General features: G+C 47.5%; 1 protein-coding gene across 1 annotated transcript; it reads right to left on the reverse strand.

Moving 5' to 3' along the window:
• Positions 1-29,232: 29,232 nt before the first annotated feature.
• Positions 29,233-39,666, reverse strand: BARX1 (BARX homeobox 1). Its single transcript, XM_056865727.1, has 4 exons — positions 39,429-39,666; positions 32,816-33,104; positions 31,749-31,833; positions 29,233-29,403 (listed from the first exon to the last, which is right to left on the reverse strand). The coding sequence occupies exons 1-4, from the start codon at positions 39,634-39,636 to the stop codon at positions 29,239-29,241; spliced, it is 747 nt and encodes a 248-aa protein (XP_056721705.1). The 5' UTR covers positions 39,637-39,666; the 3' UTR covers positions 29,233-29,238.
• Between the last annotated feature and the right edge of the window lie 32,076 nt (positions 39,667-71,742).

Here is a 71,742-nt window from a genome sequence, read left to right on the forward strand (position 1 = left end):
ACAGGTGCTTGGATGCTGTGACTGGATGGTTGAGGAAAATCCGCCTGAAACTGAATCCATTGAAGACAGAGGTCCTGTGGCTCAGCTGAGGTGGTCCTGGAGTGGTGGCTCCTGGCTCTTGACCGTGTGCAATTAACACCTGCACCTGTTGTCAGGAGCCTGGGTGTGATCCTTGATGCCTCCTTGACTATGGAGGGTCAGGTCACAGCTGTGGTCAAGGTGGCCTCCTTCCATCTCCACTGGGCCCAGCAATTGGTACCTTACCTCTCCCGCCCTGACCTAGCTATGGTGACCCGTGCAACAGTCACCTCCAGGTTGGATTACTGTAATTTGCTCTGTGTGGGACTGCCCTCAAGACTGATCCAGAAACTCCAGCTGGTACAGAATGCCACAGTGAGGCTTGTTACAGGGACCTTGCTGAGAGAGCATATTCAGCTCCGTCAACTGCACTGGCTCCAGCTGGAATACCGGATCAGGTTCAGAGATGCTGGTTTTGACCTATACATTGTCTGGGACAAAATATTGTTGAAGGCTTTCACGGTCAGAGTTCATTGGTTCTTGTAGGTTATCTGGGCTGTGTAACCGTGAATACCAAAACCACGGTTACACAGCCCGGATAACCTATGAGAACCAATGGTCTGGGACCTTTGTTCCTACGTGTCCTCTCCTGGTACACCCCCAGAGTACATTATGTTTGACAAATAACAATCTCTTGGTAGTTTCCAGTCCAAGGAGCATTAGGCTGTCCTCAACCAGGGCCAGGCCACTTTTGGCCCTGGCCCCAGCCTGGTGGAACACTTTTCCTGGTGAGATCAGGGCCCTGCAGAACAGTTCCACCAGGCCTATGGTTAAGATGGCCTTGGTTTTCCGTCTGCACTAGCCTCCCTATCTCTTCCCCTCACCCTATACTTTGGATTAATACCAACTACTGTGTGGGGGCTCTGGCTGCCTGCAGGCCTTTTTTTCCAAATGAACACCATCATATTAATCTTGTAGATCTTATTATGACCACTGGATATTAATGGGGTTGAAAATTATTAGGTTTTATATATTTTTAATTAATTTTTTAAATAATATTTTTAATAATTATTGTTTTTAAATTATTTTAATTAGTGATTTCAGGAGGTTTTATTGTATTTATAATTATTGTATGGGTTATTGTGTTGTGAGCTGCCCTGAGCCCGGCCTTGGCTGGGGAGCAAGGGCAGGGTATAAAAACCAAATAAATAAATAATCTAAAAACTAGTGTCAGCATCCATAAACTTGAAAACTTTTGAGGTCAATAGACCGCTATGCAAAAATTCAATTAAAAAACCTCCTTACAAGCAGTCATCAGCATCAAAACATTAACCAAATCCAGCAATTTCATAATCTACCAAAACAGGATCTCAAACATTTGCAGCTGACAAAAAGCTAAAAGGGATGGTGCCATGCAAACATCCCTCAGGAGAGCATTCCAGAGACACAGTGCTGCTACAGAGAAAGTCTTCTCTCTTGTGGCCACCGAACATATTTCAGAAGGACCTCCAGTGTGAGAAACTTGTGTGAGAGAAACCTCACTTTCTGTGGCAATATGAACACTTTGTGCTTGGTGGGGTTTTTTTTAAACTTATGCTAAAAAAAAAAACTTTCCACAGAATTATAATTAGGCTAAAGATTTTATACAAAAAAAGTCTGAGACTTGCTGACCTCCTGTTGGCCCTTTATCACTCATAACTCAAAGACAGTTGCCAAACTATCCTCAATGTTCCCTTCCTCCTAGCGTTGCTATTTTAAAAGCATTTGCAGGACTTTAAAAAATGGGTTCAGAGCATGGCGCGGTGGCCCCGCCCACACCTTTTCAAGTGTAGAATCAGCCATAGGGAGGGATATTTCTGCAAAAAGTGTGTGATGGGGGAAACAAGAGCTCTGGGGCCTGCCACACCACGTGCCCAATCTGTATTGGGACTTCACAGCCATTTTTAAAGAACTACCAATGTTTTTAAAATGGCATTGGCAGCCACAGGATGGTCCCATGCAGCCATCACTTGTAGCCTGGCCCTTAGATTGATTCGTTAACTGTTAACAGTTGTTTCTATTTTAAAGAGGTTAAGATGGATTTTTTTCATAAGCCCTCTTAAGCATATTTAGCCTGACAACTGGGGTACCTAAGGACTCCTTCACATATTGCAACTAAAACTGGATCCTTGCATTTCCATTTTGATGTCAGGCTCATAAATACACTGGGTGGGAATATGTATTTTATCTCAATTTAACTTCTAACATTCTAAAAGGTGATATAGTTATTCTCTATTTCTATATATTTGTTTTACTAAACAAAAATACCTTTAAAAACACATTTTTAATATTACCCATATTTAACTCCTCATAACTTATGCTGTTTTCACATCAACATAATAAAGCCTCCAGTTTAGAAACAATTCTTCTCTAGGTCTTTTGTTTACTAAATTAGTTAGTTTCACCATGACAGCATATTGTGCCAATTTATTCTTCCATACTTTTATCTTGAGACCTTCATCCGATTTCCATTTCATGGCTAGTACCATTCTGGCAGCTGTGACAGCATATCTATATAATTCCTCAGATGCCTTTTCCAGTGTTGCTGGTGTTATCCCAAGTAGCATGTATTTAGGTGCCAAAGCGAATCCTCAATGTTCCCTTTTTAATTTTTAACATTTTTTGCATTTCACTGTGAACTTGAATCCAGTATTTCTTCACAATCTTACAAGACCACCAGATATGAAAGAAGGTTCCTTCTTTACATTTCCAGCAATATCCGCTGTTCTCCTCTTTTGAATGTCTTTAGGTGTAATATATCAGCAGAAGAACATTTTATACCAATTCTCTCTAAGAGCTTGACAAGCTGTGAACTTGATCCCCTTCAGGCTCATTCTTGTCTCTCTGTGTGTAAGTACCATCAAGTCGCTGGACAGCATTATTACATGGGAAGCTCAGCAGATGAAAAAACAAAAGCTTCCTGAATGAGGCTGAAATCCAAATGACACTTTCTTTGGACCAACCCCCTCTGAATAACAGGACTTACTTCTGAGTAGATCTTCTTAGGCTTGCTCCTTGAGACAACAAATTGTCAAGTCGCAACTTACATAAGATATGTTCCTCATATATGTATATCTATTGGGGGGGGGTACTGCCCCAACTCCTGGGTATCATTGTATTTCATACGCAAATGTACATGCACCAAATTCTATTATGCCCTACCACAATTTCCAACAAATCCCACAACTATAATCTTCTATGTGAAGAAGTTGATGTGTGTGTTCAGTTAAGAGCAACTCTTTTTAAATTTAAAAAAACTCCTAAATGACAGTTATTGCCAAGGATCCCTAATAAAATGAGTCATTTTAATGTGTTTTTTAATTATTATTTCAGTCTTAGCAATAGCATATTCCTAGTCCCATCTGTGAAAAGTACATTATAAATAAACTAAATGCATGATCATCTTTCCTGAACAATGCGACATTCTTCTGGTGTTTTCAATCATGCTTCAAACATGTTGTGTATGAAGGGAAGGGGAATGAAACTACTCAACTCTATAAAAATAAAAGGATGGCTTTCTCTTTAAATATATATATAAAAAGAGAGAAATTAAATCACATGGGCCTGTGGTATACATTAAATGACTCATATTCGATTGAATTATATCCCACACATGAGGGAAAATGATCTCCATTTGTACAGATGAACAACAGCTCCCAAGATTGCAAATGCTGCCTCAGATGGTGCATAAATGTGCTATCCATTACTATTACAAACAGTGCGGTTGCCATAGCATCATATGAAGTATGGCTCCATTCTAATGTTGCAGAATACAAGAGATAGCACCTCTACTACCTGGATGGCATCCATTCTGCCTTTGGTACCATTGTTATTTTATCTCTTTTTTTACTTCATCAGCTTTACTTCAATCCATAGTTTTGGTTGTTCTCCTGGAAAGTGCATACCTTTTCTGAGTGACTTCAGTTGTCTGAGGAATGTCTTCAAACTGGTGAGATCAGGTAAGAATGAACTAAAATAAAGCCTTTGCTTACCTCATAAGGCCACACCCCAAAATTTCCAGCTGTTTACACACACACACACACACACTGTTCAGTCTATGTAGCCATTTACAGGTGGGTTACAGATGCTCAACAGTATCTTCTACCTAGCTTCTTTGTGTGTACCTTATACAGGTGTTTCATTTTGTTCCACACCCTGACAGCTGGAAATCCAATTATCCTTTTAGAAAGTAAATAGAAAATTCTTTTTTCCTCTCTTTGCTCCCCTCCCCCCATTGTCAACTGTCTTCCTGTTCTATGAGAAAAGTTTTGGACTTCATTAAATTGGCAAGATAGGCAATCCAATCCAAAATAAAGTAGTAAAGATGAATGATTTATGAACTGCTATATCCTTTGAGTAAAGGTATCATTTCCTATGCAAGAATGTGGCATAGAACACCAAGAGCATCTTACAGTGAAGGCATCTATGTATTTACCATGTACCCAGTTGTTCTGTTATTAAACCTGGATGGCTGTCCCAGAAGGGAAAAAAAACATGCTGCAAATCTGGCCACCAAAGAGCTATTGACTGTGTATATACAGGAGAGCATACTGGCTTCCATCAATTGCTGGTTTTCCTTTTTCTCTACCCTGAAAGCCCCCATAGCATCTCCCCTTTTTTCTCTTCCTTCCTTCCCACCCACCCACCAGCCAACCTACCTCTTTCTACTCCCATCTTCAGCTTTACTTCCTTCCTTTTGTCCCCCTGGCAGTCTCTCCCTGGGAAACTGTGGTTCCAGCCACCAGGCCAAGCCAGGCACAGTTGCACAGTGGGGAACCTGCAAGGAGTTGCAGGATTACCTCTCATGTTACCCCTGTATCCCCTCTCCACACTATTTTCCCTTTATCGCCTCCTGGCATCCCCCATATCCTCACTTTTCCATTTTTTCTCTTCTCCTTCCCACCCACCTACCAACCAACCTTTTATTTACCTCCCCCCATCTTCTGCTATATTTTTTTATTTATTTACTTCATTTATACCTCACCTTTCTCCACAATGGGAACCTTACAGCAGCTTACAGCAGTCTCCACTTCTCCATTTTATCCTCACGACCACCCTATGAGATAAGATAGTAAGCTTCCCAATTGCCCACCAATTATCCGGGCTGCCTGCCGCCCCCTCAGCTGGTCAGTGGGCGGAAGCAGGCCAGCTGAATGAGGTGAAGTGATCTATGTGCATGGTGCACAGGTGCAGTACAATGATATCACTTCTGGGTTTACCCTGGAAACACCAGCATCACTACGGGGATGCTCTAGCATTCTCCCCAAAAAACTCTATGGTTTCCAAATAGTTTTTGGAGTACAGTGTTAGAGTATCCTAGCTGCTGTTGAATAGTAGCAAGCAGCCAGGCCTGGGTGAGGTGATAGCAATTCACCTGGTGGTTGCTGCCAGGCCTGGCCCAAATTAGTCCTCCCTCCAAAGTCAAATGTGTCATGACCCCTTGAGCTGGGCATGGACTCCAACTTGGAAGCCTCTGATGAGCATGATACATGGCCTGAAACAGAGCAGGAAACTGGAAGACCCCTACAGGGCAGATGCCCCTGGCCCATCTGCTCCAGAATTTGCCCCTGAGGAACCTGCAGAAGGAGCTCCTCTGCCAGAACTTCGCTCTGCCTCCCTCCATGTCCTGGGGCAACTAAATGCCAGTCCAGGACTTGGTCCACAAGTGCATCGGAATCTGCCTCCTCCCAGCAGAAGTGGCTGAGGCAGAGGACTAGCAGACTGTGCTCCACCTCCTGGCCCAGAATATGGTGGATGTAATCTTTGGCAGGATTCTGGACCCAGTTAAGCCTAGCTAGATGAATCACAGGTGCTGCTTCCAGAGCAGGTGGAGCTGGTGTACTCTCTGCCTATTTAAGTCTTGGGCTGGGAGTAGAAGCTTGCTGGATCAACTGGTCCACTAGATGTAAACCTGTGTTCCTGTCCTAGCTCCTTGCCTCCAGCTCAAATTGATGCTCAAGCCTTGCTACCCAAGCCTGAGGGCACTACCATTTGAGGAAACCTGATTGGCCCTGCCTGCAGAATACAAGACAAAAGCAGCCATGAAAAGTGCCCTTCCTCTGCGTATTACTGACAAAAACCAAGGATGGAAGACTCACAATACTGTTGTGGTTGCCAAGCAACAGCCAATGAAGATATTTGTTTTTTTAAAGCTACAGGCTCTGCTTCTATAATTTTGAAGAGTTTTAATCCCTGGGACTTTTCTCAGGTTTGTAGAAAGCTCTGTCTTATTTGTTCCTGGCTCCAGTTTTTAAGTATCCACAGATAGGGCTGCATCAAGAATTAAATATATTAATGATTGACATCCTCTTTTCTCCCCAGTATGGACCCAAAGCAGTCTACAAAGCAACTGCTCCATATTATCTTCACAACAACAACCCTATAAGGAAGGTTAAGAGTGAGGGGTGCAGGGGTGCCCAGTGACCTTCCATGGCAGAGAGCAGACACCAAGTTGAGACTCCTAAATCCTAGTCTGACACTTTAACCACTATAGCACATTAGCTATTTAGCTCTTGCAGTTCATGGGGTTGATCCTGTCTTGATGTGCCTAATTCTCTTTTTTGAAGCCATCTTGTAAACAGCTTCCAATGTTTATTCATCCAAGGGTGAACGTATGCAAACATTTTTCATGAGGAAACAGCACACAAGGTGACCAGATAATTCTTTTGTGGTTTTCTTATTCCTATAAATGTGCCCTTATGCTGTGGAAGCAAGAGACAACAAAAGGCAAAGTTCATTCTGAGGGATCTGGATTTCTTGTGGTTGGTTGGTATCACACGTGGGTGCATTTATAGGCTTGAATCACCATGGAACAATGGCAGGAGATAATGGAATATGTGTATATGACCGCAGCACACAAAGTTCTTGTTCTATGGCCAAAAGAACCACCTCTTCCTCCATGGAGGTCTCTGAACCTATCACCTTTCATAAGTGGTAAAATCAGGTTTAAAAATAACAGCAATAAAACTAACTTAATAACTATCCATATCAAAAGGCCAGAAGGTTTGGTGTGCTTTTTATTGGCAGCATTTGCAAACAAGCAAAGAATATTTGCTTATTATAGTGGGAAGAAATCAGATTTTCCAAATGCTAATATGGAGCCTGATGCAAACCAGAGTCTTGTTTCACAACAAATTAGCCAGCAGTCACTTAAACTCAGAGCTGGGGCTGGTTTCCACATTGCTTTGTTTATATTGACTGCATTTATGATGCTTCAGAAGTTGCCAGTATAATATTTATTTAGCAGTTAAAGCGCTCTGCAAATGATTTTGCTGTCTTAAAAGATAAATATTCTCAGCACGCTCAAATGAGACATTAGTGTGCTTGTGAAGGAAATTGCATTTTAATAAAATCCCCTCAAATTACAGATAGTGGCTCCTTTGTTTTTGAAGTGGCAATGCTGATTTCTGATCACATTTGTCATAATTAGAAGTTACACTGCGATTAGAAACCTTAAACATACTGCTGAACGCACAGTCAAAAATCAAGCATATCAAAAATGAATCTGAAACTGCTGTGTGAGGAAAGGGGAAATGTTGGCCTCAAGGAGATATTTATAATAAATGTGCATAAACAAGAGTGCAGTGAGCAATAACTGCGATTCAAAGCCATATGAAAACATTACCTAGTTCCGAGTTTAAAATTTTCTTATGCTCTTGTAATTAGAGTTGTGCGGAGAGACAGGACTGAAGTACACTTCAGGGGCAGAAACCAGCATCAAAGATGGTCCTAGAGAATGGTTGACGGTCACATGGTACAGCAACCATGCAAGAGCTTAATCAGGTTTGCTTTTAGTCAGTGCCTGGATGAGATTTGTCCTGGGTACGGAAGCTGCCTTGAGTTGCAGGAAGGAAAAAAGAGTTGGATACAAACACAATAGAATACATAAGAAGTGGAGCGACTACTATTTCGATTTGTCCAATAAGGGCCATCACCTTATCCTTACAAGACAACGATGGGCCAAGCAATTAAAGGATTATATAGAAATTATGATTCAAGCATGATGATTCTGCCCTGACTTGTGTCCTCATTAGTTTTGATCTCAGATGACTTGGTCTTCTTTGTTTTTTGTGGTGCCAGTTTCATGTGAGCCCTGACCTGGATGGCCCAGGATGGCTCGATCTTGTCAGATGTCAAAAGCTAAACGAGGTTGGCCCTGGTTAGTATTTGGATGGGAGGCTACCAAGGAAGCCCAGGGTTGCTACATGGAGGCAGGCAATGGCAAACCCACCCTGTTCATCTCTTGCCTTGAAACTCATATGGGGTCTCCAGAAGTTGACTTCGACTTGACAGCACTTTCCACCATATTTCATTTGAATGTGCTCTTTGTAGCAAAATCTGATATTTGCCACATTAGAAAAATCCATTGAAAACTGATGTTTATTGTGGTTAAAGAAATACCATCTCTTACCACATGAGTGTATAATAATAGTCAGTCTACCATGGTAAAACAATGTGTCAAAATCACCCTGTGGTGCCTTTAAGAACATCAAACAATAACTTCTAACAGTAGACATAATTATTTTTGCTGAAAGAGAAACGCTCTGCCAAAAAAAAAAAAGCTAGTTTCCACAAACACACAATTTTTTAGCCTAACCTAATCCAGTTAAGATGCAATAGTTGGATTCAAGTCAGTTGAAGGGACCATATTTAGTAACTTTGTCTGGGTCTATGGAAAAATGACAAAAGAGACCAAATCTGCATTACCTAATTTGGAGTATTTACCTTCTGTGAACATAGGATGGGGAGATATTCAGGACTGCCACAATATCATGTTTCATTTAGAATGTAAATAAAGTTATCAGGTACTGCACAGCAGTAATTAAAAGTTACAGGACCTTGTCTACTGACTCTCAGTCTAATAAAAACTCAGCCTTGTCCCACCAATAAATAAATACTAGAACGTGAATAGGGCTGTACGTGTCACTTCACAAATGCAAGTAAATACCTGATTGGCATATATTCAGTTTCTAGAAGATGAATGTATGAATGAGTTCCCAAGCATTGGATCCAAAATAGCTTTTGCATGAACAGAAGGAACTTCTGCATAGTCGCAGCTTCCCACACTGCATTAATGTTCTTTCCAGAGGCCCCCTAACCTCGAGAAGAAGCTTTTTGAGGGATGCAGGGAGATGGGAGAAAGAGGGAAATCCATTTGGTGAGCAGAGCCCTGCTTGTTGTTCTCTGGGTCAAAGCAGATTGTTTGAAGGGGTGTGAAAATTCACCCTCTGGTAACCTGTTGCAATTGTTCATTCATACGCACAAGTCATTGTGTCACAAAATCTGTGGTCACAAAGCATTGAACCATATTTGAACCAGCACTAACCAACGTGGTATAGCAGTTAGCATATCAGACTATGATTTGGGAGAGTCAGATCTGAATCCGTGCTCTATCACAAAAGTTTGCTTTGGGCCAGTCACTCTCTCAGCCTAAGGCACTTCCTACAGTTATGATGATGATGATAAAGTCAAGGAGGGAAAATAATGTTGTAAGGTGCTTTGTGTCCCCATTGGGGAGAAAACAGGGGGATCAATATGTCTAATAGTCTAATGGCCCCATCTGTGGATATTTAAAGCCATAGATATTTCTTCAAAGTTGGGGGACTTCCCAGGCTTGCAGAAAAATCTGAAAAGTTACAAACTATGGAGGGATGGGCTTTAACTATGCCCCCCCAAGGTCCACTGTCTGCACATGTGCAGAGGAAGGAAGCTGGAGCCACCCCAGTGCACATACCAGCACACCCAGTGCCTTCAGCACTCTGGGGGTAGGGTTGCCAACCTTCAGGTGGTGGCTGGAGATCTCCCGCTATTACAACTGATCTCCAGCCGATAGAGGTCAGTTCACCTGGAGAAAATGGCCGCTTTGGCAATTGGACTCTATGGCATTGAAGTCCCTCCCCTCTCCAAACCCCGCCCTCCTTAGGCTCCACCCCAAAAACCTCCCACTGGTAGCGAAGAGGGACCTGGACACCCTAGCCATCACCATTCATTCTACATGAATAAGGAATTCATAATCAGATCCAGTTTTGTACTGAGAAATATAGTTTTATGTCTAGGTTTTTAACTGAAAGGTGTCTCTTTCTATAGTACACTGTTATTTCAGAACTTCTACATATTTCAGGCTGTACAGAGTGTGGCTTTCCTGAGAACTAAATATAATCTGATAGAATGTATAATGGAGAATTTTTTTAGGACAGTCAAGGTCATGTTTACTAAGAGCACAGTAGTAAAAATATCACTGGGAAAAGTGAGATGTGTAAACAAAAGGTCAGAGAAGGGAATCCTTGTGGATTGTGTAGGCATGAACCCAAGAAAACAGTTTTGTACATGTTAAAAGGATGGAAACATACCAATGTGCCAAAGTCTTTGGTGGGTAGCCTCCAATTTGGGGCTCTTTGCTAGAAGGTTTTTTTATTATTTTAATCCACATATACCCAATGAAACCTCCACTATGGATAATATATATATTGAAATATATTTTTTCACGGATATTGGAGCATGTTAGAAAGAAGTGAGTATGAAAATTTCATTCATACAAAAAGCCTTCATATTATTTACAGGATTAGATTTTGCAGCTTTCAAATAATAAATGTAATGGCATGGCAGGCTTGGAAGATAGAAGAAGAGTTGGTTTTTATATGCTGACTTTCTCTAAATTAACCTGAAGTTAGATAATATGCAAGTTCTGTTGGCACATTTGATTTGTAATGGCTGTTTTACATGAAAAAATAAACACTTGGTGCTGTAACCACTGGGTGATGAACATGCTTATATTAATTCATCCAGTACTACATTTGCAAAGCATCCATGTGCATTTTAAAAAAATTATTTTAGCACTTCTTCTTGTGGTTTAGCTGGGTATCCATGCTTTCCTCCAAAGGTACGGTCAGGTTACCTACATGATATTCTGAGACTAATATGATATTTGCATTCTAGATGTGGCAGATCATGGTCAGAAATCACCCACTGCCACTGCAGGGGAGGATGGAAATAATATTCTTACTGGGGGACACTGAAATGTTTGGTAGTGGAGTTGGGGCATCTCAGTCAACATGGATGCAAGCACAGTGGTACTGAGGGTCTGGCAGCCCCCACTGACACCAGCAGACAGACAGTGAGTAGTTGTCTACTTTCACAGTACTTTTTTAGCCCTCCCCGTCTCCATTGCCATCTCCTGAATAACAAGTCCTCACTTCCCTCCCCCTTTAATTTCCCTGCAGAAATGGTGGGCAATTTTCACAAGTAAAGGGATATGTTTCAGTGGCAGAGCATCTGTTTTACATGCAGAAAGTCCCAGTGTCTCCAGTTAAAAGTTGGTGATGTGAAAGACCTCTTGCTGAGACCTGGAGAAACACTGTCAAGGTCAAATTAGACACTACAGGTGACTTGCCCCCAAGCCAACACACGTCACATGTATTGTCTAGTTTGACCCTCAGTCAGAGCAGACAATACTGTCTGGAACTTGATATGGAAGCTTCGTCTGTTCACGTGAATGGCCTTAACACCACTGATTCTGATCTTCTCTTGTGTGTGTGAATCCTAACAATGCGACAACTCATGAGCTCTTTTCTTCCATGATAGGTTCATTCACTTGTCAGCAATCCCTTATTCTATGAAAATGATCGTCATATTTTTGTCAGCCTTTTTTAAATGGCCTCTTAGAAGACCAGAGCCATTCATTCCCCGTAATAATGAAACAGCACAGATGCAACAAATTCATATTGCATATTTTTTGGAAAGAATAACTTACCCATTTCCCCACCAAAATGTAAACCAGGTGCACTTTCAGCCATGAATGAGAGATGGATGTGCAAGATGCATTTCAGGATGAATTATCAGCTTAGCTTCCTTTTACCTGATCTGCAGAATCTGAAGGCAGGATAAGGTATGCAATCAATTCATTTTTATATTCCATTTGAATAGCTGCTGACCTTAGACCTAGAAGGAGAGCCACTGGGGTGTCTGTAAAAAATTGGATAGGTATTTCAAACAGTCTGGTATTCTACTAACTCTTTTGTCTGCAGGTCAACAGTGTTCCTTGGTAGAACTCAATAGTGAGAAGTTGTTTTCTGGGGTTGTAGGGGAGGAGAGGAAAATTAGAAACTAGAGACACACTGTCCAAACATTAGTTCAAAAGGAACAGTCAGTTTTTAATTTGCTTGACTTTTTTTTCAAATGAATTAGAAGTTTTGAGACTGGAGAAGACAAGTAGTTTCCTTAGTCTCCAAGGCAAACCTATTTTTCATCTAGCTCTGACTGCTTGAAGATTTATATGCACCCTACTTCACTTATATAACACTCACACATCTAAAGATGTGTATTATTGGGAAGCGTTCAAGAAGTATATTTCATGCAAGAAAGTTGTGGTTATAAAAGCGTTCAATTAAGTTGCGAGGCATTTGGGAATATATGTTACGTGCTTGGAAGAAAGAAGGGAGCCTAGAAGTTTAAGGAAGCATTCTAAAAGAGTGACTCATTGCCTATAGACAATGGTGGAGGTCTATGGAAGTCACATACATGTCCACATACATGGTCAGTGAATGAGCCCCCAGGGTTTTTTTTTAAAAAAAAAACATTTTGGATGAGCATTAGTCATCTGAACATTTCTTGTACAGCTTTGTTTACTTTTGTTCCTTTTTATCTTGGAGGAATTCATATGAGGTTTGGGATACTTTACCCAGCACATTTTAGACCTGCTATGTAGTCCAAATGGAAACAATTTTGAGCAAAATTAATTTTTCACATTGAATCCATAATTCTTCACATAAGTGGTACTTAAGTTGAGAAATAAAAAATGGAATGAAGTTAAAAGTCTCTGTTTGGGGCCTTTCAAACATTATCTGTTATGGATTCTTGCAATGACATTCCCAAATGTATCTTTAAGATAAATCATTGAACCTTTTTTAAACCTATCCAGATAGCTGTATTATAAAATATACAGAACTCTTAGGCTAGATTACCTCCTGTACATTTCTTCCTTTTTAAATGTCAAACATCAAAAGTGTGAGTCTTTACATAAATCTTCTGTCTGAAAGTTTGGGGAAAATGTTTTATTTTGTGAATATGTCTAGAATATAAGACTCGGGCATTCCATGGTTCTTTTACCACCACTGGTTCTGAATATAGTGTTGCTACTTGAGCCAATTTGAAGCTGTCGCCAACTGTAGGATGCTTATCTGATTCATCCTCAGCCTTTGAACAAGTTAGTCAGCAGTTACTTATGTTTAAGTACATTTGCATGCTATCAACACCTCAATATAAAAATAATCTGCCAATTAAACCATTAAAGAATGTAGCCCAATTTTTAAAATGAGTCTTCACCCACTCTAGTTTTTTCGCCGTCTGCCATCTGGATATCCAGAACAACTCCCCCTGCTTTCTAGATCTAATAAAAAGAACAAATTTCAGAAAGACAGCAAGAAAGAGAAGAAATTGCAAAATATGCACCTGCATATACACACACACACACACAGAGAGAGAGAGAGAGAGAGAGAGAGAGAGAGAGAGAGAGAGAGAGAGAGAGAGAGAGAGAGAGAGAGAGAGAGAGAGATCAGAGAGAAATTAAGTTTAAAGAACACTCCAAGTAGCCAACTCATCTCAAAGCCAGCCACAACTTCAGATTACTAGCTGGTGGTTCATATTTCTTTGAGGTTTTGTAGTGCAAATATTCCCTGAAGAACACATTTATTTTCAAGGACATTTCCTTTTCCAAGCAATGTGCTATATTTTGTACCACAGCAGATCCAATGCCCTGTAATTCATCCATTGCCATTGTAACTGCAGTGTGGGACAGGTTAGTTCATCAAAGTGTCATAGGTGCCTGCTTGATATGGTTTGCAAAATGATTTGTTGTGGGACACAAATACACACACACACATTTCTTTCATATCTTTTTAAAAACTAGCAGCTTGAAAAAGTTATTTGGAGGCTCGCTTTGCACAACTTCTGCACACAAATCTAACAGTAAACAGCTGCAAGGCTGTTCCTCCATCCTCACGGAAATGTTACTACAACTTATTGCACCTCCTTTTAAAGGGGATAGATGTATCTGCAACTATTACACACAAGTAGCAGCATGGTGCAATGGGTAAAATGGAGTTGAATTGCCTCATTTGTGTAAAATTGTGTAAAAGTTTTGATTTAAATTTGACTTCAACTCCAAAAGTGACTCTGACAAAGGTCATAAAACCTGCAAAGTGCAAGCTAGTGACAGACATCCTGATATGGAATAGTTCTCTGATCAGCCACCATGAATTGGATGGGCCAAGATCTGCATTCACCAGTCTGTCAGTGTTAAGAGGAATGGCAGAAAATAGTTGTGAACAGCTATAACTGAACATCATGTAGCTTGGCAATATTGCGCCGATTCGTCTAGTTCTGATAGAGTCATTCTTTTAGTTTTGTGTTGCCTAATTGAAAGTCAAAGAATCAATAAAACCAGATGGATTTTGCAAGATGAATTCTTAACAGGATTTGGGTTCTTTAATCAGCTGCTTAATATAGTAATGTTTAGTGCATCAAAGTTTAGTCAATAAAACCAGAGGTTATGTGAATCTCCTTAACCCCATTCTGCTCTCCAGCCTAGCTTTTTGTTCTGTCCTACTGCATTTTAAGAGGATATTTTAAGAGCCAACCAATTATCACCGTGTGAGACTATTGAGGCACAAGCTAAGTAGCAATGCTAAAAATGTTAGAATGTTTGTCACAGTTGACATTGAAAGAAACCTTGCGCTTCTGTTGTGCTGTTTGTAATGGCAATGAACATTGGGACACTCGGTAGTAAATACTCTGCCTCTGAAGCAGCTAGAGCTTTCTAGTCCCCTATAAGAAACCACATCTGGGGACTTTCACATTTAAGCAGCTCTTAAAGTTTGTTTTTTGTTTTGTTTTTTAAATTATATGCTGGCTTTTCATCCAAACACGCTCCCCAAGGTAGTGAACATCAAGGTATTAAAAACATTTTAAAGGATTTAAAATTTATATAAAAATATTTAACGATACACTAAAAACATACAGACACAACCGAGGAGGAAGGCCAATAAGAATTCACTGGGGGGGAGGCACCAAACAAAACAAAAAGCTTTCACCCCTTGGTGGAAGACAAAGACAGAGGGAGACAGAGACAAAGGTCTGTGGGGAGGTAGTTCCAAAGTTCTGGCGCCACAACTGAGAAGGCCCTTTCTCAGGTTGCCACATGTCTAGCCTCAGGTGGCAGGAGTACCTGAAGCAAGGCCTCCAGAGATGAACAGAGTGGATAGGTGGGTTCGTATGGGAGTAATGTGTTGGCCCCAAGCCTTACAGGGCTGTGTCAAACTCCCACTGGTGACGGCTCAGTGTCAAGGGACATGGCACCCTCCAGTGTCTTCTTTTTCTCAGCCTGGCTTTAGCTTAGTGTCAGACAGGGAGCAGAGGGGGGTTCTGGCTCACCCTGAGCCCTCTCTGGTATAAACTATGATGCCCTTGTCAATTTTTTTTCAGAGAAAATCTCTCTGGAATCCAGTTAGATTCAAGTCCAGTAGTCAGACTCATGTGTGATGAAGGGAGCTTTGACTGAGCACCTTATACCCTGACGTTCTGGTTGGTCTTTAAAGTGCTACTGGATTCGAATTGAACTGTTCTATTGCAGACCAACACTGAAACTATCCCTGGAATCCAGTCCAACCTATGCTGGTTCGAGTACAGATCATGTAGAAGTACTATCTAGTCACGCTTATGTGGATGTTTTTTAAATTAATCTCCCTGATAAATGTTGACAAGATAATATGCATTTCCTGCATCCATTTCCTTCATCCTCAAAAGGAGCCTCAGATTCGGACACTTGTGTTTTTGTTTTTGCCTTTGATAAGTTTCACAAATTGCTTTTATGCAGATCATGTGTCAACATTTTTATTATGGCTAGAGGCATCAAAATCTGGAAGTGGCCTAGGCCTTGATGGACCTCTGAGAGGACCTACGTGCCCATCATGGTTGGTGAAGTTGTGTCTGCAGAACATTAGGGCCCTTTCGCCAAAATCTTTGTAGGTTTGTGGATAGAGAAACAAGTCAGGGCTGTTGCTTAGGACTGCCTTTTAGACTGCAGTCTTAGATACAGCCAGTCTTACCAGCTTGATTCATGCTACTGTAAGCTTCAAGGCTGGATTACTGTAATAAGATCTACAGAGGGCAGCCCTTGAAGATTATTTAGAAACTTCAATTGATGCAAAATGCAGCAACCTGGCTACTGTTTGGGATAAGGAAAATCATTCTACTGAGATTTGTAAACATCTTTGTTGATTGCTGGTATGTTTCCAGGTTCAATCTAAGGGTCTGATGTTAATCTTTAAATCCTTAGCAGCCTATGCCCCACATATGTATTAGCATATCACTTCTCCTGATGTGAGCCTGCAAGGGCATTCCACTCCTTACAGCAGGGATTGCTCTCTATTCCATGGGTAAGAGACATCAAAACTATCAGGGCAAACAAGGGCTTTTTTTCTGAGGCTGTTCCAGTCCTGAGGAAGTAAAGGCTGTGACATCGCTGTAATTGTTTAAGGGAAAGTGCGAGATAGCAGTTCTTAAAAGACTCTTGAGCAATTCAGTATTTCTGATTTATTTATTTATTAGAAATGTTGTAAGATAGATGTTATATTTTTTATGGATTGCATTGGACTATTCTAGGGATGTAAAATGGTATAGTAGAATGGTCAACTCAGAGACCAGAGTTTCAGGGTATAAGGTGTCCAGAGTCAAAGCTCCCTTTGTCATGTCTGATAAAGGTAGCTTTGATGCTAGAAAGTTTAAACCTTGAAACTCTGGTTGGTCTCCGAGGTGCTACTGGACTCAAATCTAAGTGTTCTACTGCAGACCAACAACTACCCTCTGAAACTATCTGAATGGTACAGTATAGCCCGATCTTGTCAGGTCTTGTAAGCCAACCAGGGTGGGTACTTGGATGGGAGACTACCAAGGAAGACCCTGCAGAGGAAGCCAATGACAAACCACCTCTGAATGTATCTTGCCTTGAAAACCCTATGGGGTTTCCATAAATTGGCTGTGACTTGATGGTACTTTACACAAACACATTGGACTATTTTATTGATTATAGAAACCTTGTTGGATGACATGGAAAAGCAGGATACAGATGTTTTAAATAAATAAAAAATAAATTTAGACGTCTCTATATAGTGGGAGTAAATACTCAAAATTGGGAGTCAGGCACTACTAACACAAAAGACTTTAATTTTCAAACATCACAAGTGTTCTTTTCCTGGGACTGCACATTTTGTCTGTTTCCACATTTGTTAAAGCCCTGATGGTACAGGGAACATACAAGAAAATAAAACTGCTGCAGTATCCTTCTCAGTTCTGCAATATTAAGGTCACTGCAAAACTGTTCGCCATTTTCCAAATTCCTCCTGGTCGTTTAGCAGGCTGATTTGTTCTGTGTGATACAACCCAATACAACCCCAGTGGCCCACAACCTCTATTGTGATGAAGGTTAAGGAAATGTCTGCACCACATGGACCTGTCACCCAAGAGCACTCCATACTGAAGATGTGATTGGATAACACAATCAGTGGCATTTTCTTCCAAGTAACCTGGCTGCGAACTGGGAAGTTAATGATGAACCCAATGAATACAGCATCCCCTAGGAGATCTTTCGTGGGATCTTTCTGGAAAGTCTTTCTTTGTGTCTAAAAAGTGAAAGTTTAGGATGTGTGTTTTGTACATTTGGGATTATGAAGGTCCTGATGGCAATCTCTTTACAAGTACAGCCATAGTAGCAGTCCTTTGTTTCAGGATCATCAGAAAGCTTAAACAAGTCCCACTTAAAGTCGTGTAAAATTCAGTAGATGATGTCAAAGAAAGAAGGAGGGGGGTTCCTAGATTTGCGAAGATTTTTCGAGCACTAGGGCGAAACCCTTCCCATGCTCCCCCATCCCCACTCCAAGAGAGAGTCTGTCGTAGCACACGGGAATCTTGCAAGGACGGCTCGCTTAGGGCTTCGGCCAAGAAACCTGGAGAAAGCGCTCCTTGAAGATTCTCCCAGTTGTCACTTTCACACATGCTGAATAAAGCACTTTCAATCCACTTTCAATGCTTTTTAATGATTGTTTGCAAGTGGATGTTGCCATTTCACACAGTAAAATCCAGCTTCAACATGCATTGAAAGTTGATTGAAAGTGCATTATTTGGCATGTGTGAAAGTGCCCTGGCGTTACCAGCTCTGTTATCAGCGGCCAGTAAGAAATCGTGTCCCCCCACTCCCCGAAGCACTGTTTCTAGTTCACAAAACTCAGCACAGCCAAAGAACACCCTTCGTGGGAAATGGGGCTGCAAGCCTGCCAACACTTACTAGGGAGCGAGTCCCATTGAAACGAGGCTTCCTCCCCTGTCGACACGCCCAAGATCAGACTGCGAGACTGAAGTTACAGGATTAGGGAACTGACTTGACTTCGGAGTCAACATGCACAGGAGTTGTTTTTTCGGGAGATAAAACAGAAAGTGGAAGGCGGCGGCGGCAGCAACACATTGCCCCGTCTTTCCTGGGATCCGAAAGAGATGGGAGGGAAGGGGGAGGGGGGTCCCTTTCTTTCCAGTCCGTGGATTCCTGCTCTATTTTTGTTTATGTTTTCCTCTTAGACAAGGAAGATAATTGCCTGCTTCCTCTATAATTTGATATAGAAGGGAGGGGGCAGCAGAAGAACACACTCACACACATGCACGCACACGCCACATGTCGCCTTTGAAATACTTTCCGAGCTGGAGGCAGCCACATTCCTCCTGAAGAGAGTCGAGGGTGGTTTTTCTCCGGCCAAATGCAACAAAGGTCCAGTGGCACCTGAAAGACTAACATTTCTTTTAATATGAGCTCTGGTTTGTCACCAAGCCATCCTCCTCCTCTCCCCCCCCCCAACACCTTCTTTCTTCGCCCCGCTGCAACCATTTGTCAGATGGGGGGAGTAGGGGCACACCAAACAATGGACTCCCGCTTCGGTATCAGAGAATTCCTCTCTTACCAGTTATGCATGGGAGGTTTTGCCTCGGATTTGCCACTCTCTAGATGCACATGTTTCAGACCCAAATTCTCAAAACTCTAAATATTGTCGAAGGCTTTCACTCTGAAGATGCCTGCCACAGTTGCTGGCGAAACGTCAGGAAAGAAAATTCCAAGACCACGGTTACACAGCCCGGATAATCTCAAAACTCTGTTTGGGGGCTTATTTTTGAGTTTTGAGAATTCGGGTGGGGAAAATGAGCATCTAGAGAGCGGCAAATCAAAGGCAAAACCTCCCATGCATAAAGGGCATTAGTCAAAGCGCTTACCCCGCAGGTGGCAAAGTCTCTGGAATTGGCCCCTCATGCAAATGTGCTTCATTTAAAAGTAACATCCCACCTTGCTTGTAGGTAAGCAACCTACGATTTAACTATGCATTGTAACACGGCCCCGTTTGCAAGTAAATTGTAGGGATGCCACTGGGGGATCCATGTCTCTTTGGGATGAGGTGAAAAGAAAGGTTTGGTCGTGTCGACGCTTTAATTCCAGATCTTTGAGGACCTGGATCTGAAAGCCCGAGCCTATGCAAGTTTACTAAGGGACGCACCATTGTGGTCAGTGTGGCTTACTTCCAGGTGAAAGTGCATCATAAGAAAAGCCCTGCTGGATCAGACCAAGGCCCATCAAGTCCAGCAATCTGTTCACACAGTGGCCAACCAGGTGCCTCTAGGAAGCCCCCAAACAAAACGACTGCAGCAGGATTATCCCTCCTGTGTTCCACAGCGCCTAATATAATGGGCCTGCTCCTCTGGTCCTGGAGAAAACCGGTATGCATCATGAATAGCATCCATTTTTACTAGTAGCCGTGAATACTCCTCTCCTCCATCGAAGGCTGCCCTCGGGAAGGGGTTCGCAGCTGTCAAGAAAGGCTGCCCTGCCAGCTGCCGCGCTTCTTTCCTGGCACCGCAAAGGGAAAGAAAAGTTGAGGGGAAGGGAGGAGAGAGACCCAAGGCAGTAAGGGGTCGGTGGATCTCTGACCCTTGCATACCTATTCTCTCCAGAATCAAAGAAGCATGACTATTGTCTTGGGTGCTGTGGAACACAGGCAGGACGGTGCTGCTGCAGTCGTCTTGTTTGTGGGCTTCTTAGAGGCACCTGGTTGGGCCACTGTGTGAACAGACTGCTGGCCTTGATGGGCCTTGGTCTGATCCAGCATTCTTATGTTCTTAACAGCAGGAGGAATGACTGTGCAACATTCAACGGAAAGGTTCCTCAGCCTCACAAGCTCTGCAGTGCTGGCTTGTGGGAGGGCATCCAAACAATGCAGCTCTTGCCCCACCCCGTTTTTGCCGTCAAGTCGTAGCCGACTGATGGCGACCCCACAGGGTTTTCAAGGCAAGAGATGTTCAGAGGTGGTTTGTCGCTGCCTGCTTCTGTGTAGAGATGCTGGACTTCCTCGGTGGTCTCCCATCCCAGTACTAAGCAGGGCAGAGCCTGCTTGGCTTCCGAGGTCTAGCGAGATCGGGCTAGCCTGGGCTATCCAATAGGTGGGGGGGGGGGGGCAGCTGCCTCATCGTCCCCAAATAAGGCTTGATTTCCCAGCTGCCCAGGAGGCGGGGCTCTTGCCCCTGGTAGCACGAGAAAGGCACTCTGCACGTGCTTAAAATCGTCTCGAGAGTTCCAGGTCTGGGTTTTGGTCGTGGGCTGAATCGAGCAATCTTTGGCTCAAAGCCTACTACCGCCAGCGGGAAGGGAGAAAGCTGCTTTTCCTGGCCACCAGCCTTGTTTTGTATTACGGGATTTTAACGTTTCGGCACCAATAAGGTTCCTTTTAAAAAATACAAAGGCTGTAGTTTGTGCTTTGAAGAAGAAGAGTTGGTTTTTATATGCCGACTTTCTCTACCACTTAAGGGAGACTCAAACCGGCTTACAATCACCTTCCCCTCCCCGCAACAGACACCCTGTGAGGTAGGTGAGGCTGAGAGAGCTGTGACTAGCCCAAGGTCACCCAGCTGGCTTCGTGTGTAGGAGTGGGGAAACAAATCCAGTTCACCAGATTAGCCTCCGCCGCTCATGTGGAGGAGTGGGGAATCAAACCCGGTTCTCCAGATCAGACTCCACCGCTCCAAACCACCGCTCTGAACTACTACACCCCGCTGAAATAATAAGGAATCCAGCTCTTCACCGTGGAGCCTTCTGAAAATGTGACACTTCTCTGTTCGTTTAATCAAGAGTGAGGAGAACCGAAGCGGGGCTGCGTTTTCTTCAAATCCAATCTAAAATTAAAGAGAAGCCAGAAAGTCCAGACTTCGCTCCCGACGGCTGTCCCACGGTTCTCCAATGGATCTATCACAACGGCGCGTTATCAGACCGCAGAACCGGAACAGAAGTGGAGCCGAACCGCTGGCCACACCGGCGGCTTACCGCCTCCCGCATCCAAGCACAGCCCGGCGGGACAGTCAGGAAAAGGTTCCGTTTGTGCTGGGAGCCTCCAAGCGCGCCCCGTCGGGGATCTGTCAACAGAGGGTGCCCTGGCCAAGATTCCCCTGGATTCCTGGCTTGGAAAACCCGCGGCTCACTTGAGCTCTCCCGACACATGCTGCGCAATCCGAAGAGCTCTCGGATTAACGCGGAGAGGCCCCGCGGCCGGGGGAGGCAGCTGTGCCCGAGAGCCAGAAGCCTCGACTCCCTTCGGGCCCTTCGAGAAACGCAACGGATCTGGGCTTTGCAGACCCGCGGAGGGGTGCCCGTCTCTGCGCGACATGAAGCCGCCTCGTACTAAATCATGGGCGCAAAAGGCGCCACCTTGGCCCTTCCCCTTACCTCCCCCATGGCATATGCAGGCCACATGTACCTCAACAGTTTCCTTTCTATCCCGTGTTAGTTAAATCGGAAGCACTAGCACTAGGGTTGCCAACCTCCAGGTACTAGCTGGAGATCTCCTGCTATTCCAACTGATCTCCAGCCGCTAGAGATCAGTTTCCCTGGATAAAATGGCCGCGTTGGCAATTGGACTCTATGGCGTTGAAGTCCCTCCCCTCCCCCAAACCCCCAAACCCTCCTCAGGCTCTGCCCAAAAAACCTCCTTTGCAAAGAGGGACCTGGCAACCCTGCGTCTAGCACCGATTCCATCCCGACAGAAACTACAGCGAACCTGGGCTCTACAGCAGCGCGCAAAACCTGGCCTCTTTCACGCTCCTGCAGTTCAATAGTATTAGGGATGGCTAATTTGTATTAAATAAGGACCTTCAACTGCCCGGATTTTGCGCAATACAAACAATACAAAGGCGGGGGATTCCACTCATTTGCTACCGCTCATTTCCTCATTCCCATTTCCATTGTTATCCTATACAGAGTTATCCCAGTCCAAACCCATTGATTTCGAGGGTTTCATGCTGGAGTAACTCTGCGCTAGATTGCCCTGGTATAGTTTCTTAGCGGATCTGATTTGTAAACATGCTCATCAAAGCAACAAGAACAAAAAAGCCATCTTGGTTTGCGGAAACAGCGTGACAGCTAGAAAGTCACAAAACAGCAGGCTTTCGAGTTTCACATGAAGCTGAGAAGGTTGCACTGGTTAATGTTGCCGATGCTGGGATTTTTACACACTTTCTGGGCAATTCCTGGTTGAAGGGCAGCCCCCCCCCCCATTCTGGCCCGTTTTTTTAAAATCCATTGGCTAGAGCCCGATCGTCTTTGTTTCCCGGTCTTCATCTTCGAAGATACGCGACCTGATCTTCCCCTTATCCCATTTATAATCGGAACTCTCGCATTAAAGTCGAACTCTCTCCCGATCCTGAGTCTGGGGGTCTCCGTTGTAATCAGCCGCCGTGATTTTCGTCCCAGTACATGCGTGCCGGATCAGAGCTCAAGTTTAACGAAACTATTGATTTCTGAGTAGTCCCAGGATGATCCTCCCGCCAAAGTCACCAGGAGTTTACTTCCCAAAAAAAACCTGGAGAAGATAGAGCCGGTGTGTGGGGGTGCTGGTCTTAAAAAATCCCTTAAATCCAGTTGAATTAATCAGATTGCAGTTCTGTGTAATCTTACTTGGGAGTAAGGCCTTTTGCATTCAGAGAGACTTTCATTCGAGTAGACATGCCTAACTGGGCTCCAGTTGTGTTCCAAACAGAGCAAACCCAATCCTGGACTATTAAACCCACCGCTTCTAGACACGTGTACTTTGAGTTTCAGGAACAGAAGGTTAAGACAGAAAATGACGGGACTACTACTACGCCTTCATTCACCGCTCGGATAATCTAAATTCTAGCGTTTAAGCCGATCTAGTCCCAAATGAAACCAATGAGGTCAGATTTTAGCACCAGGAGATGGGGCTGCGTCATTCGTTTCAATAACCTCCAATCCAAGACAGGTTAAATCCCAAGAAAGCATCTAATCCATTTTGACTGGGGCTAGTTCCGGAGTGGAAATTAGTTGGGGTCAGGCGGTATACATGTTAAGGGCCCTGCAGCTGCTGGATAATGACTCTAGCTCTGCTCCCATGTTGCAGGGAAAGTAGGTATGTTCCATGTGCAGTGCGCGCTTGGTTTTTCTTTGTGCATGCCTTGAGTAACTCTCCGGTTACATTCAAGGCATGTACGTGTGATTTAAAGACCACATTTACTCAGGTACTGGTGCTCTGTTTCCTTTGTAAAGGGAACGTACCGTGGCTCTTTCTTACCAACAGAAGAATGCAGGTACATGCCAATAGAAGGTACATGCAGGTACATGCCAGAGGGACCAGTGTTTATTGTGGCAACTGAACAGGGCTACTGTGTGGCCATGCCCTATACGCTGAGTCCAGAGGGATTTAGGTGAGAGGAGCGATGTTGAGAACGGCGGCTTTACATATACCCCTATTCAGTCTTGACACACTGAGTGAAACCCTCCCGTTGCTTCCCAATTGTGTATGTGTGTGTGTGGGGGTGTGCCTCTCTTTAGTATCCCTCTGAATGGTGGAGACGTTGGACAGAAGTAAGGGGGGGGCTCACCTGCAACCCCTGCTTGGAAGGCATCTGGTTGGCAACAATGCTGGAGGCTAGATTCACCATGTCCTACACCAGAAACCCAATTCCTATTTTCTTGGTACTGGATACCGACAGTGCAAGCCTCAGTCCTTCAAGCCAGGCCTCAGAAACCCGCTTTGGCTAACGGTGAATGGGATGCCCATAAAAGTCAGGGCCCGCCACATATTATCTCTTCAGATAAGCAGAAAAAGAACACTCTGTAAATTAACCCAAAGGAGGCAAAGCGTGTTAAAAAAATTGCTTGATGAGGTCTAATTATTTTCCAGAGGGGAAGGAATGTTGAGAGTTTCGGTGGAAGCGAGAAGGGGTGGAGACAGAGGAATTAGCCTGCTACAGAATCCTCGAGGCAGAGATTTGGAGGTATGGGGTAGAGTTTCCGGATGGTCCCTCCCCACATAATTTTTTCCTGGCTCCCGCTTTGCCCTGACGAGACCTCAACTTCTCTGTTTTTCCTGCTTGTCTCATCTTTTTTGGCTTGTCGGTATCTTCCTACCAACCATAAATAAAAATAAAAATAAAGAGTTTAAAGAACCATACACTGAGCTGCAAATCCCAGACGAAGACTCTGGGCTTTAAACTGCAGGGCATGCAAGTCGGAGCGAGGCAGCTGTTATCGCCGCCGCCCCCTCCCGAGTTTTGCAACATCTCAACCCCATCCCACACGCAAGCAAAGTCCCATAAACTTTCAGAAGAGCCCATTTCTAAATAAGATCAAACGTTAGCGCGTTTTGGAGAGCACCCCTTAAGTGGGTCTACTCAGAAGTAAGCCCTGTTTTATTCAGTGGGCATTACTCTCAGGAAAGTGCCTTCGGGGTTTCAGCCTTCGGGGTTTCACTTCACACCTGGCTTTAGGCAAGCATATTTCAGTACCCAGCAGCAGTAAATTAAGGACGTGTTTAACGCGCAGCCTCCGAGGCCAAAAGTACATGACGCTCAATCCAGTAAGTGTTTACTTCCAAGTGGGATTTTTTCTCAGATATGTGCACAGGACTGCAGCCTTCGACACTTATAACTGTGGCTGGATCACGCCCTCGATTTAATCGGTTTTTCTGTTTAACAGAGGACAGATTTCTTACTTTCTAACGTGATTGGGGGCTAAAGGATCCGAGACTAACAAAGCAATCCTGAGCAGTATTAGTCATCCTAAACGCGCCGATTTCAAAGACTGCAGTAACTTTGCACAGGACTGCACAGTTACTCTGTGTTGTGTACTGGTTGGAGTGTTAGATTAAGGTCTGGGAAACCAGGGGGAATCCCCACTCTGCCATGGAAGCTTACTGGGTGACCTTGAACCAGTCACACTGTCTTACCTAGGGTTACCATCCTCCAGGTACTAGCTGGAGATCTCCTGCTATTCCAACTGATCTCCAGCCGATAGAGATCAGTTCACCTGGAGAAAATGGCCTCTTCGGCAATTGGACTCTGTGGCATTCAAGTCCCTCCCCTCCCCAAACCTTGCCCTCCTCAGGCTCCACCCCAAAAACTTCCCGCCAGTTGCAAAGAGAGACCTGGCAACCCTACTCTCACCTGATAGGGTTGTTGCGAGGATAAAATGGAGGAAAGGAGAATGATGTGAGCTGCATTGGGTTCTGGCTGGGGAGAAAGGTGGAGTGTAAATGAAGAAACTAAATAAAACAGTATGCTGGTGTGGAGACCTTTTAACCACATTCGAGTTGCCCAGCCCTGACTTGGATAGTCCCAGGCTGGCCTGATCACATCAGATCTCAGATGGTTAGTATTTGGATGGCCAACTCCAAAGCACACCAGGCTTATGACGCGGAGGCAGGCAATGGCAAACCACCTCGGAATGTCTCCTGCCATGAAAACCCTATGGGGTCGCCATTAAGTCAACTGTGAGAGGACAGATTTCTTACTTTCTAACATTTGGTACTAAAGGCACACAATGACGGCACACACCAAACAAAAGTTGCTAAAAGGTAGCATTTATCTCCCTCTCCCGTTTATTGGGAGGGGCCGTGGCTCAGTGGTAGAGCATCTGCTTGGCATGCAGAAGGTCCCAGGTTCAATCCCCGGCATCTCTAATTAAAGGGACTAGGCAAGCAGGTGATGTGAAAGACCCCTGCCTGAGACCCTGGAGAGCCGCTGCCGGACTGAGTAGACAATACTGACTTCGATGGACCAAGGGCCTGATTCAGTAGAAGGCAGCTTTCACATGAACACATGAAGCTTCATATGTACCTTCATGCGTACCTTCACTACGTGGTGTTTATGGCACAGAACTTTTCGGTTCATGAAAAGATCTGTCTTATTCGAAACGATGCACCCTCCCCTGTCAACGAAAAGCACCACTAGAAGATGTCACTTGCGAGGCTAGCACAATTCAAAATGGCACAGCCCACGTAATATATTTATAAGGGGGAAAGGATCTAAAAAAGAGAAGGAAAAAAAGACCCACGTCAACTGCTCGATTCAGCCTTTGGATCTTAAGCAAGACCCCTTTGGAGAAACAACCAGGTTCCGTTGGGAGGCAAAATCCGCACAGCAGGAAAGAAGCAGCGGCGGTCAGGAGACGAATTCTGGCTGCAGCTGCTGCAGCGCAAATCCGGACCGGGCGTGCGCAATCTTTTCAGAAGGCTCCCCCGCTCCCCTTTGCCGACGGCGATCAAGGCAAAGCAAACCACGTAGTCACAACAGGCGGAAACGTCGCCGCTGACCCGAAGAAATTCGGCAAGATTGAATGGTCGCCAGTCTTTGGTTGGCCAGTTTGCGCACTCGCGGGGCTTAGAGACCGCTCCGATTGCATCGCTCCCTATGACCACCCACCCCGGTCCCAAGGTCGCCGGGCCCGCCCGAGTCCCGCTGAAATCAATGAGCTTTAAATGAGGGCTTAATCGGGATTGACTTCCTTTGGTCTGCGGCCGTTTCACTGGTCGGTCCCCGGTGCCGCTTGCTTCGCGCTAGAGGCGAGACCTGAAGCGCTCGGGAGAGCCGCGGTGGCCCAGCGGACAGAGAGCTGGAGCGTCACGGGAGAGGCGCGGGTGGGAATCCTCTCTCCAGGGCCGGTGCCAGCCATTTTTGCGCCCTACGCAAGGCTAACCCCTTGTGCCCCCCCCCCAATTGCTAACCAATTTTGAAAAATAGATGTCTTGTAGAAGAAATAAAAGCACAAAATGTTTTATAAGATGTTATAATCAATTCTGTTCCATAGCACTGTTGTGGTACTTAGCTTAAAATAAAAGATATAAATTGTCAGTTGAATTTTTCCCCCAAGAAACTAATTTGTTTAAAAATGGTGCCTCTCAGGCCAGTTCTGCGCCCCTCTGAGGTCTGCACCCTAGGCGACCGCCTAGTTCGCCCAATGGTAGCACCGGCCCTGCCTCTTTCGCTGTGAGACTGACCTGCCCGCCTCTGGAGAGGGGGCATAAAGAAAGAAATCATCTCAGCCTAATTTACTTCACAGGTCGATTTTTGAATAACTTGGTGGGGGGGGGGGCTAGGAGGAAGGGTGAGATAAAGGTGTAATAAAGAAATAGGCCCCACTGGATCCAGTTAGGAGCCACCTTCGTCTAAATGTGCAGACGGTCCTTAAGACAGAAAGTCTTACTTTATCCCAGGTTAGCTCAAAGATCACTTTCACTACTCCGACCGCCAAATACATGAGGCCGGGAGCAATCACTATCAGGTCTGCTCAGAACTAAGTCCCATTTTATTCAGCGGGGTTTACTCTCTGGAAAATTGTTTTACGATTACAGTCTCAGTTGGCTTCAAGGGAACGGCCCTGAATAGGGTTGCCAGCTCCAAGTTGGGAAATCCCTGGAGATTTTGGGGGTGCAGCCTGAGGAGGGTGAGATTTGGGAAGGGACTTCAATGCCATAGAGTCCAATTGCCAAAGCGGCCATTTTCTCCAGCTGAACTGATCTTTATCGGCTGGAGATCAGTTGAAATAGCAGGAGATCTCCGGCTAGTACCTGGAGGCTGGCAATAATAATAATAAGGCGGGCGCTCCCAAACAAGCTGAGGGCCCTCGGGCCCCACTGATTTCAAGGGGGGGGGGTTAAGCAGATGTTTTGAAGCTGCGGTCCGATGCACCTTTACTTGGGAACTAGCGATTCAGGCGGACTTTCTCTTCAGCAGCCCTGTCCACGGATTGAGCTTCAACCCTACTGCTGGAGTTAGGCGGAGGTGAGGCTGGCGTCAGATGCGCCTGTTCCTAGCCAGGCCCATTCATTGCTAGTCTAGTCGATTGGCGAGGCGCTGCATACCTATTCTCTCTAGTATCAGAGGAGCATGCCTATTATTTTGGGTGCGGTGGAACACAGGCAGGATGGTGGTGCTGCACTCATCTTGTTAGTGGCTTCCTAGAGGCACCTGGCTGGCCACTGTGTGAACAGACTGCTGGACTTGATGGGCCTTGGTCTGATCCAGCAGGGCCTTTCTTATGTTTTTATTGCTGAGTTAATGCTCATTGGATCGGACTGACCAAGTGAGGACCTTTGCCTGGGTCTTCCCAGTGTGTTTTGGGATAAGGCTCCAACCTACATCATCCGACGGATTTCTTCTGGCGCCCTGAGCTAGCACTGGGGCCTGAGTGTGCTGAGGAAACGGACGCATTACATTGCCCGGCCCAGTCATTCATAAAATACTTTATTGAAATAAAATCAATATTTCATGTTAATAAAAATCGATCGTAAAATTAACGTGTCGAATAACTTGGGGGTAACCCAGGACCTCAGACGGGGGGGGGGGGCGGGGAAGGACGGAAAAACTATCTTCTGCCTTGCCGGGACCACCTACCCCTCCCCCAGCGCCCACCCAGAGAGACAAGAAGGGGCGCCGATCTCCTTGTTTAAGTACAAAGGGAGGAGGAGGGATCCCTCAATCGCCCCCCGTAAATGGAACAGAATCAACTGGGAAGAGTCCACTAACCATTGCGTCACCCCTCTTCTTTCAGCTTGGCAGCTTCTTAAAAAGATAAAGCACTCGCAGGCCCCTCGGCTATTCCACCTGCTCCTCTTTAGCAGAAGGCAAATCCACGCGGTGGAAACAAGAACCGGAGCCGGCCTCAATGAGGTCTAGTCGATTGGCGAGGCGCGCAAGCCCAGAGGTCGGTCCCTGACAGCTGGAAGTGCCAACAGCGCTCAGGGAAAAGGCGCTTGGGATCGAGGCGCCTTCGGAGTCCCCGTCAGTCTTTGCGTTCAAGGCCCCCCCGGGGCTTGGCTATTCCTCCTGGCTGACCTGGCAGGGGGAACTGAGGCTCTCCGCTTGCTTGTCCGCTTCCTTGGCTCGCTCTTGCTCCGTCAACTGCTCGCTGGTGGGGATGGAATTTTTCTTCGGGCGCCCCTTGGGCTTGGTGGGAGACTCGAGTCCTCCGCCTTGCAGGACCTGCGAAAACCCAAAGGCCTCAGTTCTGGGGGGAGAAAACGACGCCAGGAAAGCCAGCTGACAAAACGTCAGGCTCACAGACATCCCTTTGGAAAAAATGCCCCACCGGAAGACATCCGTGGCCCGGGAGTTCGGTGCCAAGGAAAACACCTCGCGGCTGCTCTGGCATCTCCACCTGCCTTGCCCGGCCGCTTAGGCCAAGTGGCACCTTTTTATGGCAAGGCTGCTATGCCCGGCAGCAGCGGAAATTCAACAGGCAAAACTTTCTCCAGCCTGGCGGGGGAGGGGGGAGCCTGACCGGGGAGGGGGAAGCCTGACCTGGTGGGTTTGGCCTGACACGCTGCTAGTCAAGGCACAGTCGGAAAAATAATAAAAAAGAGGTCTATCTCGGGACTGTGTTTGGACCTCCACTTTCAGCCGAGCATCTTTCCCGAACCAAGCAAATCGACTCTGGCTTGTGGGGGGATCGATTAAGCGGGCACCGCTGGGGCTTCTGGAAAGGTATTTATATTCAGTTAGGGCAAGTTAACGGCTGCGATTTACTTTAAGGTGAGGGGAAGTTTTTGCTCCTGAAGCAAGAACATAAGAAAAGCCCTGCCGGATCAGACCAAGGCCCATCAAGTCCAGCAGTCTATTCACACAGTGGGCCAACCAGCCAGGTGCCTCTAGGAAGCCCGCAAACAAGACGACTGCAGAAGCACCATCCTGCCTGTGTTTCACAGCACCTAATATATTCGACATGCTCCTCTGATCATGGAGAGAATAGGTCTGGAGGCTCCAGAAAACTGTGATTTGCCTGGCAGTCCTAAACAGAGTTACACCTTCCCATTGACTTCAATGGAAGGGTGTAAGTCTGTTTAGGGCTGAATGCACACAGCCCCAATACGTCCACAGCCAGCAGGTATTAATAGCTGGCCGACGCCTCTCCTCACCGGGGGAAACGCACGTCCTTGAACTGTTCATGTGTACACTTCCTACGCTGGTGGAATCATAAAGACTTATATCATATTAAAAGTCATCGCCTCACCGATTTCAGTGGAGTTCAGTGGGCTTCCTAGAGTCATTTGGTTGGCCACTGTGTGAACAGACTGCTGGACTTGGTGGACCTTGGTCTGATCCAGCATGGCTTTTCTTATGTTCTTACATAAGACGGGCTAAAACTGTACAGTTAGAAAGTTAGCTATGGGACCAGTGCTGTTTAAATGGGAGCCTGTCCTATTGCACTGAGTTGGATCCTCTTTCAAATAAATATTTAGAGGATCGGGCTGCATCCCGTCCTTTGACAGTACAGTCCTAAGAAGAGTTACGCCCTTCTAAATCCATTGGCTTCAATAAGAGTGTAACTCTGTTTAGGATTGCACAGGGAATTGACATATATGGAAGGCACCGACAAATAACCACAGTAAAGAAGGCCTCATCTGCAAGCTATTTAAAGGTACCCTCGACACCCTCGACAGAATATCTAAATGGGGGGGGGGGGTTCTTGAGAAAATTAGGGTCACCCTCCCCAAGTAGAGCACTTTTCCGGCATTCTGATAAACAATCGACATCCAGTTAAAACTCCACATTTTAAATCCACGATTCATTCAAAAATGAATCACCCGATGGTTTCAGAGGGTCTGCGGTAGAACAGCTGAGTTCGAGTCTAGAAGCACCTTAGAGATCAACAAGCTTTTCGGTGTATGAACTTTCCAGAGTCAAGGCTGGTCTCTGAGGAAGGGATCTTTGACTGTGGAAAGCTCATACCCCCCCAAACCGTGTTGGTCTCTAAGGTGCTACTGAGCACCAGTCTAGCTAGTCGTTTGAGAGTGTCAGCAACAAGCCAGAGTTCAAATCCAGAGGCCGAAAGTGGGGGAGATGGTTCTCCCCTGCCAAGCGGTCGCTTCTCCGGAACAGACCACAATAGGTAAAGGCTGGCCCGGAAAATGCCAGAGCCGAAGTCTTCAGCCCTGCTGACCTGAAAATCTGCCACGCTGTTTTCGGCAGGGTTTGTTTCTTGTCTGGGAAAGTCGAGCACGCCAGTCCTAGAGAGTCAGGGAAATAATAGGTTCAAGCGCCTAAATCTGCATAGGATAGGCGTGTTCTTACTGGAATACGACCTCTTGCTTCCATTTGTTTTGGACCGGAGAGGTTCTGCCAGGTGACATCCATACTGGAGAAGAGGAGGGTGAGCGAAACCAAAGATTTCCTTTTTCTCAGTATCCCTTCAAGTACCTCAAGATGCCCTGATGTTATGGCCCCGCCCCTCCTCCCCCTTCACCCTATGGCGCTGACGGAATCTGTGGTTGCTTATGTAAATACGATGGGGGGGGGACAGAAATTTAATATATTTTTAACACACTTACTATTTTCTTCCACTTCATTCGTCTATTTTGGTACCAGGTTTTCACCTGCAGTTGACTCAGCCCCAGGGACTCCGCCAGGTCTATTCTGCAGGGAAGAGAAGGCATGTGTTGATCACCCAGTTCCTCTCGTCCTTCCCTTGCCCTCAGATCTTGTTTTTGTCCTCTAAAATCATCTCTTGTTTCCCAATTAATTCCTCCCACCCTCTCCTATCCTCTTTCCTACTGTAATGATTTCCCCCTTTCTCTGGGGCACTTTCACACATGCCCAATAATGCCCTTTCAATGCACTTTGTCAAATGGCAAAACCCACTTGCAAACCATCGTTAAAGTGGATTGAAAGGGCATTATTGGGCTTGCACGAAAGCTCTCTCTCTCTCTCTCTTTGGTAGCAGGATGCATAGCAGAGTACAAACATTGTTCATATGCCTGTACCAAAACCAAACCAAACAACCCCTCCAGATTCTCACACTGGAGGGCAAGCTCGCCTTCCTCTCCGTCTCCTGAAGGGGGAAAAGGTCACTGGGCCTGGCTGCTCAGCCTGGGGGACAAGGGAGTGGCCGGAGTTGGCGTCTTCCTCCAGTAGGGTGACCCTTGGCCTTGGCCTGCTGCCGGCTCCTGAAAACGGAGGGGGAGGGTGACCTCGGGAGGAGGCCTGGAAGAGGCAAGAGCGGATTTCCGGGGCTGACGTTTCCCAGGCCCTTCACCCCTCTCGGCTTGGAGAGGAGGAGGAGTTGGTTTTTATGTTCCAACTTTCTCTACCACTAAAGGAAGAATCAAACCGGCTTTCAGTCACCTTCCCCTCCCCACTAACAGACACCCTATGAGGTAGGTGGGGCTGAGAGAGCTGTGACTAGCCCAAGGTCACCCAGCTGGCTTCATGTGTAGGAGTGGGGAATCAAACCCAGTTCTCCAGATTAGAGTCCACGGCTCTTAACCACTACACCACGCTCCCTCTCCAAGCAACGTCTCTGGCTATTGCGCATTGGCAGCGGGGCTCCTCTCTGCGGACCAGATTGCCGCCTCACAGTAGCCCGCTGGGAGGGGATGCGGTTCTGCTTTGGACCCACCTGTCCGGCGTGGAGAGGTATTTCTGCTTCTCGAAGCGCTTCTCCAGCCCCATCAGCTGCAGCTCGGTGAAGACAGTGCGGCTCCGGCGACCTTTCTTGGCTTTGCCGCCGGCCTCGGGGACTCCTTGCTCCAGCTTCCCGCGGAGGTGCAGCTCCAGGGGCAGGTGAGGGGCCCCCGAGGCGCCTTGAAGCCCGGAGCCCGCGGCCAGCAGCGCCGAGCTCAGGCCCGAGCAGCCCAGCGGCGCCAGCGGGAACTTGAAGACGGCCGCCTGCTCCGCCTTCAGCACGGCTGCAAGGAGAGAGAAGGACAGGCTGAGACGCAGAGCCCGCCGGGCCGATCCCTCGCCGCCTTGGCAGCCCCGGCTCTCGCAGCTCTCCCCAGGGAGCTTACATTGCAACGGATCACAATAAAAGGCCACACGATTTGGCCTAGTAGTTACAGTGCTGGACACGGGAAGCTGCCTGAGTGACCTTGGGCTGTCCCTCAAATTCACTTACCTCGCAGGGTTGTTGTGAGGATAAGGTGGGGTAAGGAAGAGCCACGTAGGAGCCTCTAGGAGGGAGGCATAACAACGTATTGGACAGGTAGCCCCCAGGCTATCCAGAGCCTCCCCTCTTCACGCAGCCATGAGATTTCTAAGAAGAAACAGCGACCATTTATACATGGGAGGTTTTGCCTTGGGTTTGCCGCTCTCTAGATGCACATTTTCCTCAACCAGATTCTCAAAACTCAAAAATAAACCCCCATGCAGAGTTTTGAGAATTCAAATGGGGAAAATGTGCATCTAGAGAGCAGCAAAACCTCCCATGCATAAATGGCCAGCCTCTTCCCCCTGATCTCAAATCGCTAGCTAATTCGGATGGATTCCATGTACAGCCTACCTGCCCCCTCAGTTGATTCGGGCAAGTTAATATGGTCTCTTTCTCGTTTTTGTCTTCACAACAATCCAGTGAAGTAGGCTGGCCTGAGAGATCGTGCAGACTCAAGGTCACCCTTTCTGTCTCTGAATGAGGATTTGAATCCTGGTCAATATTCACTGATGGGCTTTCAATATTACTTACTGTAACTTCTTGGAGAGGGTTGAATCCTCTCCAGCAGAATGGGCTGCGTTCTATCATTAGGTTGCATTTCTATTTAAATCAATGGAGTTTGCTTGTAAATGTAGTGGACTGTACGCTGTAGAAAAGGTGTTGGCTGCATCTGTTCTCTTGTGCCCGGAGGAAATCCCCAGAGCAACGCTATAGGAAAGACGCACACAAAGAGGCTGTAGTCCTGTGCGCATTTATTTGGGGTACGCGCTAATGAACTTACTGGGGTTTACTTTCGAATAATCATCGGCTCCCATTACATGGAGAGAGCAATCTCAAGTAGGTCTACTCGGGATCCTACTTAGGTCTATTCAGTGGGGTATGTCCCCAGGAAAGAGTTCTTAGGATGGAACGGAGGGGCAAAGGGAGACGATTCCTTCTGAGGGTTTAGGCAAGGGAGGTGGGGTGGGGGAGGGGGATTGGAACCCAATCACTCTCTCGAGTCCTCCTCCCCAGCCAATCTGCTCCCGCCCAACAGAACTGGCTGCGATCCGAAATACTGCCAGTTGTGCATGGGAGGTTTTGCCTTGGATTTGCCGCTCACTAGATGCACATTTTCCCCGTCTGAATTGTCAAAACTCTGCATGGGGGCTTATTTTGGGCCATTTATGCATGGGAGGTTTTGGCTTGGATTTGCCGCTCTTTAGATGCACATTTTTCCCATCCAAATCCTCAAAACTCAACAATAAGCCCCCACGCAGAGTTCTGAGAATTCGGATGGGGAAAATGTGCATCTAGAGAGTGACAAATCCAAGCCAAAACCTCCCATGCATAAAAAGGCGAATCAGAGCTCCTTGGCCTCAAGTTGATCTGAAGTTGCAACAGCGACTGCAGGGAAGCACAGCCCATAGGGTAAATCTTCCGCTGGTCGTAAAGGAGGAGGATTGGACCCTACTTTGGGCAGCACATAAGACCCTACTGATGTCGACAGAACTTAGATCTCGACCTAGAGGGCTTGCTGCCAGTCTTGTGTTTGCATCTGTTCAAACCGTTTTTTTCCCCCTCCAGCTGCTTATAAGAAAAGCCATAAGTCCGTTCACACAGTGGCCAACCAGGTGCTTCTGAACCTGCCGTTCTCTATCATGTTATTTTTGCCCCCCCCCCAAATAACAAATCAAATGTTCCTTACGGCTACTAGAACTATAAAATAAATAGTTCCCGATTTTATAATACAGTCACTTCCGATTTTGTGAGCATATTAAAATACTGGAAGCACAGTAGGGGGATGAACTAAGAGCCGTCGATTTCCTCAAGGCTTGTTTTCAAAGCTCTTGTTTAGAAAATCGGCGTGTTCCTGAAACATTGTATGGACGTTGCAGCCCAGAAACCAGCACAAAACTCCATGTTTAGTATTTTTCTGGGAATGTATTGTTGACTGGGAAATTGCCTCAAATTTTCCATTAGAATAAACAACAGATGAAAGGGAACGCGCTTGGTTCTATACTGACAGCCTTCCCTTAGAACCTGCAGCTGGGATTTTAAAGTAAATTTAAATGTACACCAGATCAGAATGCAGTGGTGCAAAGAGATGTAAATTAGTCGTGCAGACAACCAGAGTAATAACCATCTTTTGAAACGAAAGTCTGAACCAGTGTTAAAGATGTCTACAGCATCGTTGTTACAATACGCAAAGATTGCTAGATTTCGGGCCCATGGTTTGATTTTTTTCAAAGGCCACGATCCAGTGAAAGTAAAGTGATATAAAACCACTTTGATTGCAAAGGGAGAAAGGGAAAATGCTTAGCAAGACAATCATATGCAAGTTTACTTATAAGTAAGTCCGGTCTTGTTCAAGGGTACTTACTCCCAAGTAAGTGAGTATAGGATTACTGCGTTAAGCTCTCCTATTAAAAACAACAGTGCAGAGGGCACCTCACACATATAGATGAATGACCCTTTCATTGCGCGTTGTGGCATGCTTACTCAGAAGTAAGTCCCGCTGCGTTCAGTGCACTTTATCCTAGGAAGTGCGCTTAGAAATGCAGCGTTAGAAGTGTAAGATACGTCCCAGTCGACTGGGGAACCCTCCTCCGCCGCAGCCGCGTAGGAAGTCGTTTTTTGCCTTGCTGAGGAAACGCACCGCCTTAGAAACAAGAAGGCGCAGTTCTCCCATCCACGGGGGGAGGGGGGAGAGACGGAAGAGGCACTCATCGACCAATCCCTCCTTGCAACAAAAATATCTAATTAAAAAACAGATTGCTTATTACTTCCCGTCTGTTCCTCAGAAAGGTTTTCTTTCTTTTTTTGCGCCGCCAACTCTGTTGGTGGCTGCATCCTGACTCTAGTGGTGCTAACCTGGGCAAACTTCAGTCCACACACACATTTCCTTGGCGTCCCGTCTTACTGATTTCAAAGGATTAATCGTAGTACCTGGATTCCATTTATTTCAGTGGCGATTTTTCCAAGTATTTTGACGGGGAGGGCACAAGTCGCCATAGGGAACTTCTTCCAACTTTAATAAAACACTTACAGAGCGAGTACCAACAACATGTCTGAGTGGGCAAACAGGGGTGGCAGCCAATGGTAGAACGAACCCCCCCCCCCGAAAAAGTTGACCGATCTGGAATGCTCATTCGGAATTTCCCTCACCCTTCGATCCGGAGAATTAGAAAAATTCCATTAGGAATGCCTATAATATTGATTTCCCAGATGGAAAAGTCGGGCTAACTTCCCCAACGGCTCCTTCCTGTCGGTTTTGCGTTTGACCGCAGGCCTTGGTGGCATCCGGATCCCCCAGTTGTACTGCGATAAAATGAAACTGTTCAGAGTGCCAGATTCCCATACAATCTGAGGCTATTTTACCGAGACCTTTCCGAAAGCATACCTGACCTCCGGAGGCACGTGCCACTTAGGAGATAGGCGCATTATATTTTTACGCGCCACAAAATGCGGCATATAAAGGCAAAGCGTGGAGGGACCTATTCCGGCAGCTCTAATGCCCGTTGCTAAGAGGGCTATGAAATAATGCGGGGAGAGAGAAATGGCTTGTGTGCAGGGTCAGATTCTGGTACAAGAATTTACATAAACTCTGGGAATGAACAATTGTTAGTCTTTAAGGTGCTACTGGACTCTTGCCCTTTTTGACTACTGCAAACAGACTAACACGGCTACCCACTGTGAATTATCTGGCAATGAAGTTGATTTACGCCAACGATCGAAGCAGTTTTAAGCCGCTTTATATATGGGTCATTGGTTTTGGGGAGGTTTCGTGTTTGTTTGTTGTTGGGGGTTGTTTTTTTTTTTTTTTTTTTTTTTTTTTTTGCCTTTTTAATCATTTTGGGGCACAAAATACAACCGATTGTCTCGGGAGAAATTGCACGGTTATACTATTTATTTCCGATATCAAACCCATCGATTCACAGCCTTTGAATCGATGCGAGTTGCTTCGACCTCCGAGTGTTTAGAATGTTTAGCCAGGAGGCGGCAACCGTTTACACGGAAGAAGGCAGAAAAAGGCCTTGCCAGATGGGGCTTGAGAGATTTTGCTCCGGTTTGGCCTGCTCTCGGGTTAGCGCCTCAGCAGAAAGGCTTGCCCCTCCGACCAAGCTCCGTTTCCAAACGGAGCAGGCTGTTTCTCGCCCCTCTGGGTAGGAGGCCCAAATCTGCGCTTTGATGACAGCAGAACAGCCTCCCTCCCCCCTTTCCTCTTCTCACAGGGGTGCCATTTGGAGGGAGAAGAGCAAAGAGGTTTCGGGAGGGAGGGGCCCAGGAGGTCAGCCGCAGGCAGCCAAGCCCCCCTCTTGGAGACTGGCAAGAGGAGGTGGCGAGGAAGTGGGGCGTGTGATGTGGTCGCTGCAAAGGCCTCCCAGAAACCCCGAAAGGTGCCCCCGAGGACCTGTGGGCGGATGGCTGGGTGGCCCCACAATGTCTTGCAGACGCGACTCCTGCAGTCAAATGTGGACAGCAGCCGGTGCCTTTTGGCCTTCCGGGAGGAAGGGGTCCAGGAGGCACGATCTGGGGACGATTTCTGTGGAGCCTCTGCCCCTACCCCTTCCAAGGCCCCAGTTGCTTAAGCCCAGGCCTGGAATCTTTTCCTTCAAGTTACTCTTCTTCGATTCGTTTCTTTTACTGCAGAGGCGGGTTTAGGGATACTAGACAAGCTACGACTGAAGGCGGCACCAGACCAGAGGCATAATAACAAGACAAACTAAATCACATACACACGCACACACACACACACCTTTTGATTGCGGCTGCTGACAACCCAGGCTCAAGCGGTTGGCTTTGGCAACCGAGAGAGACGAAGGTTCTCCTTTCTGCCAGAACGATCAAGTATTTTAAAACCACAAGGGGCCCCCATCAAGTCACAGTCAGGCCCTGTTATACTGCTGGGGGGGGGGTCTTCCATTTCCGGAGGGGGCCCATAAAATGGGAGATCCAATCCTGCTGCCCACGGCGGAGAAACTCTCTTTCCGTTGGGCCAAAGCGCTTCTCGACGCACCCGGCTCTCCTTCGCGTTGAAGTCCCGCTGAGTATATTGCCTGCTCCAACGCGTTTGGTGTCTTTGATGCCTGCGGGACCAAACGTTTGTTGGGCTGCCTGCTTCGGGCTCAACAGGTTGTGAGTCGGTCTATTTGTAAACACACTGGAACCATCCCCCTCCCCCCCAAAAAAAACTTCTCCGTGTTTCTCAGACGGTTGAGTCTAGCAAATTCGCCTTGAGTTGAGCAGAACTGATTTCAAGCTCTATTGTTTCAGAAGCCATTTATGCATGAAAGGTTTTTTGCCTTGGATTTGCTGCTCTATAGATGCGCATTTTCCTTTTCTGAATTCTCAGAACTCTGCATGGGGGCTCATTTTTGAATTTTAAGAATTTGGATGGGGAAAATGTTCATCTAGAGAACAGGAAATCCAAGGTAACACCTCCCATGCATAAATTGCCAGAGTGGTAGGAGAAGGGAGCTTAACCGTTTCAAGGCATTTGTCCACGTTAAAAGGAATGCTCTTGGTGTTCCTTTTCCCTGCATTAACCACATAACGGGTGCAATATTGAACACATGTATTCTGGAGGAACTTCTCACTAAAGTCTTCTGTGCGGTTAAACAGTGTGAAAGGCCGGTCCGCGGGTGTGAAGTCTCTCGGGTCGCCTTATTTCTTAGGGTCGCAGCCGAAGCGCACCCGGAGCCCTCGTATTGAACGGGACCGACACCAGGAGAGGACGGGTCTCACTGAAAGAGGTGGGCCTTCCCTCTCGTTCAACGCCCTTGAATTCCCCGCAAGGCCGTATCGCGACTCACCCTAAGGGCGCTGTTGCCTATATGGCCGTTCCGTTGACATCAGGTCGGCTGATACCCCACAAAGGGAATCGCGCCGCTGATCTCACCCGGGGATAAATTCAGCCTCGGTTGCCACGGAACAGAAACACGGCTAGGAAACTGGGGGTGGGGGGAGCCCCTGGGGCGATTCGCAGGCGGACAAAGGAAAACGCGGGCCGGATCGGAGCTCTTTCCGCCCCCCGCCCCCAAGAGCCAGCATCGCCCACCTGCCCGGGCCAAGATCGCCGAGGGGCGGCCCAGAGACTTACCCAAGGGGTTGTGGTAGGGCCGGGCCGAGAGGAGCGCCTTCACGCCGAACTTGAGCAGCTCCCCCGCCGGCGCCGAGCCTTTGGCGTCCGGGTGGTCGGTCAGGATCTCCTCGATCATAAAGCTCCGGTAGCGATGCGATCGGTGGTCGACGAAGGCTTCGGCGGGGAAGTAGTGAGCGGGGGCGCCCAGCTCCAGGGGGTGCTGCATGTTTGCGGGGAGCCAGGGGGAGCCCCCCGCCCAGCCCGGCCGAGGCCAGCCCAGCCTGCGAGCCTCAGAGCAGCCCCGCGGCGGGCGCTTCGGCCAGGGCGCCAAGAGGCCTCGGCCAGGCCGGGGCCATGCTGCTCTCCTCGGGGCCTCGATCGCTCCGCGGATCCCGTCAGATCGCCCCCCGCCGCCAGCCAGCCGATCTCCCGGCTGAGTGAGGCCGGCCCCGGGCGGCTCGAAGGCGCGGCCTCACAAGAGCCTGCTGCTTTCTCCGCCCCAGCGCCGCGCCGCACAACAGCCTATTATAGGGCTGGCGCTGGTCAGCGCTCGGGGGGCTGGGGAGGCTGGCGGGGGGGGAGGGAGGGAGCCCGGCGAGAGACGGGGAGGGGCGGAGGAGCCGGGACGGGTGCGCGATCCTGGGCCGGCGCAAGCAAATGAAGCTCCGCGGTAGACCGTCCCAGGAGCACGCCGCCCTCGCGCCGGCCCATGCCCTCCCCCAGGGGCATCCCCCCTCCCTGGGGCCAATTAGGACCCCGGACTATTTTGCGCCACCCGGCTCTTCCGAGAGGCTCTCCGGTCCACCCTGGCGCAAAGGTGGGGTCGCGCCCAACTTGTCGGGGCGATTGACAGCGACTTCAGGAGACGCGCTTAAGCAAGTCTCCGCAGAAGAAAGCCCCGTTTTGTTTGACGAGGCTTGATTCAAGGGGATGATTCCCAGGAAAGCGTTCGTAGGATTGCAGCGCCAGTGTCGCAAAGCTGCATCGATTCCCGAACAGGGCCTGGAGGCCCGCTAGGAAAGAACCAACCTTCCTTCCTTCCTTCCTTCCTCCTTCCTTCCTTCCTTCGGATTTGCCACTCTCTAGATGCACATTTTCCCTATCCAAGTTCTCAAAACTCTCTCTCTCTCTCTCTCTCTCTCTCTCTCTCTCTCTCTCTCTCTCTCTCTCTCTCTCTCATATATATATAAATGTTTCCTCTCCACGAAACTGCCTGAGGCAGCTTACAAAATTTTACAACAACGAGATACTAATTAAAATCCAGCATTAAAATCGCAGCCAAGGGAGGGGGGACCCTAGACCACAATGTAGACATAGCGATGCTGGAAGAGTGATCATCCTCACGTAGATTGCATGAATCTGAGCCTGTCTTGGGAAGCAGAAAAACGTCGCATAAAATGCAAATCAAAGCCTTTTCCTGTATTTTATAATGATATAGACTTCTCTATGGCCAGAATTAAATGCAGCCAAAAGGAAGCTTATTGCGTATTCAGTAAACGCTATGAACGTTTACTCGAGAATGGTTCCATGAATTCAGTGGGGCTTGCTTCCAAGACAACCTGGGATTGGGCTGCAAACCCCGTTGATTTGCAGGATAGAATAAAACAGACATCTGGGATCTGCTTTGCAATCAGTGTGGGATTTATGCGCTTGGGGAGGAAGCCCCACCGAACTCAGTGGGACTTGCTTCCGAGTAAATATGTCGCACACACGATTCACTGGAGCCCGAAAAGGCCGGAATGATTTCAAAGCCAGGAACCAATCAGTCGCTGCCAACCTAACCTGGGTCGGGCACGTAAACCCTCGTCCTTTAATCTTCAGGGGGCTCGCCCAACAGTGGTGAAATCGCAGCAAGTGAAAAGTCACACTTTCAGATTAGAGAAGCGACTGGTTTCATTGTAGCATGTGTACTGCTGAAGCACACACTGGGTGTGAATTAATAGAAGGTTTAAAGGGTGTTTTTTTTTTTAAGGGTAAGATTCCGCCAAAGTTTAAGATTTTGGTGCTATGAACTTCAAGACTCAAGTTAAGGAAGTGCCGGCTGTGGGTAAACAGGCTTAGAATCGCGCTGCGCATCTAACCTAAAGAAATATTGTGCTGTGTGTGTGTGTGTGTTAAGTGCCGTCAAGTTGCTTCCGACTCATGGCGACCCTATGAATCAGTGTCCTCCAAAATGTCCTATCTTTGACAGCCTTGCTCAGGTCTTGCAAATTGAAGGCTGTGGCTTCTGTCTCTTGTTGGGACTTCCTCTTTTCCTGCTGCCCTCAACTTTTCCTGGTGAATCTTAGAGCTGCTTTATTTTGGTTGGATGGATCTCTTAGTTCAGAACTGTACGTGTTCCCAATCTTATTTATTCTTCTGTGTTTTGCTCGTTGGCTCCCCCTCCCCCAGGTGATCCTAGAACTTACTGTTAAAAATTGACCAGCGGATATCGATGATCCGTACCGAACAATGTAACGAGCGAAGGGTCACCGTGCCTGAAATGGACAGCCCTGCTGCCAAGCGATGTTCTGGTCGCCCTGGAATAGAGACACGCTGGAAAGGGGGCCTGGAAACGACCTCGGGGTGGCAGGAAAAGAGCCGCCCTTGGTGGGGACGATGAGCACCACCTATGGGCATTTGGGGAGAGGAGAAGGAGCTGTACCGAATTCGTGTCCCTAGCAAATGGAGATCTCAAAAGAAAGGCACTTTCTTTGAGGGGCCTGGGACTGACTCACACCACGCGCACACATCACAGTATTTGGTCTCTGCAACACCGATGCGTGACTGCAGGGCGAAAATGCATGGAGGCTTTGCCTTGCATTTGCCACTCTCTCAATGTGCATTTTCCCCATCTGAATTCTCAAAACTCTGCATGGGGGCTTATTTTTGAGTGTGAACCTTCAGTCGCGCATCAAACACGACCCCCCCCCCACACACACACACGCTGGAATCCCTTCACATGCTGGAACTCATCAAACAGAGAGACATCAAGTGGTGTGTGTATGCACATGTACCTGCGCCAGGCTTTGTTCAGAGCTCAGCGAAACTTCTGGACTTGCCTCGCTCTCCAAGGACACCCGGGGACACGCCCCATTGCGGCCAGAACCAGCGGCTTTTGGCCTCCCTCCCTTTTCCCTTGGGGAGGGGCTACCCAGGACTGTTTAATTCGGAGCGCAGTCATTTCAGGGAGGGGGTTCTTTTGCAACCCTTTGATATTAACTGATGAAACTGGAGGCGCTAATCTTTGCTACTAGTGGTTGTGAGGTTAAAACCAATGGATTATTTATACACATGTATATTTCTCCTTTTCCTTTTCACCGGAAGGAAAAGTGTGCAGGGGTAAGAGGTGTTTCCATAATGAGTGGGTGGGGGGAGGTGGCGGAGAAGGCCCTGCTCCTAGTGGGTGCCAGTCTTGCATCCACGTATGATGGAATTCCGAGCAGGGCACTACTGGGAGGTCTCAGCAAACGAGAGGGGTTGGGCTGGGAGAAGATGGTCTCGAATGAGCACAAAGGGACCTCCTTTTGTATGCTGGGCAACTTCGGTTTGATGGCGGAGACAAAAGCGTTTTTGAATGGCAGCTCTTCTCTCGGAAGTTATGAAGAACCCAAAAAGGCCCCTTTTCAGTGGGTGCAGTTTCGATCAGTATTATGCCCCGCACGCACACACGCACTTTAGCGAGTGGTAAATCGTGTAGTCCCGCCAAGTGGTTAGAAGAATCTCATCAAATGCGAACCACGGCCTGCTTTTGGGGGGAGGGGGATGAGCCCTTGAACCGGGGACCCGGACTTTTGCCCCAGATTCCGGTCCTGATGGCACCACTTCGCATTCTCCAGGCTCCTTCCGTTATTTCTGGTAAACTCGCAGTGGGTGATAATCCTCAAACGATTCCGCTACTACTAAAGCCTAACGAAAGTGAAAGTCCACTTTCTGAAGAGGACCTCGGTTGGTACCTTGTGATCCACAGTCTATCCTGGTCATCTATGGTGGAAATGATAACTAAATGTCGCACACAAACACTCAGGCGGAGGTAGGCCCCAAAGCTTTCAATGGATCGCATGCTAAATATGGGAAATCATTTTCGTTGCAATTGCTGGAGGGAGAGAGTCTGCACGCAACCAAGCGGTAATTGATTTCACAAGCGGTAAATCGTGTTGCCCTGCCAAGCGGTGAGAAGAGTCTTGTCACCAAGTGGTCGGGGAGGACTTTGTTTTGGGTTCAATAGAGAAATCGCTTGGCATGGCAATACAGGCCTACCAAGAAAGATTCCAAGCAAATGCGTTTTGAAGGCGCATGGCCCTGTTGCCTCACGGGGCTGAAGGCTGCCCACGCCCGCTATCCTGGTTCCTCCAGGATCGAGTTTGCGCTGCTTTAGAGGGCTAGGATGAGGGCAAGGTTTCCAGCAACATGGACGTTTTGCCCTTTAATAGAGGCCCTACTGGACATAATTCACCAGGCGACGTTATTTATCTCTGTGCCTTGAAAAGTTTCAACTGCCTTGTTAAAGAGGAAACACTTTTTTCCCCTCCAGGTTGTTTGCAATCCTAAATGAAAGCTAAAGGTTGCAGTGCAACCCCCAATGCAAAAAAAATAAAATAAAATAAAGGGATGCGGAGGGATGTACTGAACAGGGACTGAAGAAGGTAGAAAATTCAACCAATGCTTCTCAGTGGTCTCGGTTTTGAGGAAGGGAATCTTGTTTACGTTTCTGTGACTTCCCTGATTACAATGAAACTGACTCCAGTCCAGCTACTACGAGGACCCGCCCTGATGCCTTCACGGCTCATTTGGAAACCCGTCCTGGAGTAGGAAACCCGACGGTGTCGCTTTCTTTAGCGAGGGTTCGACACGGTTCACGAGAGGATTGGCGCAGTCCGCCAGTTAAGAAGATGCCCTCCGCTTTCAACTACGCTAAAATGTTAGCTTCGCTAAAGACTGTTGGTCTGAACTGCAGGGCAGTCTGTTAGATAACGCACGATTAAAATTAGACGATAAAATTCACTTGGAACGCCTTTGCTTGCCAGTAGAGCGTATTTCAGAGTATGCTTAGGAAAGGTGTGCAGAAGATTGTAGTGCTGGAGTGTACCTAGGAAAAGAAAGAAAGAGATACAAATTGTCAGATGCTCAGATTTGCGCTCTGTGGCTGAGACCCTTCTTCTAGTAATTCTGGCTTAAAATCGGGAGAACTGGGTTTATCTATACCTAACTCAGTACCAGGACTGCAACGCAAATAAGCATTAGAGGAACTGGAAGTACAAATCTTTGCTGCCCACACCAGCTTCATACTGATCCGCTTCCCAAATATGACTCTCAGAACAATAAGATTATTTTACGCACACCCCCTTCCGAGAATATGCAGCACAAGACAGCGTATTATTACCAGGAGATTGATGCACATTACCTATGCATTGCATGTGAGAGATTTATGCCCCTATGAGTCACCAGTCTTATACAGAGAGCTCTTGGCAGAAAAGACGGTAGAAGTATTACCCGAACTCGATTCCTCTGTAAATATGTTGTACTGACTGATCAAGCTGGCAAATCTCTTGAGCGCAGCGAAAACCGTGAGAGGAACAGCTTCCCTACAGAGTCCAAAACATCTTTGGGTAATAAATTATTTACCTTTGAACCAAAACAAACTTGTCTCTAAATTACATTCACGAATTGAAGGATTGGCATTATTTTGTTCTCAATGGCAAAGCAGAAGGTGGTAAAAAGGTGCCAATAGAAGGGCAAATTCTCAGTCGTGTTTCGAGAAGAGGGTGTAAACATGTGCAATCGAATTTACCGATTAAGCATATTTCCTTCGAAGGGAGGCGAACGGAAATCCATAGCATTTGTTTCTTAAGGAACGGGTGCTTCGAAGCATCATAAGCACCCTCGGCCTTGATGACGTTTGGTGGTCAGAGAAGGCTGCAGTTCTCCCCAGGTTAAGGAATAACACCAATTAACCCGGACTTGGTTTCTACCTGCTAAAACCGTCCATCTGTTTGGGACATTATGGTTGGGGAACTAAGTTGTTTAGGATTCACTTGGAAGAGAGTCGAATTCTTTTGCAATGGATGGGAATTATTTACCTGAAGGCGACACTAACAGTGCAATCCTAAACAGAGTTACTCCAGTCTAAGCCCGTGGAAAAGAATGGGTTTAGACTGGCGTTGCACTGTAAATTGCTAATCTCCTTTTGTGTTTTCAGTATTTAATTTGATTACATAAATACGAAAATACCCTGAAGCGAAATTGTGACCTTACTGTGGAAAATTCTGCCTTGCAGTGCTTTAAGATTGACTGCACTATGGCTGTAACTAAGTGTAAAGGCGCTGCCCCTGTGTCGGTGACATAAACTGAAAAATCAAGCCTCCCGCAGACAGATCAGGGATCTCTACACCTGGGGACTCCTCGGGTGGGCAAAAATAAGACTTTGCAAATTAGCCGGGAAGGGGACTTTAAAAAAAGAGTCTGGTGAGGAATGAGTACGGGACAGAATAGAGAAAAGCAGCTGTGAGATGGTTAAAGCAAATCGGAGAAGCTGAAACCGGCCTCCTGGAGCCCCAGAAAGAATCCTTGAGGGAAGACGGTGAGCTAAATTGGTCGCCCCGCTTCCATTCATCAAGGTTCCTACTATACTATACTATACTATACGCTATATTTAATAGCAAAGTGGCTTGCCTCTTTATGACCAGGAAAGCAGGAGGCAACTATAGACAAGGTACAGACCTGAGGGATTGTCCAGCTGTGAATAAAAACATCGTTTAGTAAATTACCCCAAAAGGGGAGGTAAAACCCAGATTGCCCTTATGAGAATTGAAAATCCTTCTGGAGCAGGAAATGTTGAGAGTAGTATATCCTATTCTATTCTCAGGAGTCCCCAAAGTGGCCCCACCAGGTGTTTTTAAAAAGGGAGTGAGGCCAGGTGGGGCATTTGTCCAGCAGGGCTTCTGACAGGCCATGGAGATCCGATCGGCTAGCAAATTAAAATAATGATGTTTCAGCAGCTGCTGCACCACAGTCTCTCTCACTCCTCTTCCCCAGTGTATTTTTAAAAATCATCCTTCTTCTCCCCTGCTCTTAGGCTTCATCTCTGTGTGGCTCTGCCTCCTGTGGCAGCCGTTTTGTGGCTGCGCCCACCACTCTGTGTCAGGATCCCAAAAGCGCCCACAGACTGAACAAGGTGGGGTCTGTGCTCTTCTGTTCTAGGCCTGTTTGAAATCAGTGGGGAACAGTTTGGGTTTCCCCTCGTGCTCTCCTCCGAAGGTTTAAGATGGGGGGGGGGAGTCGCTAATTCCCTGCACAGGTAGAAAGGGATGCCCCAGGGAATCATCACATCCAGGTCACGCTTTCCCCTAAGCCCCTTATGTAGACAGTCGATCTTGTCGCGCACAGATGTCCAAGCTCCTGCCAGCGAAGAACTGTTCGCTGTTCAGTGAAATCCCGGGTGCTGTTCCTGGTAAGAAAAGGGGGGCTGGAACCCACACCCTTGGTGGCTTGATGCTCTTGGGGCCACCGTTGACAGCTTTGGTTGGTTGGTTGGTTTGTTTGTTTCAAAAAAAAAAAAAACCTCGTATTTCCTTGCATTGCTTTTCGCAGGCGAACAGGTGCAGAGTAAAACCAGCAGAGATTCCCCTCCTTGATCCGAAGCGTGTCGACAAACGTTCTTCCAGGGTGCACACGTGCTCTAGGGGGTGAGATTTGCTTTAGTGTAAAAGTGCTCAGGATTTTGTGCTGCATGTGCATACTATGCTTCTTGATTTAACAAGACGACCGATTCCCTGTACCCTATACACAATAAGCAGTATATCCGAAAATATTTTCCACTGTGCTTAATGGGACTTACACCCAAGGAAGTGTACATAGGATTGTAACCTTCCACTTGCTGGTTCAGCGCCGCCATATCCATTCTCAATGTCTGCATCACAAATACCTAGTAATTCTACATCATGATAATTTTTTTTTCCATTTAGCATTGATATTTACGGTGTTTTTAAAATTGTGAGAAAACAATTCAATACCTGCTGGGTTTCTTTAAATAAAGAAAATGCTATTAGGATTCTAAATGTCGGACAGACTGAATCTGCCATTTTAGTCACAATTTGGTAGTAACCTGTATCCGTGGCACTGACTTCCCAAGAAGCGTAGGCGCTGCACCAGTTTCACTCAAAGGAAAGAAAGGGGGAATTGTTGAGTTATACATTCTTTTCCCCTCCAATGGGGACGCAAAGCAATTTAGAACACTGTTACCCACTCCTCATTTTATCCTCAAAACAACCTTGAACACATGAAGCTGCCTTATACTGAATCAGACCCTTGGTCCATCAATGTCAGTATTGTCTGCTCAGACCGGCAGAGGCTCTCCAGGGTCTCAGGCAGAGAGGTCTTTCACATCACCTACTTGCCCAGTCCCTAGAAATGCCGGGGCTTGAACCTAAGGCCTTTTGCATGCAAAGCAGAAGCTCTACCACTGAGCCACAGCCCCTCCCCTGCGAGGTAGGTTAGGCTGACAATGTATGACAGGCGCAAGCTTCCATCACAGAGCGGGGATTCAAACTCGGGTCTCCCCCATCCCTGTCACCGTGCTGACAGGAACAAAAGTGCAGCTCGATTTCTTTGTATTTTTATTTCAGAAGCTGAATGGTGCTTACTCCCCAGTAAGCATCCCTTAAGGGATCAATGCTCCGGTTTAAAAACCTCATGGTTGGAGGTAAGCGCTATTAATTTCAATGGTACTAAATGTCCCCTGGATGCGTACGGAGACTGGGTTTTGTGACATATGGATACAAACTCAAATCCGTCCTCTTTGCTGGAGAAAGAGCAAGTTAAAGCTCTGGAAATGTGCCCCAAACGCAAGGCACGATCTAATATTTCCAAGAGTGAATATCTTTAGTCAATCGCTACTTTACGAGGAAATGTCTGCCGAGTCTTTCCTCAAGTTGCTTTTATTTGTTGCACAAAAGCAAAAAAAAAAAAAAAAAAAAAATGGCAGAAGGACCAATACAATTCTACCTGGGTTTAAAGCCTGACAGTTTGATCCCATGCAAGTTTACTCAGAAGTAAGTCTCATCGAGTTCAATAGGGTTTAGTCCCAAATAAGAGTGGGTGCAATGATTTATAGTCCTAAAGATATTTACAAGGGCATAAATACCCATTGAATTCAGTTAAATGAATAAACGTGTTTAGGATTGCACCACATGGAGTCTTTTTTTCCCCTTTTCCATGCGTCCGAGAGTTTTCATTGAATTCTCTTTTCATGAAAAATATTTAAAAAACAAACAACAAAAACAAACACAACAACGTTTTCTCTCTCCCCCCCCCCAAAGCACATTGATTCCAGTGCCACTATACTGGAGTAACTTTGTCACAGATTGCAGTGCAAGAAATCCTTAGCAAAATATGCGCCGGGAATTCTACTTTTTCTCTTTTGCCTGGCATCCTCAACTGTTTCAAGCTTTTTAGTACAAAAGCAAAATAATTGTTGCAAGTCTGTGAAACGTAATCTCTGAACCTAGCATTGATACCTCTGAATTCTTGAACTGATATTTAGGCTCATATTCCTTCCAGTATTATGGTTTGTTAATTTATTTCCAGTTCGCTCACAAAAAGCCACATTTTGGGTTCGATCTGGAAGCACCAACACAGACTGGAAAGAATCCAGTGCTTTCCAGAACCTCCGAGAGAGATTGCTTTGCGTGCGAGCATTTTTCCTTCCTGAAAAGAGAGAAAGAAAAAGAGAGAGCGCAGAATGATAACGTGCTCTTGGAAATCCTTAGTATTTGGAGGTCTCTTTCCAGCTTCTACGTTTTTACTTCTGGGGCTGTTTGGGGAGGATCGTTCCTGCAGTTTGTTAACAACAGATTCCTCCAAACAAGTTCAAGATTGTCCTCCCTTTTTTTGCCTGATTGGGAGGGGGATGACATCCGCCCCTTGACTCGCCCCAAACTGCTTCCCAATGACAGTGCCTGATGAAAATGGCCCATTTGGAACAAAAGGTAGCAATTTGCAGCCTCCCTGAAAATCCTTTGCAGATGCCTCCAGCCCCCCGCCTCCCCCCTCCCACCCCCGCCGTGAGAAGCACACGCTTGGAAGTTTCGGGCTCTCTTGGCTAGGAGGCGAGGCGGTGGTTGCCAGCCGCAGCACACTTCCGCGGAATTAAGCTCCGCTGAAATGAATGGAAATTGCTTCCGACTCATAATGTGTTTGAGATCGGGGTGCGGGTCGCGCTGGAGCCCTGATGGTGGTAATTGCCTGATGAGCGTGAACGATGATCCCTGCAGGTTTAATGAGGAGGACCCGGACGAACTCGTGTCAGTTTCAGTTTCGAAGAAGGTAACTTTGATTCCTATTTAAGAAGAAATTCCGAGCGAAAAGTTCTTACAATCTCTCCCGGGGAGACAGACACCAGCACCCCTTGCGATACATTTGGGCACAATACAGTCCAAATGAAACCGTTTTAAGCCCTACTAATTGGATGCGAGGCGACTCTAACGTGCTGAACTTTGTCTGGATGCTGCCTCTAGTTATAAGAACGCCTATGATTATTTGCAACCCTGTCTCTTCTTATAATACCAGGAGCCGGCTGAGCAGCTGTCTGCACCTTCCAAAACGTTTCCATTCCTTTTCACGAAGTACCTCCAAGACTAAGCCAATTTTATTCCAGCGTGCACTATACAACCCACTTCTTCGGACTCTAGGAGTGGATCCTAGCTCACTGCCCCGGAATAAGTGAGTTTTAAAATGTCCAGTGAAGTTTACGCTGGATAAAACTGTTATTCTTTAGGTTGCCACAAGAACCATTTATTTCTGCGATAAGAAAAGTTGGGAGTAAGCAAGTCCCACTTTGTTCAAGGAGACTTACTCCCATTACCCCTGTAATAGTGTTAACCTAAACAAAGTTACACCCTTCTAAACCCACTGATTTGGCAAAGCCTGTTGAAAGCCATCCATGAGATTTTCACTGAAATTCCAGCATAAGCTTTCTTGGGCCACAGCCCACTCCTTCAGACGCCAGGAGTGGATTCTTGGTGGAATCATATGCCCTCTTATATTTTTCGTCTATTATATTTTTAACCTGCTCTTCCTGCCGCCAAAGCTGTTATGTACCAAGTAGGATACTAGATCAGAAATTTCATTTGTTTGCAAGATCGAAATTAGTAAAGTGAAAGACAAAACTGCAATTGCGCATAAATGTGACAGTAGAGATGTCAGAAAGGGAAGGAACCGGCCCTTCCTCCAGGGAGTCCAGGGCAGCATGTATGGGGTTCTCTTCCCCATCTTATCCTCGCCACACCCCGTAAAGTAGGTTTTGCTGAGAGCGACAGTGGCTAGGCCAAGGCCAGCCAGCGAATTTCAGGGGGGGAGTGGGGATTTGAGCTCCTAGTCCACCAAGCTCCTGGAATCAGATTGCCATTCTAAGAGCACGCTCAGTAAGTCTAGATAGGGAATGGGACAACTGGGTCATCTCCCAATGCAAGCCCATGGCTGGTGGCCCTTAGTTGAGGATGCAGGACACGGTGTCTTAAAGAATGTAAAAAAGCCCCAGTAGGAAATCCAAAGGGGCCAGTTATCCTGGATTAATTAATCCAAAATAACTGGAGCAGATATTATGCGTACACATGAGCTAGTGACAGTGTAATCCTCAACAGGTCTGCTCAGAAGTACATCCCACTGTATTCAGTGGGGCTTACTCCCAGGTTAGTGTTCTTAGGAATGCAACCTTTGCCTTGACAGTTAGATGATCCTGCCCAGGTAACACCATCCCCCCCCCTCTCTCTCTCTCTCTCACACACACACACAAAGAAGCTGAAGCCATTCCTCCCTTTTGCTTTCCCCCCCTGGACCCAATCATCTTATTACCCAGGAATTCCTGAAGGAAAAAGAAGACGAAAGCAGGAATGCTTTGCATTCTCCTTGGTGATATTTTCCTTCATTAAAGCTAAGCCTTGTCGTTTGCAGTTTGACATAAATTGCCATTTGCCAGCTGGTTGCCGAAGAGACCCCAAAGTGGGCAATAGTTCAGAATCAAATCATTTTATCATTAAGCACAACCCCCACTCCCTTTCCTGTGGAGCACAACAAGGCCACTATTCGCTCAAGCTACGGGAAAGGGAAGGTGGGAGCAGCCTTGACAGCAATGAGGACCAGCTTGCCTCATGTCAGCGAGGGCATGCAATCGGACCCGGGATAGCGAGGTGGCTTTCGTTTCATCTCTCCTTCCCGTGGGAAGGAAGAGGCAACAGCCAAAAGGCTCGAGAGATCTCCACTTCAAAGTGACTTCCTGATTGTAATCCTGCTCTGATCTTAAGGTGTGAATTCTCTCTCTTGGTATTGGGGAACCTCTGATGTTTTGCATTTCAAAGATGTTACTTGTAAACATGCTAGTGTGTGTACTCTATAAGAATACCCTCCAAATGATTTGGCGCCATTGTAACGTTGTGTTTCATAGGTTACTGTACCCTTCCTTTCAAATAAATTCTACTTTAAACTCTCTGCTAACGTCTGGAGTAAAGTGGATGATTCCTGAGAGGCAACGGAGTCCTAGAACCTGACAGTACGTTACAATCCCAACCTTTTTTGTTTTCGGGTTAGAAGTAGTATTAGGATGTCGGCACCACCCTCGGTCCCGCTCAACGCGGGAGAGGAGCTTCGGCAGACTCCCGCTGATATTGAGGTTGGTCAAGGAGCAGCGACCCCGGAGCAGCGCCCACCCGGGCCTACCGATGTCCCTGGGAGGCCGACGTGGACCCCCCGATTCTCGGAGACCGGGCAGCGGCAGAGAGCAGCGTCAGAACCAGGAGGCGACTTCTACCGGGGACCGCTGGCTGCTTGGTATGGAGAAGGGGAAGGGTGGAAGGACCCCACGCTCGCTCACACCCCGACCCTCACTGCAGAAGCGGCCACTCTGATACGCGGACAGAATCAGATGCTCGTTCTGCAGAATCGGGACCTGCAGACTCAGCTAGATACCTTGCAGCGAGACCTGGCAGCCGTTCTAGGGGCAGTGAGGGGGCTTGGACAGCCCGTGCAACAATCCCAAACGGGTTCACGGCCGACTACAGGACCGCTCGTTGTTGGGGAGGCTCCCACGCCCAGACGCCCTACGGCCAGAGACCTGAAGGTATCTTTCGACGGGTCCAGCTCACAGTTGTCTCACTTCTTACTCCAAATCTCCGGCTTTATGAAGGACCAGGGGGAGACCTTTGCCTCGGAAGAAGCTCGGGTCAGGTATGTGATCAGCCTGCTGGAGAAGGAGGCAGTGGAGTGGGCAGTGACAGCGGCGGAAACTATGCCCCGAGTTTTGGCATCCCTGGATGAGTTCTTGTGCGCTCTACGACGCCGGTTCGAAGACCCCCACCGGGGGGAAAAAGCAAAGATTGCCATGCGTCGTTTGAAGCAGGGAACCCGCTCAGTAAGTGAGTATGCACAGGACTTTTTATCTTTGTCGTGCAAGATAAGGGAGTGGAGTGAGGCCACAAAGGTCCAGCATTTCCGCGAAGGGTTGCGGTGGGAAGTGCTGGATGGCTGTTTGACTTTGGGAGATCCAGAGTCCGTGGAAGAGTGGGTAAATTTGGCAGCTCTAGTGGAGAACCGCAAGCTTACCCTCCAGTTCTCCAAGGATCGTCCTTCGAAGACGATCCCTATCCCGCCCACGAGAGGGGACAGCGCAGCAGGTCCCAGGCGAGAGGGAAGACATCGAGGAGTCTACAGTCTCGACAGGGCACGTCGGTTCAGGGAGGGAGCTTGCCTTCAGTGTGGGAAGATGGGTCATTTTGCAGCAAGATGTACCAACACGCCGTCAGAAGGGACGAGCAACAGGGCGACACAAGAGCGGGAGGCGACACCACCTCGGAACCTGGAGCACAGGAGAGCGGAGGGGACGAACGGTCGCCGGGGGGCGGCGGCCCTGCAAGCGGAAACCTCATCGGATCGTGGCACCCGAGATAGCTTCCGAAGCCCCTCACCGGCAAAAAACGAGGACGGCCTTCTGTGAGGGAACCGGCACAGAGGGCACCCTTGGAAGAAACCAAACCGGCTCCATGTAGGGTGAGTGACCAGGGAGAGACATTGCTGATACCTGTTGTATTACGAAATCCCCAAGGGGGGGAACCGGTGGCCGTTGTGGCTATCGTGGACTCCGGGTGCTCCCGGACCCTAATTGATCAGGCGGTGGTAGAACGTCTGAGAATTGGGACTCGAGAACTGGATCAACCCTTACATTTCCATCAAATGGATGGGAGTGACCTGCGGGGGGGGCCGGTTCATTTGCACACTCGCAAGATGTGGCTGGGGGTGGGAAACCACTGGGAACAGATCCACTTCACGGTAGTGCCTAAGATTTCCTACCCGGTGGTCCTCGGCGTTAATTGGTTGGCGGGACATAACCCGAGCATTGACTGGGAACAAAGGCGGGTGGTGTTTGGAGCTCCTCAGTGCGAAAAACACAGCCGGGATGATTTACCCGGGGGCGAAGGGGGAAGCGCCGCTGCCTTGGAGGAACCCACGTTGCCCCCAGAATATAGTGATTTCGCAGATGTATTTGAGGGGACGGACTGTGACTTATTGCCTCCTCATCGCACTACGGATTGTGCCATCGAACTGATTAAGGACGTTAAACCGTCCAAGGCCCGAGTTTATGCCATGAGTTCTCAAGAGAAAGCAGTGCTGCGAGAATTTCTGGACAAGAACTTGGAGCGGGGCTTCATACGACCGTCCAAAGCTGCATTTTCTTCTCCCTGCTTCTTTGTGAAGAAGAAAGGTACATCTGATCTCAGACTGTGTGTAGACTATAGGGGGCTTAACGCGATTACTGAAACTAATGCCTACCCCCTTCCCTTAATCCCAGACCTCCTGAGTGTGTTACAGGAGGGTTGTATTTTCTCGAAAATTGACCTGGCGGAAGCCTACTACCGGGTCCGGATCAAGGAGGGGGATGAAGCTAAGACAGCCTTTTCTTGTTGTTATGGGTTGTTTGAATTTTTAGTCATGCCGTTTGGTCTGTCTGGGGGGCCCTCGTGCTTCATGCAATTAATTAATGAGATTCTACACGACCTCCTATTTAAAGGTGTGGTAGTTTTTTTAGACGATTTGCTCATTTACTCCAAGGATCCCGCAGAGCACAGGGAATTGGTGCGGGAGGTGTTGCGTCGTCTAAGGGACAATCATTTGTATGCTAAGTTATCAAAATGTGCATTCAACCAGGACCAATTGTCGTTTTTGGGCTATGTGATCTCGCCACAAGGGTTAAGCATGGATCCGGAGAAAGTGAGGGCAGTGTTAGAATGGGAACCTCCCAGAACTCGCAAACAGGTTCAGCAGTTCTTGGGGTTTGCGAACTTCTATAGAAATTTTATTCAGGATTTCGCTCAAATAGCTTTGCCTATTACTGATTTGCTTAAAACCAAAGGGAAGGGGCAAGGGGCCACTTTTGCACAATACCAGGTACCTTGGACCGCCAGGTGTCAGGCGGCTTTTGAAACTCTTAAGGAGCGCTTTACCTCTGAACCCATTCTGGCGCACCCAGATTGCTCCAGGCCATTCACTTTACAGGTAGATGCCTCGGACAAGGCGATGGGAGGCGCACTCCTTCAGAGGGATGATCAAGGGAGGCTTAGACCCTGCGCATATTTTTCTAAGAAGTTCTCTGGCCCTGAACTCAATTGGCCAATTGGGGAAAAAGAGGCAATGGCGATTAAACATGCACTCACGGTTTGGCGACAGTTCCTGGAGGGGGCTGCCGAGCCCTTTGTGGTATGTACTGATCACCGCAACCTCGAATCTATTTTGGGTCAGCGGAAGCTGTCAGCCAAACAAGTGCGTTGGTCTACCTTCTTCTCTAAGTTTAATTTTACCATCAAACACATGCCTGGGAAAGAAAACTGCTTAGCAGACGGACTGTCTCGCATGCCGCAATATGAGTGTCAGGTTGAGCGGCCGGTGGGTTCTCTTTTCACACGGGAACACCTGGGTTTGACTCCAGAGGGGAATAGTGCAGGAGTTCTGACCAGAGCGCAAAGCCGCGCGGCGGCACAGGACTCGAGTTCGAGTTCCCCTCGTGAAGTGGTCGCTCCCACCTCCTCATCCCCAGCAGTCCCCGGAGAACTCTCAACCACTACCGCTGGGGAAGGGGGGGGAATCTCCCAAATAGAGCGAAGGGACCAGGCTGAAGGGCCGGTACCCACCCCCTTGCCGGGGTCGGATGTCGCCATTCCCCGCCTCTGGGCAGTTCCAGAAAGCCTCCCGGAGGTAGTCAAGAAAAGGTGGGGGGAGGCTCTTCAACGGGAGCGGGAGGAAGAATCTATCCCGTCCCAGATGACGGACAAAAACGGTATCTGTAAGAACAAACATTACGTGCCCAGAGAACTGAGGCGGGAGATATTGGAACGGAGCCACAGTTCAACAATAGGGGGACATTTTGGGTTTGCTAAATCCTTACACCTAATAAGAAGACAGTTTTGGTGGCCTGGGATGCGCCAAGACATCGAAGTATTTATCAAATCCTGCCCTGTGTGCGCAACTAGTAAACGTTTGATGGGAAAACCCCCGGGATTATTAAAGCCCCTAGAAACTCCCGAGGCACCCTGGCGAGTGATTGGGATGGATTTCATAACAGACCTCCCATCCAGTCAGGGGAAGACTGTCCTGTGGGTAATCACGGATCTTTTCTCTAAGCAAGTTCATCTCGTACCGTGTGAAGGGATGCCATCTGCACATAAACTGGCTCGCTTGTTTGTGCACTGCATATTCAAATTGCACGGATTTCCACGGAAGGTCCTGAGTGACAGGGGCTCCGTGTTTGTGTCCAAGTTCTGGAAAGCGTTTTTAGGAATTGTAGGTGTGCAGTTGGGTTTGTCATCTGCCTATCACCCCCAGACGGATGGGCAGACCGAAAGGGTTAATGCGGTGATGGAATGTTATTTGCGTTGTTTTGTTAATTATCACCAAGACAATTGGGTTGATCTGCTGCCACTGGCAGAATATGCCTACAATAACTCGGTGCACTCTGCAACCGGGGTGAGCCCATTCAAAGCAGTTTATGGAATGGATTTTGGACCATTAGGGGCTGTACCCACCCCGCCAGAAGGCGATCCCCCCGAGGTGTCTAAATGGGCTCACACAGTGAGGAACACTTGGCCCTGGCTTGTAAAAAACCTGGAACAGGCTAAAGATAGGTACAAACTACAAGCAGACAAACACAGAACACCTCAGTGGGAATTGAGGGTCGGAGAAAAGGTGTATCTTTCCACTAAGAACCTCAGGTCTTTACGCCCGTGTAAAAAATTGAGCCCACGGTTTGTGGGCCCATTTTCTATCTCCAGAGTTATCAATGAGGTTACGGTAGAGCTGGAGCTACCCAAATCCTTACAAGGGGTGCACCCGGTGTTTCACGTGAGTCTACTAAAACCCTTTCTACAAGCACCAGAATGGCACCCCGAACCCGAAGCGGCAACTCCCATCATGGTACAGGGCGAACGGCACTTTGAAATCTCCAGGGTGCTCGATTCTCGGAGGCGCAGGGGCCGACTGGAATATCTTGTGCGTTGGAAACATTTAAATTCCAGTCACGATGAGTGGGTGTCCGCTGTTCACGTACAGGCTCCAACCCTTGTAGCGGATTTCCATCGCCATTACCCGGACAAACCAGGAAATCTGGAAGGGGGGCCTTTGGGGAGGCGGAGTGTCAGCGAGGGCATGCAATCGGACCCGGGATAGCGAGGTGGCTTTCGTTTCATCTCTCCTTCCCGTGGGAAGGAAGAGGCAACAGCCAAAAGGCTCGAGAGATCTCCACTTCAAAGTGACTTCCTGATTGTAATCCTGCTCTGATCTTAAGGTGTGAATTCTCTCTCTTGGTATTGGGGAACCTCTGATGTTTTGCATTTCAAAGATGTTACTTGTAAACATGCTAGTGTGTGTACTCTATAAGAATACCCTCCAAATGATTTGGCGCCATTGTAACGTTGTGTTTCATAGGTTACTGTACCCTTCCTTTCAAATAAATTCTACTTTAAACTCTCTGCTAACGTCTGGAGTAAAGTGGATGATTCCTGAGAGGCAACGGAGTCCTAGAACCTGACACCTCACAAAGTTGAGTCACCCCCGGGGCTCAACCCTGCAGAGACAGGAGCTCAGTTTGGGAAGCCAAAACCACTAATAAGAGAAGGAAAGTTTTGTTTTAAAGGATGAGCAAATTGGGATGGGATTCTGGGCTTAGCTAGGAGTCCATTTCAGTCACTTCTAAGTAAAGCTTGTTACATGGAATCTGAAAGCTCCCGTTTGCCCCCATCCACATCCAGCCAATCTAAAACAGAATACTTAAGGTGACTGTATACACGACCAGTTCTCATTCACTTCAATAAAGCACCCTTCCCAATGATGTCTGAATGCAGGAATGCAAGGCAAACGTGCTTAGAATCCCAATAGCCTAAACTGTGCTTTTGGGATCAAAGGGGTTGTGAATCGGAAGATGTGCAAGGTGGAGTATAGTGCAGTCCCCAGAGGACAGGTCAGAAGATGTGGATTCCAATTCTTGCTAGCTGGTGGAGTCACTATCTCTCAGGGCCACCTACTTCACAGTGCTTTGTGATCAAGGCATAGGCAGGGAAGCCTTATGTATGTTCCTTGGAGGACAGGCAGAAAGCAAATGTGATAGATGAAAAATGTGACTGTTATAGCATTAACTATAGGGAACCAGACTATAGGGAATACCAGTCAGTGGCAGATCTTAATTCTAGACAATCAGCAAAAGCAGCAAACTGCAAGCACTAAATTAGGTCCTTAAACTCTTAATTCTGCAGTGTAGTTACCGATTTATACTGAAAATCCCTACTGAAAATCTGAGACCTCGGTTTATTCTAGGAAACATTTGACACAATATATACAAATCCTTTATTAGTTGATCTTTTACGAATAACTCCAGAATATCTAACACCTCACATTTCATTAGAACCTAGGTCTGAATGTCCACCTTGCTGTGATCTGAAAAGATGGGGAAACCACTCCTTTTAACCACGCTGTTGCCAGTCACATTGGCAAGAGCAAGGTAAAGCACACATATGCAAGCACAGGATGCAAGCACATCACATCCCAGGAATCTATGCATGATAAGGTTTCCCTTCTGTGGCAATCAAAGTCCCACCTCTTCTCCAGGGCTTTGCTAAGAAGTACATAATGCTAGCAGCTTGGACAACATTCTCAGATTTGTTTTGTTTTATAAACCACTTTGATAGTCATGGTACTGCTTTGTAAAACTGCTCAAAACCAATAAGAGTCATTGGTTTTTGGGTTGTGTCACCCCCACCTCCTTCAATCCACCTGTGTAAAACTTTGTCTAGTCTACAAGCAAACTGAGAGTACATTTCTTCCACTTTCTTTTTCATTTGTCTGAACTCTTCCCTGCTAAGGTATGGTGGTAAACCCAATTTCTGTCCAACCCTTTCTCTGAAGAGGTCATTTTTTGTTTGCTTCATCCATTCTCATCTGGCAGTATACCTCCTTGAGTTCTCCAGAAATTTAAGATCTGAGGCACTTCATGCAATCCCCACTGTCAATTCCAAAGTTCTCACAAATTATCTCAAAAATAATGGGGGGGGGGGAGCTTCTACCTCACTGCCTTTATGAATTTTAAGGAACTTGTTCATATTTATTCTGGGGCTGTTGTGGCGCACTTCTGGCCCCCCAGCTCAGCACATGACTTGATTTGTTCTAATTGTAATTTCTATGACTGAGCCTCACTTTGTCTTTGAGCCCATATTTTCATTTCTGTCAGCTTTAACTCTCGCTGCATTCTAGCCAGCTCTAACTCTTTGTCCTATATTAGCCTGCTTTGGCTGCACTCTAGGCAGCTCTAACTCATACTGTCTCTGTTCACTTCTCCAAGTCTCAAAATTTCAAGTTCTTTATCTATATTTTGTTTATTCCCAGAAGCTGAGATCAAAACTGCTTCCCCCGCAGATTCCATTCTGCCTCTAGTCTTCTTTGCAGCCATGCTGGCCACACTTTTTACCTCCTTTTCACTTCTGAGAGAAATTTTTCCTGAAAGATTTTCCCAGCACCAAGGATCTTCCCAATAAAATAAGTTGTGGACGCTCTTATTTTATTAACACTTGAATTAGTGCCAGGATTTTTCTCCTGCCTGTGTGATGTTTATTTTACCCACTTCTACCTTTGTTCTGTCAGTCAGGACTGAATCACACCATTGTCATCATTTTTATTGTGGCAGCTATGGGGATGGGGTAGGGGACCTCTGAGGCAACTGTGTCATCATTTTTATTGTGGCAGCTATGGGGATGGGGTAGGGGACCTCTGAGGCAACTGTCTTCTGGACTGAAGAATATCAATTCTGGCCTTTAATGCATGTGTCAGCGAGGGCATGCAATCGGACCCGGGATAGCGAGGTGACTTTCGTTTCATCTCTCCTTCCCGTGGGAAGGAAGAGGCAACAGCCAAAAGGCTCGAGAGATCTCCACTTCAAAGTGACTTCCTGATTGTAATCCTGCTCTGATCTTAAGGTGTGAATTCTCTCTCTTGGTATTGGGGAACCTCTGATGTTTTGCATTTCAAAGATGTTACTTGTAAACATGCTAGTGTGTGTACTCTATAAGAATACCCTCCAAATGATTTGGCGCCATTGTAACGTTGTGTTTCATAGGTTACTGTACCCTTCCTTTCAAATAAATTCTACTTTAAACTCTCTGCTAACGTCTGGAGTAAAGTGGATGGTTCCTGAGAGGCAACGGAGTCCTAGAACCTGACAGTACGTTACAATCCCAACCTTTTTTGTTTTCGGGTTAGAAGTAGTATTAGGATGTCGGCACCACCCTCGGTCCCGCTCAACGCGGGAGAGGAGCTTCGGCAGACTCCCGCTGATATTGAGGTTGGTCAAGGAGCAGCGACCCCGGAGCAGCGCCCACCCGGGCCTACCGATGTCCCTGGGAGGCCGACGTGGACCCCCCGATTCTCGGAGACCGGGCAGCGGCAGAGAGCAGCGTCAGAACCAGGAGGCGACTTCTACCGGGGACCGCTGGCCGCTTGGTATGGAGAAGGGGAAGGGTGGAAGGACCCCACGCTCGCTCACACCCCGACCCTCACTGCAGAAGCGGCCACTCTGATACGCGGACAGAATCAGATGCTCGTTCTGCAGAATCGGGACCTGCAGACTCAGCTAGATACCTTGCAGCGAGACCTGGCAGCCGTTCTAGGGGCAGTGAGGGGGCTTGGACAGCCCGTGCAACAATCCCAAACGGGTTCACGGCCGACTACAGGACCGCTCGTTGTTGGGGAGGCTCCCACGCCCAGACGCCCTACGGCCAGAGACCTGAAGGTATCTTTCGACGGGTCCAGCTCACAGTTGTCTCACTTCTTACTCCAAATCTCCGGCTTTATGAAGGACCAGGGGGAGACCTTTGCCTCGGAAGAAGCTCGGGTCAGGTATGTGATCAGCCTGCTGGAGAAGGAGGCAGTGGAGTGGGCAGTGACAGCGGCGGAAACTATGCCCCGAGTTTTGGCATCCCTGGATGAGTTCTTGTGCGCTCTACGACGCCGGTTCGAAGACCCCCACCGGGGGGAAAAAGCAAAGATTGCCATGCGTCGTTTGAAGCAGGGAGCCCGCTCAGTAAGTGAGTATGCACAGGACTTTTTATCTTTGTCGTGCAAGATAAGGGAGTGGAGTGAGGCCACAAAGGTCCAGCATTTCCGCGAAGGGTTGCGGTGGGAAGTGCTGGATGGCTGTTTGACTTTGGGAGATCCAGAGTCAGTGGAAGAGTGGGTAAATTTGGCAGCTCTAGTGGAGAACCGCAAGCTTACCCTCCAGTTCTCCAAGGATCGTCCTTCGAAGACGATCCCTATCCCGCCCACGAGAGGGGACAGCGCAGCAGGTCCCAGGCGAGAGGGAAGACATCGAGGAGTCTACAGTCTCGACAGGGCACGTCGGTTCAGGGAGGGAGCTTGCCTTCAGTGTGGGAAGATGGGTCATTTTGCAGCAAGATGTACCAACACGCCGTCAGAAGGGACGAGCAACAGGGCGACACAAGAGCGGGAGGCGACACCACCTCGGAACCTGGAGCACAGGAGAGCGGAGGGGACGAACGGTCGCCGGGGGGCGGCGGCCCTGCAAGCGGAAACCTCATCGGATCGTGGCACCCGAGATAGCTTCCGAAGCCCCTCACCGGCAAAAAACGAGGACGGCCTTCTGTGAGGGAACCGGCACAGAGGGCACCCTTGGAAGAAACCAAACCGGCTCCATGTAGGGTGAGTGACCAGGGAGAGACATTGCTGATACCTGTTGTATTACGAAATCCCCAAGGGGGGGAACCGGTGGCCGTTGTGGCTATCGTGGACTCCGGGTGCTCCCGGACCCTAATTGATCAGGCGGTGGTAGAACGTCTGAGAATTGGGACTCGAGAACTGGATCAACCCTTACATTTCCATCAAATGGATGGGAGTGACCTGCGGGGGGGGCCGGTTCATTTGCACACTCGCAAGATGTGGCTGGGGGTGGGAAACCACTGGGAACAGATCCACTTCACGGTAGTGCCTAAGATTTCCTACCCGGTGGTCCTCGGCGTTAATTGGTTGGCGGGACATAACCCGAGCATTGACTGGGAACAAAGGCGGGTGGTGTTTGGAGCTCCTCAGTGCGAAAAACACAGCCGGGATGATTTACCCGGGGGCGAAGGGGGAAGCGCCGCTGCCTTGGAGGAACCCACGTTGCCCCCAGAATATAGTGATTTCGCAGATGTATTTGAGGGGACGGACTGTGACTTATTGCCTCCTCATCGCACTACGGATTGTGCCATCGAACTGATTAAGGACGTTAAACCGTCCAAGGCCCGAGTTTATGCCATGAGTCCTCAAGAGAAAGCAGTGCTGCGAGAATTTCTGGACAAGAACTTGGAGCGGGGCTTCATACGACCGTCCAAAGCTGCATTTTCTTCTCCCTGCTTCTTTGTGAAGAAGAAAGGTACATCTGATCTCAGACTGTGTGTAGACTATAGGGGGCTTAACGCGATTACTGAAACTAATGCCTACCCCCTTCCCTTAATCCCAGACCTCCTGAGTGTGTTACAGGAGGGTTGTATTTTCTCGAAAATTGACCTGGCGGAAGCCTACTACCGGGTCCGGATCAAGGAGGGGGATGAAGCTAAGACAGCCTTTTCTTGTTGTTATGGGTTGTTTGAATTTTTAGTCATGCCGTTTGGTCTGTCTGGGGGGCCCTCGTGCTTCATGCAATTAATTAATGAGATTCTACACGACCTCCTATTTAAAGGTGTGGTAGTCTTTTTAGACGATTTGCTCATTTACTCCAAGGATCCCGCAGAGCACAGGGAATTGGTGCGGGAGGTGTTGCGTCGTCTAAGGGACAATCATTTGTATGCTAAGTTATCAAAATGTGCATTCAACCAGGACCAATTGTCGTTTTTGGGTTATGTGATCTCGCCACAAGGGTTAAGCATGGATCCGGAGAAAGTGAGGGCAGTGTTAGAATGGGAACCTCCCAGAACTCGCAAACAGGTTCAGCAGTTTTTGGGGTTTGCGAACTTTTATAGAAATTTTATTCAGGATTTCGCTCAAATAGCTTTGCCTATTACTGATTTGCTTAAAACCAAAGGGAAGGGGCAAGGGGCCACTTTTGCACAATACCAGGTACCTTGGACCGCCAGGTGTCAGGCGGCTTTTGAAACTCTTAAGGAGCGCTTTACCTCTGAACCCATTCTGGCGCACCCAGATTGCTCCAGGCCATTCACTTTACAGGTAGATGCCTCGGACAAGGCGATGGGAGGCGCACTCCTTCAGAGGGATGATCAAGGGAGGCTTAGACCCTGCGCATATTTTTCTAAGAAGTTCTCTGGCCCTGAACTCAATTGGCCAATTGGGGAAAAAGAGGCAATGGCGATTAAACATGCACTCACGGTTTGGCGACAGTTCCTGGAGGGGGCTGCCGAGCCCTTTGTGGTATGTACTGATCACCGCAACCTCGAATCTATTTTGGGTCAGCGGAAGCTGTCAGCCAAACAAGTGCGGTGGTCTACCTTTTTCTCTAAGTTTAATTTTACCATCAAACACATGCCTGGGAAAGAAAACTGCTTAGCAGACGGACTGTCTCGCATGCCGCAATATGAGTGTCAGGTTGAGCGGCCGGTGGGTTCTCTTTTCACACGGGAACACCTGGGTTTGACTCCAGAGGGGAATAGTGCAGGAGTTCTGACCAGAGCGCAAAGCCGCGCGGCGGCACAGGACTCGAGTTCGAGTTCCCCTCGTGAAGTGGTCGCTCCCACCTCCTCATCCCCAGCAGTCCCCGGAGAACTCTCAACCACTACCGCTGGGGAGGGGGGGGGAATCTCCCAAATAGAGCGAAGGGACCAGGCTGAAGGGCCGGTACCCACCCCCTTGCCGGGGTCGGATGTTGCCATTCCCCGCCTCTGGGCAGTTCCAGAAAGCCTCCCGGAGGTAGTCAAGAAAAGGTGGGGGGAGGCTCTTCAACGGGAGCGGGAGGAAGAATCTATCCCGTCCCAGATGACGGACAAAAACGGTATCTGTAAGAACAAACATTACGTGCCCAGGGAACTGAGGCGGGAGATATTGGAACGGAGCCACAGTTCAACAATAGGGGGACATTTTGGGTTTGCTAAATCCTTACACCTAATAAGAAGACAGTTTTGGTGGCCTGGGATGCGCCAAGACATCGAAGTATTTATCAAATCCTGCCCTGTGTGCGCAACTAGTAAACGTTTGATGGGAAAACCCCCGGGATTATTAAAGCCCCTAGAAACTCCCGAGGCACCCTGGCGAGTGATTGGGATGGATTTCATAACAGACCTCCCATCCAGTCAGGGGAAGACTGTCCTGTGGGTAATCACGGATCTTTTCTCTAAGCAAGTTCATCTCGTACCGTGTGAAGGGATGCCATCTGCACATAAACTGGCTCGCTTGTTTGTGCACTGCATATTCAAATTGCACGGATTTCCACGGAAGGTCCTGAGTGACAGGGGCTCCGTGTTTGTGTCCAAGTTCTGGAAAGCGTTTTTAGGAATTGTAGGTGTGCAGTTGGGTTTGTCATCTGCCTATCACCCCCAGACGGATGGGCAGACCGAAAGGGTTAATGCGGTGATGGAATGTTATTTGCGTTGTTTTGTTAATTATCACCAAGACAATTGGGTTGATCTGCTGCCACTGGCAGAATATGCCTACAATAACTCGGTGCACTCTGCAACCGGGGTGAGCCCATTCAAAGCAGTTTATGGAATGGATTTTGGACCATTAGGGGCTGTACCCACCCCGCCAGAAGGCGATCCCCCCGAGGTGTCTAAATGGGCTCACACAGTGAGGAACACTTGGCCCTGGCTTGTAAAAAACCTGGAACAGGCTAAAGATAGGTACAAACTACAAGCAGACAAACACAGAACACCTCAGTGGGAATTGAGGGTCGGAGAAAAGGTGTATCTTTCCACTAAGAACCTCAGGTCTTTACGCCCGTGTAAAAAATTGAGCCAACGGTTTGTGGGCCCATTTTCTATCTCCAGAGTTATCAATGAGGTTACGGTAGAGCTGGAGCTACCCAAATCCTTACAAGGGGTGCACCCGGTGTTTCACGTGAGTCTACTAAAACCCTTTCTACAAGCACCAGAATGGCACCCCGAACCCGAAGCAGCAACTCCCATCATGGTACAGGGCGAACGGCACTTTGAAATCTCCAGGGTGCTCGATTCTCGGAGGCGCAGGGGCCGACTGGAATATCTTGTGCGTTGGAAACATTTAAATTCCAGTCACGATGAGTGGGTGTCCGCTGTTCACGTACAGGCTCCAACCCTTGTAGCGGATTTCCATCGCCATTACCCGGACAAACCAGGAAATCTGGAGGGGGGGCCTTTGGGGAGGCGGAGTGTCAGCGAGGGCATGCAATCGGACCCGGGATAGCGAGGTGACTTTCGTTTCATCTCTCCTTCCCGTGGGAAGGAAGAGGCAACAGCCAAAAGGCTCGAGAGATCTCCACTTCAAAGTGACTTCCTGATTGTAATCCTGCTCTGATCTTAAGGTGTGAATTCTCTCTCTTGGTATTGGGGAACCTCTGATGTTTTGCATTTCAAAGATGTTACTTGTAAACATGCTAGTGTGTGTACTCTATAAGAATACCCTCCAAATGATTTGGCGCCATTGTAACGTTGTGTTTCATAGGTTACTGTACCCTTCCTTTCAAATAAATTCTACTTTAAACTCTCTGCTAACGTCTGGAGTAAAGTGGATGATTCCTGAGAGGCAACGGAGTCCTAGAACCTGACAGCATGGCTGTTTCCTTCGCTGTCACCCCTCCGACAATTTTAGGTCTTTGTGTTGATTATGCATGCCGTTTCCGACCGTCAGAGCTCGCCTCGCTCTCCCCCTGCATTTCCCTTCATTTTGCCCATGTTTTCAGAGACCTGTTTTATCTCAAATTGGAAAACGTGGACAAAAGGCAGGGAAAGGCAGAGGGAGAGCGAGGTGATCTCTGACAGTCAGAAATGGCATGCATAATCAAAACAAAGACCTAAAATTGTCGGAGAGGTGGCCACGAGGGAAACAGCCATGCATAAAAGGTCTTTCCTAAAGATTATTTAAACCCCAACCTCCCACAATCAAGTAAAAAAAAAAAAGGGAACACAAGAGTTAAAAAAAAGATTGGTAGCATGTAAGCTATGTGCTTCCTAAAAGTTGGGAACCTGCTAGAGTCTAGCAGCTAGACCAAGACTATACCTGTCTGTGAAGTAAATAGAGATCACATTTTTAAAAGATATTTGACTTGACAGACAAGACGCAGTTGGAGATGAACAACAAGGGTTTATTTAACAGACAATAAAGTATTTAATAAGTAGTATGTAATGTTATGTGTGGATGACCTCAATATAGTAAAACTGGCTCTCAAGTAATGCAAATAAACCCTGAAAGGAGATTTGATTCCCCGCCCCTCTTGTCAGGTCACCTCAGCAGGTTCATGGCTGCTCTTTTCCCACCCAGAGCAGCTTTCCACAGAACCTACACACACCAGTTAGGAATGGCAGGCCCTTAACAGGATGCTTATTTGTCACAGTAAAATGAGCTTTCTTCCCTAAGCTGACCCCTCAAACGCTAACTAAATAAAAGCCCAAACAAAAGCCTGGCTATTGCTTCTTGTAGGTTATCCGGGCTGTGTAACCGTGGTCTTGGTATTTTCTTTCCTGATGTTTCGCCAGCAGCTGTGGCAGGCATCTTCAGAGGAGTAACACTGAAGGACAGTGTGACACTGTCCTTCAGTGTTACTCCTCTGAAGATGCTTGCCACAGCTGCTGGCGAAACATCAGGAAAGAAAATACCAAGACCAGGGTTACACAGCCCGGATAACCTACAAGAACCAATGAACTCTGACGGTGAAAGCCTTCGACAAAAGCCTGGCTAAGCTGACATTTCTTTCTAGAGCCACAAAATCCCTTTCCAAAGGGGGGGGGTTTCTTCCCCCACAAGCTGAGGCTGGCTCACCCCCTCCCATCCAGTGGGGTTCCATGGGCAATCAGAGCTGACAATCACTTGGATTTGCCTGAGGCCTAAATCACAAGGATTGGTTCCAAGGCAGAACCTTTAAGGATGATTGCCACATTTTCATTCTTGGTTAACTTGGGCGTTATCCGGGTCAATAATAATAACTAATGAATTCGAAGTCTTTACTCAGGGAAACATCCATAACAGAACTAAAAAAGAGATTGTCAAGAAAGAAAAAAACAGACACAGCATCTCAAAGGCAATGCATGGTTGAATGGTTTGAATTCCTGAAGGGGAGCCCAGCAACACTATACCCTTCACAGATTTATCATATAACCTGATAGCAAGCATAACATACTGTCTTAAATAGGTGAACCAGCTGCTTCCAGGGATCTCTGATATATGCTCTGCCTACAGTACTGGTGACCATGGGATGTTAAAGAATTATAACCATGTTAATTTTTTTCAGTGTTACTTCTTACAACTATTCCAGCTCTTTCAGTTCTCCAATAATACTCACAGATGTAAATACAGAAGAAATATTAATGTTCACCTGCCTGGAATGTGATCAGATCCATGGGGTTTGAGGATGATGTTTGAGCCTTGCAGTGCAATCCTTAGCAGAGGATTTTTAAATCCTCTGGAGTCAATGCATAAGATTGCACTGTTAGATATGTTAGATTCCATAACCATGCACATGGGGTAGTTTTAAAAAAATTGCAATGAACGTCTATGCTACAGTATGTTCTTTAGTCTTTGAGGTGGCATAATACTCCTTGTTGTCATGTGTTGTTCACTCACCTTCCCAGGTGACCCCCTTTCCATGCATGGGCTGCAATCTATGCATAGCTGTTCTGCCCACAATTCAATTTTCACCTAGATACTTAATACACTTTTCAGTGGTCTCTTCTAGTCTAAATAAATCAGACTAAATCTAATCAGACTAAATAACATCTCTGACAATCAGTGCTTAAGCTGAGGTAGGACTCTCTAGTGGAAGTTACTTGCAGTGCTCCTAGAGCCAGTCCCCAGAAAAAAGAGAATGAGCATGTGTAGTGGGGCTTTGCCCCATTTATCTTCCAGTGCTGGAGAGGGGCACTTTTCAGGGCAGAGGATACAGTTTCCTTTTCAGAAACTGCTCACAGTGCTGTTATCATTCAGCCCCACTGGCACACCAGGGCATAAAGAAGCATTTTGCATAAATGAAATGTGGCACTTCTAATACCAGGACCTGCTGCACCACTAGAAAATCCAGGAAAATATTCTCTAGAAGATTATATTTAGGCAGCAGCAGCAGATGAAAAACACTTTTCCTTCCTGGTCCTGTAAAAGCCTTCGTTTCTCAGGGTTAGCAAAATGAACAGTCAGATGCTCTGGTGGGCAGTGGGGTAGAGGGGAAGAGCTGTCACAGGGTCATACAGCAGCCTCTTGGAGCTTGATGCAAAAGGTTCTCTGAAGGTAGAATAAGTACAGTTGTGAAAACTCAGTAAAGCAGGGGTGTCAAACATAAGACCCATCTGGCCCCTTGAGAGCTCTTATACAGCCTGCGAGCCAGCAGAGGCAGCCACCCCCCACCCCACTCTCATTCTGGGCTGGTGAGGCCTGGCCTGGCACAACCAACTGACATTTATGTCATATCTGGCCCTTGTAACAAATGAGTTTGACACCCCTGCAGTAAAGTAAGTGAGATAGTGCAGTGCAGTAGTTAGAGTTTCAGTCTACGATCTGGGAAATCCAGGTTCGAATCCCTACTCTACAATAGAAGTTTGCTGCGTGACTTTGGGCAAGTCACTCTCAGCCTAACATAGCTCACAGGATTTGAAATGATAAAATGGAGGAGAGGATAAGGATGTTGTAAACTGCTTCAGGTCACTATTGAGGAGAACAGCAGAATATAAACATCCAAACAAATAATAGACACAGAAAAAACAATACTGTGCTGGAGTAAACCTTACTAAAAATTATATATATCGTACCAAAAAAAGAAAGAAAGGTAGAATGCAATGTTTACAGTAGATTTACACTGATTTGAAGTCATAGAATCATACAGTTGATAAGGGCCATACAGGCCATCTAGGCCGACCCCCTGCTCAGTGCAGGATCAGCCTAAAGTATCCCTGACAAGTGTTCATCCTGCCGCTGCTTGAAGACTGCCAGTGTGGGAGACCTCACCACATCTCCCTAGGCACCCAATTCCACTGGGGGGGAAATCCTAATATCCAGCTGGTAACCTTCTGCCCCTAATTTAAACCCATTATTGAAAGTTCTATACTCTACTGCCAACAGGGACAGCTCCCTGCCCTCCTCTAAGTGACAGCCTTTCAAATACTAAAAAAAGAGCAGTCATGTCCCCTGTCCATGTACTCTTCTTCAGACTGAACATTCCAAGTCCCTCAGCCTTTCCTTGGAGGATTTGGTCTCCAGGCCCCTGATCATCCTCGTTGCTCTCTTCTACACCCGCTCCATTTTTTCCACATCCTTTTTGAAGCGAGGTCTCCAGAACTGCGCACGATACTCCAGGTGTGGCCTGACCAATGCAGTGTACAGCAGGATGTTATGCCTCTGTTGATACACCCCAAGACCACATTAACCTTTTTGGCCCCTGCATCACACTGAGAGCACATTCCTGAGGTAGGGGGGCAAATTGCCTTAGGACGTGATGTGACCCCAATGCTGGTGTCCATGCCACTTGTGCCATTCAAACTGGCACAGACGCCAGTGTAGTGCCACTTACACCAGCTTCCCTTTACGGCCGCAGCAGCATGGCCCTCGGACACCAGCTCGGCCTCCTGCCAGCGTTCTGCCAGTGCAAGTCCTCACATCCGCATCCTGGGAGGTGTTCCTGGGGTGTTTTTTGGGGGGCGGAGCTGCCAGTAGGCAGCTTCCTAACCCCTTTCAGCCCAGGAATACCCCCTTTTGTAACAGCAGTACTGCACCAGCTTTTTGTTGGCACAGCATCATTGTTCTCTATGGGGTTCCAAATTTTTTTGAGAAAAAATGCCCTTTCCCCCCTGCATCGGCCGTGAAACCTCTGTGGAGGTGCAACTGTGGTGTGGCCACGCCATTGCCAGCCACTGCAGGTTTCAGGAATGGGCTGTGACTGCTCATAATTAGCTTACAGTACATCCATACCCCCAGATCTCATTCACACACACTGCTACCCAGAAGTGTATGCCTCATCCAGTATATATGCTTCTTATTTTTGTTACCCAGATGTGGAATTCTGCACTTAACTTGTTGAATTGCATCTTGTTCACATCTATCCACTTTCCCCGTGTGTTCAGATCTCATTGAATTCTATCTTCCAAGGTGTTCGCTACTCCTCCCAATTTGATGTCATATGCAAATTTAATGAATAGTCCCTTCACCCCCTACTAGTTCATTTATAAAAATACTGAAAAGTACCCAGCCCAGAACTGAGCCCTATGGCACTCCCCTCCAATCAGATGAAATGCCATGACAACTATTCTCTGAGTATTTTCCAAACATTTCCCCATCCACCTAACTATCCTAAAGTCCAGTCCATAGTGCTCCAGTTTACCCATCAAAACATCATGAGGAACCCTGTCAAAAGCTTTACTGAAATCCAGGTAAAAAATGTTGAGAGCGTTCCCACAATCTACTAATCCTGTCACTTGATCAAAGAAGGAAATGAGTTTGGTATGGCAGGACCTCTTGGGGACAAATCCATGCTGACCTCCCTGGATCACCACATTGTCCTTCAGATGCTCACAGACTGACTCCTTTAAAATCTGTTCCAATATCATCCCTGGGATAGAGGTCAGACTAAGTGGCCTGTAGTTTCCCAGGTCATCCTTCCTCCCTTTTTCAAAGACTGAGATAACATTCACTCTTTTCTAGTCTTGTGGCACATCTGTTGTCCTCCAAGATGATGGACTCAAGCTCTCTTGAAAGTTCCTTGAGCACTGTCAGGTACACACCATTTAGTCCTGGGGATTTAGGGCTGTTGGAAAAAAAAATCGGTATAGTTCGGATTCGGCCGAATTCGGCCCGTCTGGATTCAGGATATGCCGAAGTCCGAACTCCCCCGCTTCGGGTCCGTGCAATTCGGCGCGAATTCAAAGTTCCGGGGGAAAAATCGGCCGAATAAAGCCATTAAAAACACAACCACGCCTTTCCACGGCTCCAGGGGGGCATTTTTGGGGGTAGAGGTCCCAAACTTTTAGCGGAGCTTCAAAGGTTCTTCTTGCAAGACCCCCCCCCAAGTTTTGTAAAGATTGGGTCAGGGGGGCTGAGATATGGGCCCCGAAAGGGTCCCCCCACCCTTAATGTGCATCTCTGAGCAGAGCTTGCCGCCCACGCACTAAGCTCCCAGCCCCGAAAAACAGCTTAGAGCAAGGGCGGGCAGGTGCTAAGAAGTTTGCAAAGCAACAGAACTGCAAAGCAACACTGCAAAGCAACACAACTGCAAAGCAACACCTTTGCAATCATGCAAAGCAACACCTGACACCTGGGAGTTTGCAAACCATGGAAAGGGACAGAGGCAGCTAGCTATGCATAATGAGCAGGAGGGGTGGAATTTCCCCTTTTGCATCGGACCCGGGACCAGGCAAATGCATTCTTTAAGTAACCATTTGAAAACCAGTTTTGAGCAAGCATCAAAATAGACCTAACCGATCTTATGAATGAGGGAAAACCTGAGGACACACAACTGAAGCCCCCCCTCAAACCAGGGAGAGAGAGACTCAAGGAGGCACACACACCCCAGGCAGAATGGGCGAAAGCCCCCTTTGGCTTCCCCCCCACACCCACAGAAACTGCTCCCTCCCCACACACACACAGACTCTGCTTTCCCCCCACACACACACACACAGGAGAAAAATTATAGATTAAAGCCCCCAAAACGGTCTTACTGTGG

This window comes from Euleptes europaea, chromosome 1 (genome assembly GCF_029931775.1).
Source record: "Euleptes europaea isolate rEulEur1 chromosome 1, rEulEur1.hap1, whole genome shotgun sequence".
Lineage (NCBI taxonomy): Eukaryota > Metazoa > Chordata > Lepidosauria > Squamata > Sphaerodactylidae > Euleptes > Euleptes europaea.

Coding starts and splice junctions, on each gene's coding strand:
- BARX1 (XM_056865727.1), bottom strand. CDS start 39,636: ATGCAGCACCCCCTGGAGCTGGGCGCCCCCGCTCACTACTTCCCCGCC. Junction 33,105..39,428: donor GCCCTACCACAACCCCTTGG/GTAAGTCTCTGG, acceptor CTCTCCTTGCAG/CCGTGCTGAAGGCGGAGCAG. Junction 29,404..31,748: donor GAATGAAGTGGAAGAAAATA/GTAAGTGTGTTA, acceptor GGGTTTTCGCAG/GTCCTGCAAGGCGGAGGACT.